General features: G+C 49.8%; 1 long non-coding RNA gene across 2 annotated transcripts; it reads right to left on the bottom strand.

Moving 5' to 3' along the window:
* Positions 1–15,164: 15,164 nt before the first annotated feature.
* On the bottom strand, positions 15,165–64,366 carry LOC142008930 (uncharacterized). Of its 2 annotated transcripts, none has more exons than XR_012644274.1 (4): positions 63,675–64,366; positions 51,224–51,357; positions 50,590–50,705; positions 15,165–15,339 (listed from the first exon to the last, which is right to left on the bottom strand). It is a non-coding gene; the product is annotated as an uncharacterized LOC142008930 (long non-coding RNA). The 2 variants fall into 2 exon arrangements; XR_012644273.1 differs by lacking the exon at positions 15,165–15,339 and adding an exon at positions 41,349–41,660.
* Positions 64,367–72,089: the final 7,723 nt, after the last annotated feature.

Here is a 72,089-nt window from a genome sequence, read left to right as displayed (position 1 = left end):
GACTAGAGCTGAGTAGTCTATAAATGTGTGTGATTGTTACGCTAGGTTTCATTTATAATTTCTGCAACTGGATGAATATTGCAAATAATTTGATGATCCTAAATTGCATGTTCGTTCAGTTTTACTAACACCACTTTCAAATTCACTTAGCCACAAACTTTCATGGCAATGACTTTCATTCATGTGACTGGGGAAGAGCTTTTATTTGTGCCAATGAGGTGACAAATGAAGAATATCTGAAATGCTCCCTCAGGGCTTCAAGAATGTTAACGGCATATTAGGGTGCATTAGGAGGAGCATTGCTAGAAGATCTAGAGAAGTGGTTGTTACCCTCTATTTGACACTGGTGAGGCCACGTGGAATATCATGTCCAGTTTTTGGGCCCCTGGTATAAAAAGGTTGTGGATGTGCTGGAGCAGGTTCAACAGAGGGTAACAAAAATGATTAAGGGTCTCGAGCATATAACCTATGAGAAGAGGCTGAGGGATTTGGGCTTATTTAGTTTACAGAAGAGAAGACTGAGGGGTGCTTTAATAGCAGCCTTCGACTTCCTGAAGGGGAGCTACAAAGAGGATGGAGAGAAACTGTTCTCAATGGTGACAGATAGCAAAACAAGGACCAATGGTCTAAAGTCACAGAAGGAGACGAATAGATTGAATATTAGGAAAAACTACTTCACCAGGAAGGAGGTGAAGCACTGGAATGCGTTGCCTAGAGAGGTGGTGGATTCTCCATCTCAAGAGGTTTCAAGTCCCAGCTTGACAAGGTCCTGGATGGGCTGACTTAGTTGGGGTTGATCCTGCTTGAAGCAGGGAGCTGGACAAGATGACCTCCTGCGGTCCCTTCCAGCCCTATGATTCTATGGCTACGTCTACACGTGAAGCCAACATCAAAATAGCTTATTTCGATGTTGCGACATCGAAATAGCCTATTTCGATGAATAACGTCTACACGTCCTCCAGGGCCGGCAACGTCGATGTTCAACTTCGACGTTGCTCAGCCCAACATTGAAATAGGCGTAGCGAGGGAACGTCTACACGTCAAAGTAGCACACATCGAAATAGGGATGCCAGGCACAGCTGCAGACAGGGTCAATGGGTGGACTAGCGCTTCCGGGGCAACAGCTAGCCGCTCCCTTAAAGGGCCCCTCCCACATACACTCAGCCTGCACAGCACACGGTCTGAGGAGCCATAGGCACACAGACCCCGGGCACCGCAGTCATGGACCCCCAGCAGCAGCAGCAGCAGCAGCAGCAGCAGCAGCTAGAGGTCCACCCAGCCCTCCCGGCAGGAGCAGGGCTTGCCCTGGCCCATGCCACGTGAGAGGCAGCTGACTACCTTCTTGACCCAGGGGAGGAGATGCCCCCAGAGCAGCAGGGCTCAACCCCTACCCCTGCAGCACACCGCTCCACCCCCCCGCCTCACACGCTGGCGGCTGTGGAGCTACCCCACCAGAACCGACTGGTGGGAGCGGCTGGTGCTTGGGGAGTGGGACGACGACCACTGGCTCAGGAACTTCAGGATGACCCACCAGACATTCCTGGAGCTGTGCCAGTGGCTCACCCCCGCACTCAGGCACCGGGACACTGCCATGCGGCGTGCCCTCCCTGTGGAGAAACGGGTCGGCATCGCTGTCTGGAAGCTGGCCACTCCGGACAGCTACCGATCCGTGGGGCAGCAGTTTGGTGTCGGAAAGGCCACCGTCGGGGCTGTCTTCATGGAGGTAAGAGAACCCACAGGGGGAGGCCAGGGCAGGGCAGGGGGGCCAGGGCAGAGCAGGGGGGCCAGGGGAGGGCAGGGCAGAGCAGGGGGGCCAGGGCAGGGCAGGGGGGCCAGGGCAGGGCAGGGCCACGCACACCCTGCTCACCCCTCATTGGGGCTATCCCATGTGCTTTCTCTGCAGGTCGTGCGTGCCATCAACGCCATGCTCCTGCACAGGCTAGTGAGGCTGGGGGACCCACATGCCACTGTCACCGCCTTTGCCACCCTGGGCTTCCCCAACTGCTTCGGGGCTCTGGATGGGACTCACATCCCCATCCGCGCCCCGCAGCACAGTGGAGGACGATACCTCAATCGGAAGGGCTACCATTCTGTCGTCCTGCAGGCCTTGGTGGACAGCCGGGGACGTTTCCAGGACATTTACGTGGGCTGGCCTGGCAGCACCCACGACGCCCGGGTTTTCCGGAACTCGGGCCTGTGCCGTCGGCTGGAGGTGGGGACCTACATCCCCCAGCGGGAGATCCCTCTGGGGGACACCACCATGCCCTTCTGTGTCATCGCAGATGCGGCCTACCCCCTCCGGCCGTGGCTCATGCACCCCTACACAGGCCATCTCTCCGCTATCCAGGAGCGCTTCAATGAGCGCCTGAACCGTGTGCGCCAGGTGGTGGAGCGCTCATTTGGCCGCCTCAAGGGACGCTGGCAATGTCTCCTGACCCGCCTGGATGCGGGCCCCAACAACATCCCCCAGATTGTGGGTGCCTGCTGCGCCCTGCACAACCTTGTGGAGAGCAAGGGGGAGACCTTTCTGCAGGGCTGGGCCGCGGAGGCCAGCAGGGCACACGTGCAGCCACCTGCTGCCCCCAGTCGGCAGGTGGACCCCGAGGGGACCCGGGTCCGGGAGGCCCTGCGGGCCCACTTCGACCAACAGGCCGCGGGTTGAACTCTGCCCAGGCCCCCTACTGCCCGCCCCTTCCTCCCCCACACTCCTGCCCCAACGCCCACCCCATGGAGCACCCCACCACCCCCCCCTCCCACTTGTCCTGGACAAATGACAGCACGCACTTGTGGCTGAACGTAAACTTTTTTTTTGTCTTTCAGAAACTTTTTTTTTTTTGGCTCAATAAATATATATGTCAAACACAAACCAAAAAGTAGGGACAAACGTTCCACAAAAGCAATATGTGCACAAATAAAACAATACAACAAAGCAAACAACTGTGCGCCATCAAAAAAGGAAACCAGGGAGGAGAACGGGGAGAACTATTTACAGGGGGGGGAACGGGGCAAACGGGGGCACCAAAACAAAAGAGTCCAACTATATACAACAAGGGGGGGGCCACGTCCCGGGCCCCTCGCCCCTATAGCCCAGCACTGGGCGTGCACAGCTGGGAGCCCCGCCGTGCTGCAGTCTGGTCCACGGCTGGGTGGGAGTGGGCTGGACCGGAAGGTATCGGTGCCGGCGAGTCTCAGGTGGCTCCAGGGGTCCCTCGGCGCTCTGGCCCTCGCGGGTGGGTGGTGGGGCGACGGCGGACGGCCCGGCGACGGCTGGAGCAGCTGGTGGTGGGGCTGCAGGAGCGGGCAGGGCGGGCGATGGCTCGGCCGGCGCGGCATGGGGGGCCAGGTAGTCGACCAGCCGGTTGAATGTCTGCATATAGGTCCCCCATGGCTCCTGGCGCCAGGCCAGCGCCCGCTCCTGCAGCTGGAGGTGCTGCTCCGAGACCTCCAGCTGCCGGTGGAGGATGGCCAGCAGCTGGGGGTCCGTCACCGTCGCCGGTAGTAGGCGCGGGGTCCGCCGTCTAGCCCTCCGCGAGGCCGGTCGTTCCTCGGCCGAGGGGCTGCCCTGGAGCGAGGGTCCCGGAGGGCTCTCCGGGACAACGGAGGCCTCGCCGGCGCTCTCTTCCGGTCCTTCGGATGGTGCAGGTGCAGGTGCAGGACACAGGAGAGGAGGGGGGAAAGAAGAATGGAGACAGGCGTTAGTGTGGGCCCCGAGCCGTGGCCTCTGTCCCCCCAGCCCTGTGCTGCAGGTTCCCCATCCCCGTCCCCGGGAGATGCTGCTGTGATGGATGGGGTTCAGGGGTCCCCCTGCCCTGCACCCCGTCCCCTGGTGGGAGCGACTCTCACTTCACCCCGCAGGGTCTGAGAGCAGGAGAGCTTTCTTAGGCCACAGATGGCCAGTTTCTGGCAGGAGTGACAGCACCAGCTGTCGGAAGAGACAGTCCTTCCAAGCCGTCGTGGGGAGAAGACCCCAAGGGGGGCCCCTCTGGGATGCAGCTTTCCCCCTCCTCTGGCTGGCTGCCTACCAGCTCTCCCTTCCCCTAGCCTCTACCTGTGGCCCCCGCCCTCGCCCCCCAATTCCAAGCCAGCTCGGCTCCTCCCTCCTGTTTGTTCAGGGCAGAGGTGTCACCTGCCAGCTGTAGCGCCAGGATCCTCCTTTGGCCCTGGGAGCTCTTCGGCTCTTGTGGCTTATATGTAGCCTGAGTCTCCCTTTGGCACTCCCCCCACTCCATCACATGCTGCTGCTGCTGCGGGGTGTCCCACCCCCTCCTCCCGGGGGCCCCTCGAGGTTCCGCTCCCCCCTGGCCCGGGGATGGGGCATGGCACTGTCATGCAGGGTGGCGGGGGTCAGGGGCTGATGGCTGCAGTGCTGTGAGGGCCATGGCCCTGGTGTCCTTGGGGCCATGGCCATGTGAGCGTGTGGGGGGCCGTGGACATATCTCTGTTACCCCCGCCTCTCCAGCCCTGGGGTGTCCACCAGAGAGGGGTACCTACCTGTGGGTCCGCTCCCACGGTCCGGAGATCCCCGGGGGTCGGAGGCCCTGCTGCTGCTCCGGGATGGCAGGAGGAGGATCTGCAGGCTGGATTCTGTGGAGGAGGAGCCCCCCTCCTCCTCCTCCTCCTCCTCCTCCTCCTCCTCCTGCCGCGATGTCCCGGGGATGGCCTCCGGGGGGGGCCCCCGGGGTGCGGGGCTTGCCTCCGGGGTGGACTCCGGCTGCAGGGCCTGCTGGGGCTCATCAGCCAAGGTGTCAAGGGTGGCCGGAGGGGAGGAGATGTGCCGGGAGCCCAGGATGTCCCTGAGCTCCCTGTAAAAGGGGCAAGTGACGGGGGCGGCCCCAGATCGGCTGGTCGCATCCCGGGCCCGGGCGTAACCCTGCCGCAGCTCCTTGACCTTACTCCTCACATGATCAGGAGTGCAGGCAGGGTGACCCCGGGCAGCCAGGCCATCGGCCAGCCGAGCGAACGCATCCGCGTTCCGCCTCTTGCTCCCCATTACCTGGAGCACCTCCTCCTCGCTCCAGAGCCCCAGCAGGTCCCGCAGCTCGGCCTCCGTCCAGGAGGGGCCCCGCTGCCGCTTTCCAGACTGGCTGCCCTGGCTCCCCTTGGGGGGGGGGCCCTGGGGGCGCTGGGGGGGCTCCTGGTTAGCCATCGCCGCTGGGTGGGTGGCTGATGGCTGTGCAGGCTCGCCGCGTGTGCAGGCTGCAGCCTGCACGTTGCCTCAGCTTCCTGCAGAGTCAGGGCGGGGGAGGGGACCTTTAAGGGGCCGCTCCACGCGGCCACCAGTGAGCTGAGGGGCTGGAGAGAGCGTCTCTCAACCCCCCAGCTGATGGCCGCCATGGAGGACCCAGCAATTTCGACGTTGCGGGACGCGGATCGTCTACACTGTCCCTACTTCGACGCTGAACGTCGAAGGAGGGCGCTATTCCTATCCCCTCATGGGGTTAGCGACTTCGACGTCTCGCCGCCTAACGTCGAAGTTAACTTCGAAATAGCACCCGACGCGTGTAGCCGCGACGGGCGCTATTTCGAAGTTAGTGCCGCTACTTCGAAGTAGCGTGCACGTGTAGACACAGCTTATGACGGCTTGTCTTCCTTACTTATAGTGCATCTGGTGAAGACATACTGTGTCAATAGGAGAGCCTTCTCTCATTGACATAGTTTCTCCATCCAAACAAGAGGAGAAAGTCGTGTCCACAGGAGAGCATCTTTCACGTACATGGCATTGTGTTCACATGGTTTAAGTTGGTCTAAGTTATGTGGTTCAGAAGGCAGGGGTTTTCTTCATACTTTTAAGTGATGTAATATGGACAAGCCCCAGCCTTCAGCCATCCAACACATATCATTGCTTTTGTGGGCTTAGACGTGCTTGGATCCAGAGGCAGAGAAGGAAGAAATACAACAGGTGAACTCTAAACCCCCAAAATAAATAAATAAATAAAACACCTTTCAGTTGGGCAAGTTTAGCAATACGATGTGATTCAGGGGAACCCCCTCAGTGCTACTACAGTGATTATGGATATCAAACAGAACACTTGATATTGTCTGTCCTGAAAACCATCCATGAGAAAATTGGTTTAACAGTTCTGAAGGCAAAAAACATGCAATACTGTAGCATCTTAAAGACTAACAATTTTATTTATTCGGTAATGAGCTTTTGTGGCTAACACCAGTCTGGTAAAAAGCACAATCTGGGAAAAGTTCTCAAATAAAACAGGAATGGAATGGACTTTTCAATGAAAGCGTTTCCCCCCAACTAATAATTCAACCATCAGTAGTAATTTCTTCTATGTTCCCATCAGTAATTATGTTTTTCACTTGGATCATTTCTTACCCAGGTGAAAGCTGTTTTGCTGTTTGCCTTAGCAGTCAGAGGATGATAAAAACAAGAAAACTATTTTACTTTCCCTCTGGGCCACATAGGGCTGTTCAAGTCAGCCCATTTAAGAAAAAAACAGCCCATTTAATATTTAGCAGCTATTGGATTCTACCTCAACAGTCAGGCATGGGAATAAAAATATTTCATACGGTTCCATACATAGACCCATAGATAGAAATCCAGAAGATGGTTATACAGCACCACATTTCCTGCAAGGTGAAGTAGAGACAAGGAGCTGTGATTCCCTATATAGACACACACACACGCTCTGGGCTGATACCTGTCAAACCAGCCCTTGGTTAAGTGGCAAACACAATGCAGCTTCCTCTCCCTAGAGGTAACTGTCCTCATTATTGAGGCGAATGAACCCCTGGGTGTATAATAGAATCTTCTTAAAATATTCATCATATGACAGCTGATAGTTCAGCCATATTTGGCCTGAACACTATATTTTTAGGGAATGCTGGGACTCTGTAGTCAATTAACTTGGTAGTTTGCTCACTATATGTTTTCAAAAAACACAGAGCATTAAACATTTATGATGATAACTTATTACTCTCCTTAACAGAGCAGGACAGCCAAGCAGGATGTGCAAAGAAGGTTTCCTCTATTCTCTTAATGTCCAGCCGCACGTAGCAGCCTGAAACTCTGCTTTCACTCAGCAGGAAAATACCAACTTGTCCAAGAGGAGTCATGTCATCCATCATGGTTTAGCTCCCTTCCCACTCCTCAGAATTAGCATTACAGTCTCCTGCAGCCCTTCTGCCGAGAGGTCTTGGGCAGATCATGTAGCATGGGAAGAAACAGAGACTGGAATATTTCATCACTTCTTAGGAAAGGAACGCTATGAAAAAGAGTGGGGGGAGGACAAGCACATGCAGGGAGATAGATTTTTCTACCATAGGCAGGCAGGAGATTACATTTTATTTTAAAGTGTTGCTGTCAACTTGAATTGATTTTTTTTCTTCAAGTTATCAGTGCAGCATCCTATAATTAATATATCTTTAAAACAGATTCCTTTCAAAACAGACTTTACTAACGATTTTCCTATTCTCTGGTTTTCTAACAAGGGTTTTCTGGAGAGCCACAACTCTGAATAGCCTTGGCCTCCCGCTGCCACAGCCTCCAATGCTAGTGCCTGCTGCTGCTTCAGTTTCAGTTCTACTGCTACTGGCACACACATTGATGCAAAGGACATGGAGCTGCGAGTGTCTGGTGCTGCCATGCACAGCTGCCCAGGAAGCATGGTACATGTTTGCCCAAACCCTGCAAACTTTCATGAGATCAAGTTCAACTTCATCACCATTAAAGCGATTCCTCAACTGAGTAAAATCTATTCTGGTTTATGCCATATTCCATTCAGGCAGCAGTAACTCGAGTATCTGTCATCACAGTCAGTCTTTAGCCTTAGTTTAAGTCTTTCACTTGGTCTTAGTGACCTGAAATACTCTGAATGTGCTGATCTCATTATCCAGCTTTAATTAAAATATATTTGCTGATGAATTTTGTCAAGAATCCTACAGCTGGTAAATTAAAATTGGCTTAGTCTTAGCCTTTTTATCAGCTTAACCACACCATGCTGATTGATGAGCTTTTAAAAGCAGGAATTCTTTTCTTTAGGTTAAGAGCATAACGGGAAGAGCTGGGAATTTAGAATCTGATATATCAACAAGTATTACTGGAAGAAAGTCTGAAACTATCTTAACTAACAACCGGTCAGATTCTGCTCTGGTATGAAACTCCACCAAAGGCAAGGGAGTTTCACCAAGGATGAATTTGGCCCAGCCTATTTAAGCAGCAAGAGCATAGTTTAGATTCTTGATCTAAAATTCCTGATATAAGCAACTTGTCTAGTTGTTTGACTTATTTAGTTACTTTTTTGGCATAAATTCAGTGTTTCTAGACCACCAGTGCTCTTAATGACAAAAATTAATTGCAAGATTCATCACCATATATGTCTAAATGATAGGGATGCTGGAGTGTTTTACAATGAAAACACATCCAATTTTAATGTAGTTCAAAAGACGAAATGTTTATTTATGGATGAAAGCATACAAAGATCTGCTGCTCATAGTTGCTGAAATACTGACAGGTTTTTTTTTTTTAAAAAAAGAACGAGAGAAAGCAAGAGAAGGAAAGATGTCACATCTTGTAGGCTGCTCTGGTGAGTGGCTCAATGTCCCAGGCAGACAGATAGAAAGCTCCTGGATCTTTTGACAACAGTTGTGAACAGATGATGTACAGCTGAGTCTAAAGAAGCTTGAGGTTGCCTCTGGTGAAAGGGTGGAGAGTGTGTGTGTCAGCCCATCACAGCTGCAGGGGGAATGCTTCAACATGTCTTGGGAAACTCAGTATGTTTCTCCCTTTGGGGCTCTGCTTTACTAGCTGTTCAAGTTCAATGACATTGTTTTAAAACTCTGGAAGCTGCTGAAGAGGAGACTGTTGGTATCCAAACTATAAAAGCATCCAGGAGAAATTCCCCACCCCCACTTCTTTAGTATGTTTAGTACTTTCTTGTCATAGAAAGATCATAAGGATTAGAGTCAGCCTTTTCCAAACTAGATGCCTAAATTTAAGACTTGCATAAGCATATAAAAAGAACTGGCTTGATTTACCTAACATAAGAGAAAAGCCACTCTGACAACCCACAACAATGTGAAGGGAGGAAGTAGAGGGATACTTTGACGCAGCCCAAGTCCCCAAGAGAGGTCCTTTTTGAGTTATTGCTGTCCATAGAGCTGCAGGGATCTACAAATGAGATTATATGACAGGGTTGCCTGTCTTATCATGGTCTGGGTTTGATGACCCAGGAAGGCCTGTGGCACCTTTCAAGGCCAGAAAAGACCATTGTGATCAACTGGTCTGACCTCCTATAAAACGCAAGCCATAGAACCTTCACAACATAACTCCCACAGGATAGCTATTAGAAAAACATCCAGCCTGGGTTTAAATATTATCAATAATGGAGAATCTCACATAACCCTTGCTAGATTGTCTCAATGGTTAAGTCTCTCTCTATTACCAGTTAATGTCTTATTTCCATTTGGAATTTGTCTCGTTTCAGCTTTCAGTCATTGGATACCTTTCTCTGCTATACTGAGGAACCAATTATTAAATTTATTCCTCATGTAGGTACTTAGAGAATGTAATTAAATCGTCCATTGACATTCCCCTTGTAAAGATAAAAAGATTGAGCTCCTTGAGTCTATCACTATAAGCTGTGTTTTCTAATCCTTTAATCATTCTTGTGGTTCTTCTCTGAATCCTCTTCAATTTATCAACCGTCTTCTTGAATTACTACCAACAGCTGTTGCACCAATGCCAAATATTCCCCTGTTTATCCATCCTAGGGTCACATTAGCTCTTGCAGCCACAACGTCACATTGGGAGCTCATGTTCAGCTGGCGAGATCAGTAATATACTTACTGCTTTACAAAGGCCAATGTCACACAGCTGACAAAACCTGAAAGTTACAAGGTAAGCTAAGGACGCAAGGAGAAATCCATGACCAGCAGATAAGGACAATAAACAGGATTTTTTCACTGTATTTGGAACACAAATAATTCTGACAAAATATTGGCCAATTACCATTTTCGCTTGTTCCACCTTTTCGTCACTGAGGCTTGTTTAAAAAAATAATTCATTTCCTTAAACTGCACAAGCAGCTTATCGCAAAGCAGAGTGATTGCGTGCAACTAGGGAAACTGAGGCACGATAATCAATTGAGCAAAAATGCCAAGATTTCAATTCTTTCTGCTCCGAGACACTCAATTAACCACACAAAAGGTGTTGGCAAGGTGTTCCGCTGGGTTTTACCCCACAACCCAGTGCGGTATACGCGGTGACCAATCACAATAGGGTTGAACAGGGTTGTGATAAAGGAACTGTGGTATGGGTGCAGTAAACAGTCTGAACCCTGAAAGAACGACTGAGGCCCTTTCGGGTTGGAAACACAAGGAAAAATTTATTAAGGGTAAAGGAAACACAAAACAAAGGGTAAAAGAAACTAAACTATCCTACAATACTATTCTAATATATATATATATATATCTCCCCACTCACTACTAGGTCTTTAGCACAGGATTTTAGTATTTAACACTAAAGCCCTTGAACAACATGTATTACGCTGCAACGGCAGCAACCTCAACTTGACCCTTTACTACAGTACGTCCCAGGGAGTTCATGTCTTCTTTGATGGGTGCTGTAAAGGGAAGATCGTTAATATACAAAATCTTACAGTCCTCTGATTACCAAGATACCGGATTGATAGTAGTATATTACCCGCTATGGGGCGCTACTCCGAAGCAGGCAGGTGGGGAGAACCACGAGATCCTCACCCGTTATATAAACAGTCAACCTCCCTTTTGATCAGGGGGAGCAGATGTTAATTGTGGAGCCACCTCTTACGGTAGTTCCAGAGATATAGTGGAGCTTGAGCCCCAAAACTATACTTTAAATATAGGTTCTGTGCCTCTTACAGGACAATGTGCCTGTTACTGGGCAGAACCAATAGAACTTTATAATACAGTGAGGTACGAGTATGCTCTTAGGCTGGTTTTAAGTACAGCCCCCCATGCTTTACATTAACTAGCGTGATTTAGGGTCACAAAATATTAGCCGTATTAGTAGAGCTGGGGCAGTCCCAGCCTACCACCTATGACTTAAGCATACAAGTCTATACAATTAACTAAGCTGACAAAATTAGGCTGCTATCACTTTAAATATAGGAATTCTATGTGTTATATCCTATTCTTTAACACATACAACAGCAAGCAAAAATACAGCAAAAAGTATAGAAAATACACATTAAACAACTCATAATATCAAATTACACTTCTGGTTACCTCTCTCTTCTAGCTCTGTTTCCAGGTGCTGGGCCAGAGACCTCTTGGTACAGATGCTAGGAAGGTATGGCCGGCACAGGCGCGTTTGTACAGCGCCACGCAAGGCCTGATAGGAAAGAGGAGAAAAAAGAAAGCAGAGGGAAAAAGAACCAACTTGGTAGACAAAAAACCCTCTGCAAAATGGCAGCCTTTAATCCTCGTCGCCGGCCGCAGTAATGGTCAGCGAGGAGAAGGGCAGGACCGCTGCTGCAGTTTGCCCCCATCACAGAGTGCGCGCTGGTGAGGCGACGATGCCTGGGGCGGGCAAACCCTCCAGGAAAAAAAGCTGGAGCCTTTAGTGATTTCAATCAGGAGCTCTTCTCTGTCCCTCGATGACTATTGGAGCAAAGTCCGAGTTCCTGGGGTCGTCCCTTCGGTCTTTTGCGTCCCTCGACAGCTAGCGTACAATGACTGACACGAAGGTCTATCGATGATCTTCTGCGGTGACTGAACCAGGTTCAGCACCGACTTGCTGTAGGACGGCCTCTGGCTTTCCAACCAGCGCCGACTTCTCTGTAGTCACTTGTTGTCTCTTCGGGGGTCCCAACGCGAGTGAGTCTGGTAGCCTCTGGCTCCTAACTTTATAGGGCCAGTGAGGACCTGATTGAAAACCCGTCTGCATTTTGGTTGCCCTGGCAACCAAGTAAAGCTCTGTATTACATATTTATAAGGTATTGAAAACTAACCAATCGGTTGTTAGAATTTCAAACCTAAACTTATACATATTAACACCAACTGTCAACTTCAACCATCACTTCCATATACTTCAATATACTTTACATTGTACAGTATTTAAAAGAGATTTTTGAGGTAAAGTTTTCATAAAACAAGTGTAATTTTTATGGAATTTGATAAGGAATAAAGTGACCAATTAAACAGAGTAGATTTTTCAAAAAGCTCAGTTCCTAAGGCCTTTTTGGTTAAGATGCGGGGAGAAACACACAAACACCACAGCCCATGGCCAGGGACATACCAATCACCTCAGAATGAGGATTTTTCAACATAGCTGTGTCATATTATGACTTTTTAGTAGGAGTCTAGAAGTAACTATGGAAAGCACAGGCCACCAATTTCATTACCAACCAAATCAGTCAAAGTAACAGAACTATTAGATACATGTGAAAATGCTATGTTGGGGATGAGTTTTATAAAAGAACATCATGAAATCATAGACTCATAGGGTTGGAAGAGATCTCAGGAGGTCATCGAGTCCAATCTCCTGTTGAAAGCTGGATCAGCTGCAACTAAAGCATCCCAGTCAGTGCTTTGTCAAGCGAGCATTTTAAAGACCTCCAGGGAAGGAGATTCTAACATCTCCTTAGAGAACCAGAGCTTCATCACTCTGCTTGTGAAAGAGTTTTTTCCTAATATCCAACCTAGACTCCCTCCACTGCAACTTGGAACCAGTACTCCTTGTTCTGTCCTCTGTCACGGCTGAGAAGAGCCTCCCTCCATCCTCTTTGGAACCACCCTTCAGGTGGTTGAAGGCTGCTATCAAATCCCCCTTCACTCTTCTTTTCTGGAGACTAAATAAACCCAAATCCCTCAGCCTCTCCTCATAAGTCATGTGATTCAGCCCTCTAATCATGTTGTTGCCCTCCACTGAACTCTATCCAGCACACTAACATCCCTTCTGTACTGATGGTGGGGGAGGGGTGGGGAAGAGGAGAATTAGACACACAACTCTGGATAATTGGACACAATACTCCAGATAAAACACACCCCATGCCTCATCATCTATTCAAATTGTTTGAGGATGTCAACATGCACATGAACAAGAGTAATCCAGTTGACATAGTGTACTTGGACTTTCAGAAAGTCTTCAACAAGGTCCCACACCAAAGGCTATTGAGAAAAGTAAGCACTCATTGATTGAAAAGGAAGGTCCTTTTAGGGATAAGTAATTGGTTGAGAAAACAAAGTGAGGGGCTAAGTGGTCAGTTTTCACAGGGGTGAGAAAAATAGGGCAACCCCCAAGTATCTGTCCTCTGACCAGTCCTATTCAACATATTTATAAATTATCTGGAATGGGGAGTTTGAGGTGGTTTAACAACACAACAGCACCCCTTTTGATCAGGCTGGGTGTCACATCAGAGTCCATTCAGTCCAACAGGGCAGACAATCAATTCCCCTTACTTGAGTCCCATTGGGGTATGTGGGTGTCCTCCTTATTCTTAGAGGGGTCAGCCAGTCCTGGTGCACAAGGGGCTGGACTTTCTCATGGGGATTTTTCATGCTCTCAGGAGATTTCGTAAGATGCGTTGTGTGCCAGCTCAAAGCCCTGAAGTCAAGTGAGCATCGGGGGCATCCTTACATATACACAGAATAAGCATCTGCCTCTTCTTGTCCTTGTTCTGTGGCTGCTGCAACCTGGAGAGTCTTCTGGAGATGAGCTAGTTAATTTAAAAGTGAAATGGCCTTATAGCGGGACTATCAGCAAAACATTGAACCTGTGAAAGAGTCATTCAAGTGGTAATGAAACAGTTAACAGACATATACTGCCTGTTTCTGAATTTACTTTTGTGCACAAGACCTTAGTTTAAAATTTGCTGAAGATTGTACAATCGTATTTTTAAAAATTATCTCTTCCCGCTCCCAGAGGGTTCCTGTTGGGCATAGGAGCACTGGTTTAATGGTAAAGCATAGGGTCTCATAAATCCCCAGTGGGCAGAATTGGGACTCAGGTACTCCTGTGGTGCACTGACCTCCTTCCTACTTCCCTGGTTTTCTGTAGTTTTTCAGCCTCTGGTTCAGCTGTCCGTAGCAGGATGCTGTCTCTGCATGGCTTCTCAGCAGCTTACTGGCAGTTCCCTTCTCCAGCCTGCTTGCTCCTCTGGCAACTTCTCCACCCCTCTTATTCCCAGCTCTTTTATTCTCCTACCTGTCATGAGTCTGCCAGTCCACATTGGTTGCTGAGCCAGCATGAGATATATATATAGCATGAGACAGGGGGTAAACAATGAGATTGAAAAGTTTGCAGATAGACAGACAGTTACTCAAAATAGTTACATTCATCTTGGATAACTCACTTTTAAGGAGATGCCTAATCACAACACCTCACTTTCTTCTCCATCCACACAGTGAAGGACAAGATTGGCCCTTAGTTGTAGCATTGAAAACATTGCTCTGGTCTGACATTACAAGTAGCTGTTCATGGTTGACAAAGTGTCCGTTGTATCTGTAATGTAATTAGATGTAATTAGATCAAGGTTTAGAAGTTAACTCAGTTAATGCAAGGTGCCTAATGTGGATTGCTTTCTAGACTATTTACCTGATTTCAAAGTATAATTGTATATTTGACAAAGTATAATTGACATGCAGCATATCAGACCTGCTTGTGCTAACATACAGTGGCTGGATCACTGACCTTTGCCTGAAAAGGTTTTATTACCACCTGCTTTCTGTTGCCAAAGCCATTTCCTTTGACATCCCTGACATAATCCCAGCATTGCTCCTGGGAGAAATCATGGAGTGATACCCAAGAAGACTGAAAAAGGAAGTTCAAAATGACAGCCAGAAATAATGTAATTTACATGGAGCAGTGGAGGAGGGGCATAGGGTTGCAGTGTTTCTTAATACAAGGGACATTTCTGACTTTTCCTTCTTTGTACAGCAAGATCAGCAGTTGACGAATGCTGCAAAATGCAGCAAGCAATCCCACTGGCAATTGTAGGTCTGTACTGCTTCTTATCATTAATATTAATAATTTAGAATTAATAATAATAATACCCAGAGGAAGGGTGGAATGGATGCTAAGAAAACAATCCCTTGATTTGGAAATACACTGTTGGGTGCCCTACTGGAGAGAGGGAGTAAAAAAAGGTCTCTCCATATTTCTCAGCTCGCTATGGGCCCCATCTATGCTTCTTTGATGTCCCTTTAAATGTATAGGTGTGCCGTCTTCCCAAGTGAAAAGCTTCACTTCCATGTTAATTTCAGTTTTGCTGGTGAACAATAAAGTCTGCAAGGCCATTAGCTATGTTTCATTCGGCTCCGTCTGTGTCCATCTCCTTTTCTGTGCCCACATATAGCATATCAGCAGCAAGGGATTTAGATCCCAGAGGCATGCCAGTCTCCCATTGCCTAAACAAGGAGAAGAAAAAGTAAGCACTTGGAGGAAGCTGACCTAGCAATGGCAGGCACATACTGCTGCTACATTTTGCTTCAAGCTAGGCATGAGTCAGCTAGCAAGAGGAGACATGTGCAGATAAAGACAGAACAAATTAAAAGGGTTTCACAGTTGCTACTGGAGCTGTTCAAACAAGGGGGGAAGCAAGCACCCATCTTGGCTGGCCATGTGCAAGCAAATAGCAAGAAGTCCCTTGACACCTTAGAAACTAGCTAATTTATTAGGTCATGAGCTTGTGTTGGGTAAAACCCACTTCAGGATCACTTGTTAATTGTGAAGCTACAGACTAACACGGCTACCCCCTGAGACTTTTTACAAGGGCAAGTGTAACTCACACACCTAATGGGTGTGGTTCACTGTCCCATGTAGGAGCACCTGAACCATTTACAGAGAAAAAGAAGGAGTCTCCTCTAAAGCCTGAACTGAGAACAGCTGGCTTTTAGCTCAGTCTCTAGAGGCTCATTCCCTATGCTCCAGAGAACCAAGGTTCATGTCTGCCTGTTGGCAGTTATGCAAGCAGACAGAGAAACAACCAATAGCCAGCACTGAGGGTCTACACTCAATAAAGGGAGCCCAAGTGTATCCTCTGCATTCTGCATTGTAGCCCCAGCTAGCAGATGGAAATTAGGCTTGAACATTTCACAGTGAAGGGGAAAAAATATCCCCATAACAGAGACAATGTCCAGGAAGCAAGCCCAACAGCAGAACTTTGGGAGCAATGCTGGTGAATTCAACGACAACCAGGAACTATGGGTGGTGTCCTGCAATCTTTTAGAGCAATTTCAGCTTTGACAACAGTGATGGGTCTGAAGGTACATGTGGGACAGCCACATATACCACACTTAATTCAGTAACTACAGCAATGCAAGAACATTTTTTCCTCTTATCCCACAGCAAAAAGATTTTGTTTCCATCAGCAACATCAGGAAAGTGGATTGTAAGTAGCACAGTTCATTGACGTTCTAAAGAAGTTGACAAAACATTAGCAGTTTGAACAAACATTAGGTAATGCCCTGTTTGGCTAATTTATCTCTGCTGTGACAAGATCTGGAAAAAGTTACCGATTGTATCAGTGCTTGTATTCTAAAAGGCTGTTGAAATAGCTCTCACAATTTAAACCACAGAAAGAATTCCTTTAATGTGACCAGAGGAGTGGACCTCCTGCATTGGTAAGACAGAAGGCTCATGCTTTCTCAGAAAACACTGAAGAAGTAGGGAATTTCCTTCTGGATGTTATACACAAATCAGGCAGAGGATCTGCTGGGTTTGCCATGTTATTTGCAGGAAGTGCCAGAAGAAAGGACACTTTACCATGACCTGTTGCACAGTTTTAACAACCAGAAACTGAAAAACTATGCATGCAAGAAGACCAATAGGACCAAGACACCTATAAAGACTGAAGTTGGGCATTCATAATATGGAAGAAGATAAGAACTCCAACAATACTGACCCAAACCTGTCACTACACACCTTATCAGAAACTGGAATAATAAAGTGCATCTGGATAACATACTTGGGCTGTGTTTAGCCTGCATCCCTGTCTTGAAATAATATATGCAATTTTCACAACGCAAATTATGTAAGTTCGAGATAGCTTATTTTGAACTTGGTGCCATGCAAATGGCACTGAAGTTCGAAATATGGGCCTATTTTGAAATAAAGGCCTATTATGGCAAGGGGTAGCAGAAATGGAAGACCACGCTCAAAATAGTGCTGCTATTTTGAGCATGGGGAGAAGCCATGGAGTTGCTATTTTGTGATTCATCTGTATCCCGAATTAGCAACCATAATCTCAACAAAGCCTTGGAGTAACTACAAGAATCAAGCTTGATCTTGGGGCTGCAGATTCACTGATTTCTGCATCTGTTACCAGATATTGTAGCAATTTCTTCTGGAAGAAATGTCCATAGTTTTGAAGACTTGTACCAGAGAAAAGAGAGTCCCAACAGATACTCCATGTTCAACTAAATAGACTATTAGTTATTTTACACATGTATGAGATTGAAAAAAAAACATATACCATTATTTAGAAGATCTTGGTTTGAGAAGCTCAGGGTGATCACAAAATCTTCCATAAATTCTTCACAGATGCTCCAAAGTTTTCGAAAAAGACCTTGAACGGACAGATACAATAGCCACCCAATATGGTAAAATGAGAACATTAGCAATTTTTCAGTACTGGTGTGCTCTGGCACTTATGAATGTCTGTCTAATTCTGTAAGCAAGTCATTTTTAAGTGATCTGGAACATAAAGTGCACAAGATAAATCAGCCTCCTGAAAGGAGTACAGTAGGTTGGAAAGGTTGAGAACTACTGCTCCAGATACTCTAAGAAGAGGTCAGAGGAGGCCATCGCAGAGTTGCCTTGCGGTTGGAGTTGCAGTGGGATTGACTGGGGGGGGCCGGGGGGGGACGCAAAAAAATTAATTCCATCCACTAATGTTAGCTGGATGCTTCTCTTCAGAGCCTGGTACTGCCATCCTAACATATATAATTTGCCAATGGACGATTTGTGTTAAAGAATGCAACTCAGCATGTGTGAAGATGGCTGGATCTGGCCTACAATAGGCATTTAAACTGAGGCCCTAAGTTTGCAATTTCTTGATGAGCACAGAGCACTATACTGAAGTCAATGGGACTACAGGGTTATACAAGTCATCTTACATGCAGGAAATTGCGGGGGAGATGTCAGACTTTTTTGAGATGCCCCTATGTTTCCATGGTTCAATGCAGAATCTCCCGCTTTTAGAGAACAAGCCAAACTATGCTCCTTTTACCACACCAGTATAGGCAAATTTATAGCATGTGCCAAATTCATCGTTGTTGTAGAAATAGTGCCTATGAAAGGTAAAAGAGTCCAGAAACCAATGTCAATAACATCCTCTTATTCCTGTAAATTAATGTCCCGTAATGTTTCTCTGAAAGTGGATTGTATACTATTTGACATTCTTGTGATATAAGGACCGTGATATTTGATATACTTGTTAAAACGTTAATACTGTTAACTTTTAAGAAGGAAATCCAAAGAGAAAAATGAAACAAATAAATCAGCAGAAAGGCAGGAAGGAAGGAAGCATGGTACAAAGTACACTATTTCCACCCCCACACTGGAAGTAAGTGGCTATTAGTCTATGGTAAACTATTCATTTGACCTAGATAATTCAGGAGAGTTGTCAGTTTAGCCCTGAAATTAAACCACACTGACAAGGTGACTTTCAATTTTAGCACATGCATAGGCTTGCCTTTTCCTGTTCTTTTCACCTTTGAAGTATATTAATGTTAATCATAAAATGAGTCCTTGCATCACTGAGGAAAAAATAAAAAATCTGACACTTGCTAGTGACCTTTAAACTACAGATAGCCTGGCTTGCTGCTTTTTACTCTACCACCTTTTAAAACAAATGTTGTCATATTAAGTTAGGACAGAAATTAGAAAGTTGTTGAGAGGGGTTGGGTTTTGTTGGTTTTGGTTTGTTTTTTTTGTTTGTTGTTTGTTTGTTTTTGGTTTGTGTGGGCTTTTTTGTAAGGGTTGGGAATTTTAAGAAACTCAGCAGGACAAAAGGTGAAGTATTGTGAATTATTTTCCAAAGGAAAGAGGGGGTTTTGTGGTTGTTGTGTTATTTTTTGGTGGCAAGAAGCAAGGATTTGATGTCTGCTCCACATTTGGAACCAAAACACAATTGCGCAGTGCATGAGTACAGGAAATCAAAATGACTTGTTTCCACAAGGTCAATCAAAGATCAAGAAGAAGAACACAAAAATAAACCTGAGCAAAGCTAACAAAACATTTAGAGGACAACATGTGAAAGTTTTGGTGAGAGGCAATACATGGTGAGAGACTCAGGGAAAGACGATAGAGGGTTAAAAAAATTCTAGGGTGCGTCTACACTAGCACTATATTTCGAAAGGGGTCTTAATTTCCAAAGAGGCTGCGGAGCGTCTACACGCTCAACAGCCTCTTTCAAAATTGTTTTTGGTGAAAACGGGTCCGAATTTCAAAATTGCTTTTCCCATCCGGGATTGGGAAGAGCGGCCCCTTTCAAAATAAAATTTCAAAATAGGGCATGTGTAGACACTCCGCGGCCCGCAATTTTGAAATTGCGGGTCCGCCATGGCGGCGGCTTCAGGGATCGCGGGAGACGCGCTAGCAAGCACCGGTGGGGCTCTATGGTCCCTGGACCAGCCCCTTAAAGCCGCAAGGCTCTGGAAACCCCATGCAGGAAGCTGAGAGCATGCCTAGGGCTCAAGAAGCACGAGCTCAGCCCTATACATGCTCCAGCAGCCAGACAGCCATGCCACACAGCCCATCAGAGGGATGGCGAGCCCCCCGCACTCTGGGACACCCCAGGAGGCCCCCTCTTCCCCACACAAGGGATCGCCGGAGGAGAGCCAGGGCCAGAGAAGGAGGGGCCCCTCCTGGACCGAGGCCGAGGTGAAAGACCTCCTTGGCGTCTGGGCGGAGGAGGAGGTGCTTCTCCACAGCACAGGGAGGCCCTGCAACGCAGCTGCCTTTGAGCGGCTGTCCCTGGGGCTGCAGAAGCCGGGACACCCCGAGCGCATGGCTGCTCAGGTCCGCTCCAAAGTTAAGGAGCTCAGGCAGGCCTACAGCCGGGCCAAGGGTGCCTGCAGCTGATCGGGGGCCGGGGCCGGCCCGAGGTGCCCACACTACCGGGCCCTGCAACAGCTCCTCGGCCCCAAGGATGTCCCAGAGCCTTCAGTGCAGGTGGACACAGGCGACCCAGACCCTGACCAGGAGATAGACCAGCTGGAGCAGCCGGGACCGTCCAGCCAGACCACACCTGCGGGGACCGGGAGCGACTCATATGAGGCAGGCCCATTACTCATCACAGTGAGCTCCGAGACCTCCAGCCAAGTGCCCTCGAGGCCGCTGTCCCCGGACCTGTTCTCCAGAGGTCCAGGTAGGTGACAGGTGGATTGGGTGACCTGGGTGGGGGGACCTATCCCACGGTACCCTGCCCCATCCCAGACCCAAGCACAGCGCCATCCTGCACCTGCACCCATGGACAGCACCCTAGCCTGCCCGACCAGGGAGGGATGCAGGGGCCAGGCTACAGCCAGCAATTGCCCTACAGACAAGGTCCCAGCAGGCACACAGGAACCCCAAGAGGGGTCGGCAAGGGAGGCACCACCTCGGGGGATGGCCTGGGGATGGCGCGGGTGGAGACCCCAGTCCCGGGCGACAGCACTGATGGGTGGCCACTCTCCCCTTGTGTCTCCACAGCATCATCCTCTGAGGGCCAGACCACAACCATGCCACCCTCGGATGGAGCCGGAGAGCCCTCCTCCCCATTGCCCTGGGTGCCACCTGACCAGACCTGGATGGCCCGATACTGGCGGCGCTACGACCACCAGGAGGCGGCAGAGGCCTACGCCTCAGCCATCCAGGAGCAGACCACCGTGCTCTGGGAGTGGCTGCTCATGGAGCGGGAGGAGAGGGCCTGGTGGAGGGAGGTATGGTCTGAGGCAGTCGCAGCCCTCCAACGGCTGGCCCCCAGCCGGCCCCCCCACCCGCCCCCCCCGCTGCCCCTGAACCCGACCCACCTGCTGCCCCTGAAACCACTCCCACTGCTGCCCCCGAACACATTGCCCTCATCCCACCCACCCTCAGCCCATCCGCCCATCTTGCCCTGGCCAGCTGGCTGGTCGCCAGTGCCAGCCAGGAGAGGGCTCCCCTCCCTGGCCCCCCCAGCCCCCACCCCCTCCCCGCCTCACCCAGCCCACCCTGTTCTTCAGCCCCTAAATGACCCTACCTCCCCATCCTTCCAGTCCCCTCCCAGCCCCGACAGGGCCCCCGCACCAGGGGCAGCAGGGACACCTGTACCCGCTGGGGATCTCGCCCCTCCACTGCTGTGGGGGACTAGACCTGCCCGTGCCTGTGGCCCTGGCCATGGGGGCATGCCCCTGCCCCATTGTATATAGTTCTCCCCCTGTTCCCTCCATATTTAGCCCCAATAGGAAGACCCCACACCATTGTTTAACAGCTGTTTATTTACATAGTTAGTCCTCAGTTAATAAACCTTTTTGTGCAGTGTCCCCTGTCTGTGTGCGGGGGGCCATGCTGCAGGGTGAGTGTGAGCCATGTGCCAGGTGGGGGTCAGGATGGCTCCTGCTCAAAGGCCTCCCGGAGGGCTTCCCAGACCCTAACCCCTTCACACTGTGCCTGGCGGCACAGGGCTGTGGGCGGCTGATCATAGCCAGGGCCGCTGTCCGCAGCCCACCCAGGCATGTAGCGCTCCTGCTTGCCCTCCACCACATTGTGCAGCGCGCAACAGGCCGCAACAACCCCGGGGACATTGCACAGGCTCACATCCAGCCACGTGTTGAGGCATCGGAAACACCCCTTGAGGCGTCCGAAGGCCTGCTCAACAGTGTTGCAAGCCTGGTTCAAGCGGGCATTAAAAACGTCCTGGCCGGCGGTGGTGTGCCCAGTGTAGGGGCGCATCAGCCACGGCTTTAATGGGTACGCCCCATCGGCCATTATACAGGGTGGCATTTTTGTGTCCCCCACAGGGAGCTCCCGGGCAGCGATGTAGGTACCCTCCTCCATGCGCCACCCCAGCCAGGAGTTGCGGAATACCCGCGCATCATGGGCTCGACCGGACCAGCCAACGCAGATGTCAGTAAACCGGCCCCGGGCATCTACCAGCGCTTGGAGCACCACCAAGTGGTACCCCTTGCGGTTTATATAGCGTCCTGCACTATGGTCTGGGGCATGGATAGCAATGTGTGTGCCATCAAGCACACCAAAGCAGTTTGGGAATCTGAGAGCTGCGAATCCCACCATGGCGTCATCCAAGTTGCCAAGGCGGATGACCCTCCGCAGCAGGAGGCGGTTGATGGCCTGGACCACCTGTAGGGAGGCACCGACATGTGGGCCTGTGCATTGGGGGGGCCCCCCTGCCCCTGCAGGCCCCTCACCCGTGGGCCTCCTGCCCTCTGCCCCTGCAGGCTCCCCACCAGGGGGCCCCCACCTCTTCCTGGGGAGGGTGTGGGGCCCTTGTCTGACTTACCTCCAGGAGGACAGCTCCCACGATGGCTTTGCCCACGCTGAATTGGTGCCCCACTGACCGATGGCTGTCCAGGATGGCCAGCTTTCACAGGGCAATCCCCACACGCTTCTCGACTGGGAGCACGGGCCGCATGCAGGTGTCCATATGCTGCAGGGTGGGTGACAGCCACTGACACAGCTCCATGAATGTGTGCCTCGTCATTCTAAAATTGGCGAGCCACCTTTCGTCGTCCCACTGGCCTAGGACCAGCCTCTCCCACCAGTCTCCACTGCTGGGGTGGCTCCAGAGGCGCCGTGGGGGACGGGGGATGGGGAGCGGTGGCTGCCCCCTTGGCAGGGCTGCAGGACACATGTGGGTGGGAAGGTGGGCTCCAGGGCATCCACCAAGCCCAGGATGGCGATGACCGCCTGGGTCCCAGTGACGGTGCCAGTATCAGACTCTGACAGCTGCTGCTCCTCCATTCTACTCTTGGTTCTGAGTGCACCGTCCACGCAGTGCTGTGTACTGTTCTGCTGGGCTCTGTAGCTGCGTCTACACGTGCACGCTACTTCGAAGTAGTGGCACCAACTTCGAAATAGCGCCCGTCACGTCTACACGCGTTGGGCGCTATTTCGAAGTTAACTTCGACGTTAGGCGGCGAGACGTCGAAGTCGCTAACCTCATGAGGAGATAGAAATAGCGCCCTACTTCGACGTTCAACGTCGAAGTAGGGACAGTGTAGACGATCCGCGTCCCGCAACGTCGAAATTGCCGGGTCCTCCATGGCGGCCATCAGCTGGGGGGTTGAGAGATGCTCTCGCCAGCCCCGCAGCTCACTGGTGGCCGCGTGGAGCGGCCCCTTAAAGGTCCCCTCCCCCGCCCTGACTGCAGGAGGCTGAGGCAACGTGCAGGCTCCTGCCTGTACACGCGGCGGCGAGCCTGCACAGCCCTCAGCCCCTGACAGCAGCCATGGCTGCCCAGCAGCACCCCCAGCGCCCCCAGGGGACCCCCCCCCAAGAGGAGCCACAGCAGCCAGGGCAGCCAGAGGGCCACGCAGTCTGGGAAGCGGCAGCGGGGCCCCTCTTGGACGGAGGCCGAGATGCGGGTCCTGCTGGGGCTCTGGAGCGAGGAGGAGGTGCTCCAGGTAATGGGGAGCAAGAGGCGGAACGCGGATGCGTTCGCTCGGCTGGCTGATGGCCTGGCTGCCCGGGGTCACCCTGCCCGCACTCCGGACCATGTCCAGAGTAAGGTCAAGGAGCTGCAGCAGGGTTATGCCCGGGCCCGAGATACGGCCAGCCGATCTGGGGCCGCCCCCGCCACTTGCCCCTTTTACAGGGAGCTCAGGGACATCCTGGGCTCCCGGCACACCTCCTCCCTTCCGGCCACCCTTGACACCTCGGCTGACGAGCGCGAGCAGGCCCTGCAGCCGAGCTCCGCCCCGGAGGTAAGCCCCGCACCCCGGGGGCCCCCCCCGGAGACCATCCCCGGGACATCGTGGCAGGAGGAGGAGGAGGAGGAGGAGGGGGGCTCCTCCTCCACCGATTCCAGCCTGCAGATCCTCCTCCTGCCATCCCGGAGCAGCAGCAGGGCCTCCGACCCCCGGGGATCTCCGGACCGTGGGAGCGGACCCACAGGTAGGTACCCCTCTCTGGTGGACACCCCGGGGCTTGAGGGGCGGGGGGCACAGAGATGTGTCCAGGGCCCCCCACACGCTCACATGGCCATGGCCCCAAGGACACCAGGGCCATGGCCCTCACAGCACTGCAGCCATCAGCCCCTGACCCCCGCCACCCTGCATGACAGTGCCCTGCCCCATCCCCGGGCCAGGGGGGAGCGGAACCTCGAGGGGCCCCCGGGCGGAGGGGGTCGGACACCCCGCAGCAGCAGCATGTGATGGAGTGGGGGGAGTGCCAAAGGGAGACTCAGGCTACATATGAGCCACCCGAGCCGAGGAGCTCCCAGGGCCAAAGGAGGATCCTGGCGCTACAGCTGGCAGGTGACACCTCTGCCCTGAACCAACAGGAGGGAGGAGCCGAGCTGGCTTGGAATTGGGGGCCGAGGGCGGGGGCCACAGGTAGAGGCTAGGGGAAGGGAGAGCTGGTAGGCAGCCAGCCAGAGGAGGGGGAAAGCTGCATCCCAGAGGGGCCCCCCTTGGGGTCTTCTCCCCACAACGGGTTGGAAGGACTGTCTCTTCCGACAGCTGGTGCTGTCACTCCTGGCAGAAACTGGCCATCTGTGGCCTAAGAAACCTCTCCTGCTCTCAGACCCTGCGAGGTGAAGTGAGAGTCGCTCCCACCAGGGGACGGGGTGCAGGGCAGGGGGACCCCTGAACCCCATCCATCACAGCAGCATCTCCTGGGGACGGGGATGGGGAACCTGCAGCACAGGGTGCGGGGGACAAAGGCCACGGCTCGGGGCCCACACTAACGCCTGTCTCCATTCTTCTTTCCCCCCTCCTCTCCTGTGTCCTGCACCTGCACCTGCACCATCCGAAGGACCGGAAGAGAGCGCTGGCGAGGCATCGGTCGTCCCGGAGACCCCTCCGGGACCCTCACTCCAGGGCAGCCCCTCGGCCGAGGAACGACCGGCCCCGCGGAGGGCCAGACAGCGGACCCCGTGCCTGCTACCGCCGGCGGCCACAGACCCCCAGCTGCTGGCCATCCACCGCCAGCAGCTGGAGGTGTCGGAGCAGCACCTCCGGCTGCAGGAGCAGGCGCTGGCCTGGCACAGAGAGGCATGGGGGGCCTTTCTGGATACCATCAATCAGCTGATTGATTCCCTGGCCCCCCATGCCACGCCGGCCGCGCCACCGCCCGCCATGCCCGCTCCTGCAGCCCCACCACCGGCTGCTCCAGCCGTCGCCCGGCCGTCCGCCGTCACCCCACCACCTCCCCGCGAGGGCCACCGTGCCAAGAGACCCCTGGAGCCACCCGCGACTCGCCGGCGCCGCTACCTTCCGGTGGAGCCCGCTCCCACCCAGCCGCACACCAGACTGCAGGCCCGGCGGAGCTCCCGGCCGGGCACGCCCACTGCTGGGCTGTAGGGGCGAGGGGCCCGGGACGTGGCCCCCCCCCTTGTTGGACAGACTTTGGGGACTGGGTGGGTGGTGTGGGTGTTTCCCCTGTTTGCCCCGTCCCCCCCTGTACATAGTTCTCCCCGTTCTCCTCCCTGCTTTTTGTTTTTCTTTTGATGGCGCACAGTGCTTTCATTTTTATTGTTGTACATAGTTTTATTTGTGCCCATCTTGGTTTTGTTGAATGTTTGTCCCTCCTTTTTGGTTTCTGTCTCCCATATATATATTTTTTTATTTAAAAAAAAAAAAATCGTGAGGACAAAAAAAACATTTACGTTCACCCACAAGTTCGTGCTGTCATTTCTCCTGGACAAGTGGGGGGGGGGCGGTGGGGTGCTCCATGGTGGTGTGGGCGTTGGGGCAGGAGTGTGGGGGAGGAAGGGGCGGGCAGTAGGGGGCCTGGGCACAGTTCACCCCGCGGCCTGTTGGTCGAAGTGGGCCCGCAGGGCCTCCCGGACCCGGGTCCCCTCTGGGTCCACCTGCCGACTGGGGGCAGCAGGTGGCTGGAGGTGTGCCCTGCCGGCCTCGGCGGCCCAGCCCTGAAGAAAGCTCTCCCCCTTGCTTTCCACGAGGTTGTGCAGGGCGCAGCAGGCACCCACAATCTGGGGGATGTTGTTGGGGCTGGCATCCAGGCGGGTGAGGAGACATTGCCATCGTCCCTTGAGGCGGCCAAATGAGCGCTCCACCACCTGGCGTGCACGGTTCAGGCGCTCGTTGAAGCGCTCCTGGCTGGCGGAGAGGTGGCCCGTGTAGGGGCGCATGAGCCACGGCCGGAGGGGGTAGGCCGCATCCGCGATGATGCAGAAGGGCATGGTGGTGTCCCCCAGAGGGATCTCCCGCTGGGGGATGTAGGTCCCCGCCTCCAGCAGGCGGCACAGGCCCGAGTTGCGGAACACCCGGGCGTCGTGGGTGCTGCCAGGCCAGCCCACGTAAATGTCCTGGAACCGTCCCCGGCTGTCCACCAAGGCCTGCAGGACGACTGAATGGTAGCCCTTCCGATTGACGTATCAGCCTCCACTGTGGTCCGGGGCGCGGATGGGGATGTGAGTCCCATCCAGAGCCCCGAAGCAGTTGGGGAAGCCCAGAGTGGCAAAGGCAGCGACAGTGGCACGTGGGTCCCCCAGCCTCATGAGCCTGTGCAGGAGCATGGAGTTGATGGCACGCACGACCTGCAGAGAAAGCACATGGGACAGCCCCAATGAGGGGTGAGCAGGGTGTGCATGGCCCTGCCCTGCTCTGCCCTGGCCCCCCTGGCCTTCTCTGCCCTGCCCTGCCCTGCCCTGGCTCCCCTACCCTCCCCTGCCCTGCCCTGGCCCCCCTGCCCTGCTCTGCCCTGCCCTGGCCCCCCTACCCTCCCCTGCCCTGCCCTGGCCCCCCTGCCCTGCTCTGCCCTGCCCTGGCTCCCCTGCCCTGCCCTGCTCTGCCCTGGCCCCCCTGCCCTGCCCTGCCCTGGCCCCCCTGCCCTGGCTCCCCTGCCCTGGCCCCCCTGCCCTGCCCTGGCCCCCCTGCCCTGCTCTGCCCTGCCCTGCCCTGCCCTGCCCTGCCCTGGCCCCCCTGCCCTGCCCAGCCCTGCCCTGCCCTGCCCTGGACCCCCTGCCCTGGCTCCCCTACCCTGCCCTGCCCTGCCCTGCTCTGCCCTGCCCTGGACCCCCTGCCCTGGCTCCCCTGCCCTGGCCCCCCTGCCCTGCTCTGCCCTGCCCTGCCCTGCCCTGGCCCCCCTGCCCTGGCTCCCCTGCCCTGGCCCCCCTGGCCTGCTCTGCCCTGCCCAGCCCTGCCCTGGCTCCCCTGGCCTGCCCAGCCCTGCCCTGGCTCCCCTGCCTTGCCCTGCCCTGCCCTGGCCCCCCCTGCCCTGCCCTGCCCTGTCCTGCCCTGCCCTGGCCCCCCTGCTCTGCCCTGGCCCCCCTGGCCTGCCCTGGCCTCCCCCTGTGGGTTCTCTTACCTCCATGAAGACAGCCCCGACAGTGGCCTTTCCGACGCCAAACTGCTGCCCCACGGATCGGTAGCTGTCCGGAGTGGCCAGCTTCCAGACAGCGATGCCAACCCATTTCTCCACAGGGAGGGCACGCCGCATGGCAGTGTCCCGGTGCCTGAGTGCGGGGCTGAGCCACTGGCACAGCTCCAGGAATGTCTGTCGGGTCATCCTGAAGTGGCGGACCCAGTGCTCGTCGTCCCACTCCCCAAGCACCAGCCGCTCCCACCAGTCGGTGCTGGTGGGGTAGCTCCACAGCCGCCGGTGTGTGAGGCGGGGGGTGGAGCGGGGTGCTGCAAGAGTAGGGGCTGAGCCCTGCTGCCCTGGGGGCATGTCTTCCCCTGGGGCAAGAAGGTGCTCAGCTGCCCCCAACATGACAAGAGCCAGGGCAAGCCCTGCTCCTGCCCGGAGGGCTGGGTGGACCTCTAGCTGCTGCTGCTGCTGCTGCTGCTGCTGCTGCTGCTGCTGCTGGGGGTCCATGACTGCGGCGCTCGGGGTCTGTGTGCCTATATGGCTCGTCAGACCGCGTGCTGTGCAGGCTGAGTGTATGTGGGAGGGGCCCTTTAAGGGAGCGGCTAGCTGTTGCCCCGGAAGCGCTAGTCCGCCCGTTGACCCTGTCTGCAGCTGTGCCTGGCATCCCTATTTCGATGTGTGCTACTTTGACGTGTAGACGTTCCCTCGCTGCACCTATTTCGATGTCGGGCTGCGCAACGTCGAAGTTGAACATCGACGTTGCCGGCCCTGGAGGACGTGTAGACGTTATTCATCGAAATAGCCTATTTCGATGTCGCAACATCGAAATAAGCTACTTCGATGTAGGGTGCACGTGTAGACGTAGCCTGTGTGTGCAGGGTGGATGTGTTTGGGAGGGGCCCCTTAAGGGCACTGCTGGCTGTGTGACCCAGAAGGGCTTGTCAGCCATGTGACCCCGCGCATGATGTTTCCCGGCTGCTTATTTTGAAATAGCCCATTTTCCAGTGTGGACACTCTCTTTTGAAAAATGGAGGGTGTTCTTTCGAAATAGCAGATCGGTACAGCGATCCGTTTTGTGTGTGTAGCTGCGCTATTTCGAAATCCCTTATTTTGATTTTCTTTTTCGATGTTCCCCCTTTCGAAATTTCTTTGTAGCGTAGACACAGCCCTAATGTCTATGTATCAGAGAGGTAGCTGAGTTAGTCTATATCTTCAACAATAACAAGAAGTCCTGTGGCACCTTATAGACTAACAGATATTTTGGAGCATAAGTTTTAATGGGCAAAGACCTGCTTCATCAGATGCATGAGTGGGAGTTTTCAGAGGAAGATTTAAAGAAGGTGTGTCATTAAAGAGGAGGGCCAGAGCTGACAAGGTCTATTCAGTCAGGGTGGATGGGGCCCATTATTGGCAGTTAATGTGGAAGTGTGAACATCAAGAGAGGAGAGAGAAATAAAGTCAGTTCAGTCAGGGGAGATGTGGCCCATTGTCAATTGCTGAAGTGGAGGTGTGAACATCAAGAGCAGAGCAACTGCTTTCATAATGAGCCAACCACTCCCATTCTCTGTTCAATCCTTGGTTGATAGAGTCAAATTTGCAAATGAATTGCAGCTCTGAAATTTCTCTTTGCATTTAATTTTGAATGTTTTTTGTTGTAGAAAACTGATGCTTTTAAATCTGTTACTGTTACAGTTGGCCAAAGTGGACAGTCTCGATGTAAAAGAATAAACGCACATAAATCAGACATCAGGAATGGTAATATACAAAAACCTGTAGGAGGACACTTCAATCTTCCTGGACACTCAGGCTACGTCTACACGTGCACCCAATTTCGAAATAGCTTATTTCGATGTTGCGACATCGAAATAGGCTATTTCGATGAATAACGTCTACACGTCCTCCAGGGCTGGCAACGTCGATGTTCAACTTCGACGTTGCTCAGCCCAACATCGAAATAGGCACAGCGAGGGAACGTCTACACGCCAAAGTAGCACACATCGAAATAAGGGAGCCAGGCACAGCTGCAGACAGGGTCACGGGGCGGACTCAACAGCAAGTCGCTCCCTTAAAGGGCCCCTCCCAGACACACTTTCATTAAACAGTGCAAGATACACAGAGCCAACAACTAGTTGCAGACCCTGTATATGCAGCACGGACCCCCAGCTGCAGCAGCAGCAGCCAGAAGCCCTGGGCTAAGGGCTGCTGCCCACGGTGACCACAGAGCCCCACAAGGGCTGGAGAGAGAGTATCTCTCAACCCCCCAGCTGATGGCCGCCATGGAGGACCCCGCTATTTCGATGTTGCGGGACGCGGATCGTCTACACGTCCCTACTTCGATGTTGAACGTCGAAGTAGGGCGCTATTCCCATCCCCTCATGGGGTTAGCGACTTCGACGTCTCGCCGCCTAACGTCGATTTCAACTTCGAAATAGCGCCCAACACGTGTAGACGTGACGGGAGCTATTTCGAAGTTACTGCCGCTACTTCGAAGTAGCGTGCACGTGTAGACGCAGCTTCAGTAAGATATATCACAGCAGAGGGTAGAAAGTGACCAGAAAGAGTGTCAACTACTGTGTGTGTGTGTGTGAGTGTGTGTGTGTGTGTGAGAGAGAGAGAGAGAGAGAGAGAGAGAGAGAGCATGAAAAGGCCACAGTTGACCAAGTTACAAAGTTGTTGACATTTCCTTATAGCAGCGCTGAGAAGCAAGTTCTTACCACATTCTAAGAAGCAGCAGCTGACTGAAAATTGTCATCATGATAGAACTAGGAGACTTTTTTGGGTGAATAGTTGATTTGCTAAAAGCTACCGTTTCAGTCAACCCAAAACTATTTGCAAGTTTGACGCAAATAGTTTCAGTCATCCATAAAATAACCCAGAGAGAGGCAATGATGGTGCTGCTTTTCCCCTTCCTCCCATAACCCAGTTCCAGTTGTTTTGTGCATTCCTCTGGGAGGTGAAAGATCAAGTTCAAATCCCTGCTCTGAAGCAGAATTTCAGTAAACTGAAAATTCAAAAGAAAAAAAGAAATTTTATTCAATTCAAACCAAATTTTCTTCAATTTTTCAGAATGGCCAGCAAACCAGAAACTCAATTATTTGCCCAGCTCTAAGTCATAGCTCAGTAATGGTTGGGAAGTGAATTTCAAAGCTTTGGTAACCCCATGAAGCATAAGAATGGTGGGAGATGGAAGCCAAATTGGCTTCTTTAGGTGCAAATTGGAGTTTCTCATCAAAGATAGAAGTCATAAGCTGCATTTTTAAAAGTCCGATTCAACAGAGAGTCAGTGTTAATGAAAGCCAAGAAAAATTAGCTTCTTTCTATGGACCCAGCCTTTACAGAATTCATGACCAAGACTGTACGGAGACCTACAGAACTACCATTGAGATAATTTATGATGGAGCTGATAATATGGAAGAGACTGAGTCCACCTGCCTGGTCACTTTGGACAACGTACTGAATTGTGGCTCAGCCACAGGGGAGCTCTGAGTTAAGGGAAGTGAAAAATAACTCAAACAAAAAGAAAGTGAGACGAGGAAAAAAGAACAAGAAGAAAAAGACCAGTCTATATTCACAGAGAACAAAGAGGTCAAGATTAAAGGTCCAGTATAAAGCTAACGGACTAATCTGGAAAAAAAAAAAGGAAGACAAAGAAAAAGCCTGAAAAGTCAAAGGAAGGGAAATCAGCACAATTGAAACACAGTAAACTGTGAGACAGAATAATCTTTTCAGCTTGTACTAGTGTTCATGGAGTCTGTCCTGTTCTAATGCCTCAAAAAAGTTCTCAGTATTAATAAGTGCTTTGAAGGCTAAAAGGGGAAATGGGTTGGCTGGCAATTTAGGGGTAAATGCAGTAGGTGAAACACATTCACACATGCTGCCTCATTCACTGTGAGTTATACCCTGCCTAATAAAATACTTTTGTAAGCAAAGGTGCTTCCCTGTGCTCCTTCCTCCTGCCTGCACTAAGCAGCCCCTTTGCAAACTGATTTCCCATATCCTAGACCAGGGATTCCCAACCCTGGGTGGCCAGTAGCTCAGAGCTGCATGTGGCTCTTAAAGAAGCCATTTGCAGCTCCTTAACACTGCCACATCCAGCTGCTATCTCTATCAATAGAGATGCAATTACGCATTACAGAGCCAGCTTCTCCACCTTTTGATATTTGCAGCCATCCCAGGCAAGCCACTTAATAGACTTTTGCAGTAAGTAATTTTTGCCCCCCCTCCACCCCCCCTTCTGTACTATGTAGCTGATGTGTCAGTTTTCATTTTCTGTTTGTATCTCTACCCAGTCCCTGAGTGTGAACCCCAGCCCCTGAGTGTGACTTCCCCAACACCCAGCCCGAGTGTTTCTCCTCCAACCCCCGCAGCCCTTGAGTTTGACTCCCTCCCCAACTCCTGAGTGTGACTCCCCGCAGCCCATCCAGCCTCTGAGTGTGGGGTCTAAGCTGGGGGTGAGGTGGGAAGTGGTTTGGAGATGAGGGTCTTTCCCCAATGACAACGCAGATCAACTATAATAATAATAAACTATATTTTATTATTAATGTGTTTTCCCTTTTTCTGTCCCCCCCCCCGTTTTTGAATTGCCTTTGGTCACCAAGTCTTCCTAAATTGTCAAAATGGGTCCCTATCTGGAAAAGGTTGGGAACTAATATCCTAGAGCCAGGAAACTAACACCTGTGGGGGGGGAAGGCCAGGTCTGAGATCCCTTGTTATCACCCCCTCTAGTGTGAGGGTGTCTTGCTTGTACTAAATCCTTAACAAAACTAGCCTGTCATCCACTCAGGTGCTGTCCTCTGGGTTACAGCAGCTCTGCTTGGTCCTGCAGGCCCACAGAGAGTCATTCCAAAGCATACCACCCCGGTATCCAAAGCATACCACCCAGATCACTGAATACCACAAAAATCCAGGATCCTGTGTACCCCAGTTTAACCATAGGCCCCTCTGCTCCTGTACTATGAATGGTGCTTGAGCTCAGCGATAAAAGATAAGGCAATTTAAGAAAGATTCACATAAAAAAAGAGTGTGGCAAATGGGAACAAGTGGTACTATTACAACAAAAGCACAATATGCTTTTAAACACCTAAATTTAACAAATTACCTTCCAAGCCAAAGAAGCATGCCTCACTCAAAGTTCTCACCAGCCAAGCCTGCTGGAGAGCCTTTTGTCCATGAAGCAGACTTGTTCTCTATAGATTTCCTAGGTGAAGGATTCTAGGGTGTTTCTTTCCACTCCTAAATATATCAGGACAGGACTTCGATGTGCACATAAGGACAGAGTACCCCCCATTCCAGCTGCCTATCGCTTGTTAGTTTTCTTCTCAAGTATCCCCCAGCTCTTCGTTAATGTTTGTGTTAAAATGCTGATAGCATGGACAGTGTGACAATCAGGGCCATCCCAATGGGGTCCCGAAAGCCGGGAGGGAACTGGCCGTAAAGTAAAGCAAAATTCTTTATATTGATGTGATAAGAGTAAGTGCACTTAAAGGGTTCTCACTACAGAGTTCATTCTTACTTTTATAAACAAAACACTTTTACATTCATTCTCATGTAAAAATTCTCCCCGGGTTCTAAGAGGGAGACCTACATTATCTGTAGCCACTGCTTTTAACCAGACTTCACTGAGATAACAAGCACACAACACACACTGAAGTCTAAGGATATATTTGGCGATGGGTTCTGAAAGAAATTTGTTTTCATTTTCAGGTGGACGTATCTAGCAGTGACGCGCATTTCATTTTGAACTTCAGAAGATAAGAAGACACTCAACTGAGAGGTGTTATAATTGGAGTTGAATTCAGTTTCAAGGTTTTTCCCCCCACTGTAATAATTTCTCCGACACCTTTTCAGTTTTATTTGGGATGTTTTCCTTTTTGATTGTTGTCTCATGGAAGCCCATTCCTGAAAGCCCTTATTCTGAAGCACCTGACATTGGTCACTGTTCGACGGGAAGACACTGAGCTAGGTGGACCTGTTGGTCTGACCCAATATTGCAGTTCTTACATAATATTTATTTGCATGAGCAGACAAGTCACCTAATAGGTCGCTCTCGTTATCTCCATTTTACAGATGGAGAACCTGAAACACAGCACCGAAATGACTTTTCTGAGCTCACCCACCAGGCCAATGACACAGGCAAGAATGAAATTCACTTTCTCTCACTCCCAAATCCACTGACCTAACCCTGTGTCCACATGGTTTCCCATCTAGTCTATCATCTCTGCTTATGCTAAATGGACTGTGTGATTCAGGGCCAGCTCTAAGCTGTATGGCTGCACATGTGCCTATGACTTCAGATGCTATTGCTCATCCTTCTCTTCTCCAGAGAGCTGCAGCTCCCTGATTGTGTGGTCTCTCATTACAGTCACAACTCACCAGCTATGAGTCAGCATAGGAGTAGCTAGCCCAGAAGGAGACTATTTGAAGAAGTGACAGCTTATTGCAGTTCCATAGCTGAATGTGAACGATGGTTATACCTGCTAAGCCCAGTGAAAATATCAGATTTACAATTAATTGTAGGATTTTGTATTTGGTTGGTTGGTTGTTTTGTTTTTTACAGCCTCTACCAGTGCAGGTGAGAAGACCGCAAATGAAATGGAAGCAAGTTTTACTCTAATGCATACATTTTTGAGTGCAATTCTCATTGACGCTGAGTCCTAGCAGTGTAAAAAGACCTTAAGGTTGAGTGTCAATATAATAGAATTGACATTTTCAGGTGCAGTGTAAAGGGGTATGATACACGGTTCCTGCAGATTTCTTTGTTTCCACCCAGAAAATATCAGGGAAGCAACGGGAAGCTACAAGAACAGTCACGGTCCCTTCCCCAGCTGCACAGGCTCATGGTTTCCAAGCCCCATGGCAGCCAGAAGAGAGGTAAATTGCCAGGTAGGGAGTGGAGATTGCCCACAGGTGGGGTTCGGGGAGCAGAAGGGGCATTGCCCCCCAGACAGATGACACATGACAGGGTAGGCAGAGTTAAATGCCACTGCCTGCCTCCACCCATTTCTCCAGGTGAGGGTGGGTGCAGCTATGGCTAGCTGACAGCATGCAGGATATTGCCTCCTGGGTCCTAGTGCCAGTTCTTCTCCCTGTCTTACTGTGCTGGAAGTCGGCCTGTTTTCTGCACAACAGTGGGTGCCCCCAGTCGGGTAGAACAACAGAGGTAGGGGATACGAGGGAAGAAGCAGTGGGGAAGGAAAGAGGATAGGATAGGGCTGGGGGAGTGGAATTTAGGCATCAAGAGAGGCGGAAAAGAGACAGGGAGATGAGGATGTTGAACTGAGAGAAAAGGGATTGATTGGGCAGGGGCAGTGGTTAGATGGAGCAAAATGGTAATGGGGAAGGCATGGAAAATAGAAGGGAAAGGGGGGCCTAGCATATGGTGTCCCCTCAGTAGCAGCTGTGGCTACCCCTTTAAGCAGGCCTATTAACCTCACCCAATGAGTGTCACCTCCTCGGCTTCCAGACTATACTGATGAGCGCCTCATACCCAAACATCCACCCCACTGAGCCCCAATCACCTGCACTTGGATCCTCAGCTGCCTGAGCTCACTCCCACATATCCAGATCCCCATGCCAAGCCTAATCTTTCCACGGCCAGAACTCCTGGTGGGCCCCAATCTCCTTCATCTGAACCACCCAGCAAAGTTCTATTGCCCCGTGCCTTGAAGCCCACCGCACACACACACACACGCACACACACACACAAAATGGGCCCTGGTGCAACTGGAGCCCCAATGAGCCACCTGCACCCAGACTGTCCCACACAGAACCCTCTCACCCCACACCTGGATCCCACTGGGTTGAGCCCACCTCCCCAAATGTGGAGCGCCTGCTGCAGAAGGGAAGGACCCCTCTGTGTTTCTGAAGCAAGCCTATCCTTTGTGTTGTGTCTATGCTAGGTGCAGCCTTACTTCTGAGTCCCTCTCCAGTGAGGATTCAGGGGAGGGGGCTACAGGGCAATGTTGCACCTCCATGAAACCAGTGGCCTGTGCGCCCCAATGCCATGCTAAAGCCATTTATTTATTGAAAAATAAAATTTGTGAAATTCCTCAAGTTGCAGTGGGGGATGTCTAGGTTGGATATTAGGAAAAACTATTTCATCAGGAGGGTGGTGGAATGCATTATCTAGAGAGGTGGTAGAATCTCCATTCCTAGATGTGTTTAAGTCCTGGCTTGAGAAACTCCTGGATGGGATGATTTAGTTAGGGACGTTCCTGCTTTGGGAAGGGGGCTGGACTTGATGACCTCTTGAGGACTCTTCCAGACCTAGGATTCTATGAATTTTCAAATACTGTGTACAAATTTTTTATTTATTTTGGGGGTGGAGTAATATGCCAACAAGGCCCTTTATGTCCGTTTCACAGAAACCATCTTTTCAGACTTTTGGCAAAAAGTCTAGTGTTCTCCCACTGTCTGTACAAGTGTTCCCTTGCTGATGGAGTCATACAAATGAATATCATTCAGAATGAGAATCCTCTACCAGAACTAAAATTAACAAACCATCTCAAATGCCTTCACTAGAAAACTGCAAGTTCTATTAAATGAAGGGAGAACCCAGAATTTTTGTTCTAAATCCTTCTTCCTGAACTTTGCTAGCAGAAATGAAACAGTATTCAAGACCCAAAGCTCACTAGGTTTAGGCTTTGCAAAACCAAAACCTGACTCACAAGGTTTTTCAAAACCAAAACTCATTCTCCTCAACCCATTTCTAATTAAATGTAATTACAGCCCCTGAAGCTTGAAATCAGGGGTTGCTCAAAAATGAAAGCAGCTTTTCCTAAATGGAATTACTTTCCCCTGCAGCTTGTGTGGTAAAAGTGCAGAGAATCAAGGAAAGCTTCTAAACAAACACAAAGATAGTTTGTTTTATACTTGTGCGGTGTTTTTCATCCAACATTCCTCCAATGCAGCACAAATAACAATTAATCAAGGCTCATGACACACCTCAGTGTATTACTAAGTTACAGATGAAGAACCTGAAGGCAGAGAGAAGTTAAGGCCAACGTATATATAGAGACAGACTTCTCATAGAGCTGGAAGGGCCCTCAGGAGGTCATCAAGTCCAGTCCCCTGCCCTCTTGGCAGGGCCCAGCACCATCCCTGACAGATTTCCTCCCACCTATCTATTTACCCCACATGGCCTATCTCAAGGACTGAGCTTATGACCCTGGGTTTAACAGGCTAATGCTCAAACTACTGAACTATCCCTCCTCCTAGTCATAACTTCAAAAACTGACCACTGCTTTTGGTTGTCTCAATTTATTGTGGCCCAGCTTGCTACATCTAACACCTGATTTTCAGAAATGCTGTATCACCCCACAATTCCAGGTACATTAGTAAGAGTTGTATGTACTCAACACTTCTAAAAACCAAGACCTAGATATCACAGCTGAGCAACCTGACCCAAATTTAGAAGCTGTACTTGAAAATGTTGCATGTTTTTGACCAAGTTGCTTAGGCAAACAATTGTGCACTAGAGTTAAGAAAAGCTTCCAGGTTTCTTGACACCATATTGTGCTTTACAAACCAGTACTTATTTTCTCTCATGCAAATTTCTGTCTTAATCTATGGTACCTTAGTCTTGCAGGGCATTCTTCATGCCAAAAGCATCTAATCTCTGTCCCACTGAATGTAGTGGGACTTTACCATTGATGACAACAAGGTTAGGATTTAGGCTTTTTTAAAAACTAAATCCTGTTATTTAGGTAATGTAATAGTAATATGTCTTATTTCCCTGCAAGGGGTGACCTGTATGTATAAATCATTTTATAATGAATGCTGCATTGTTGTTGAGCTGTACAGGGATGGTGGTGAGTGGTTTTGTAAGCATTTTGTTTAAAATGTATGTCACACACACTCAGCTTCTTTCAAGTGGGAAGGACAGCTCTAAAGAGCCCACAACTGTGTCTGGAAAAGTAGGAAATACATGAAACCACAAAAACATAAGCTAACAAACAGGTTCTGACTTCAGCCCACAAGTACGTGGAAATAGATTCAGCTATGGAAACATACTCTGGACTGACAAAACTCTATGTCCTGAATTTTACAGATAACTGGCAGTCCTTTAAAAAGAACACCTGACCAGTACATGCAGTATGAGATCCAGCTGGGAATTTTAGCCTCAAGTCTAAATTCCTGACTTTTGTTAGATGACATAAAAAATATTGTTTCACACTTTAAACTAAAGTTTAAATCTCCCTTTTGGCACAGTTTAAGCAAGGGAGTCTAAACCAGGGATATGCGTACCCCTGAGGAGAGATAGACATCTTTTGGGGGCACATCAACTCATTTAGATATTTACCAAGTTTTACATCAGGCTACATAAAAATATACGAGTGAAGTCAGTACCAACTCAAATGTCATACAGACAGTCACTTGTATGTATTGCTCTATACGCTGTATTATACAGTAAGATAAAGTGGACATACACACTGTATTAGACTTTCTTTATGTCATTTGTTGATGTATTCAAGCACCTTAATGAGGTTGAAGTTGTCATGGTGTATAGGCAGTTGCAATGCATAAATTGGTAGATTTTTAAAATGAAGGGGTGGAAGCAGCAATAATGGTGACACTGAAAATTGTAAAATATCGAAAATGACTGGCATAAAAGTCCTCATCAATTTTCCAAGGAATACATTGCTTTTGGATTCACATCTAGAGCTAGCGATCCACCCCAAGCTTAGTGCTTCCTTTGCAGAGAAACTGCCAATTTACAGGCTGAAGCCGATGCATTCAATGACATTTGAAGAGAGTAAGCCAGTAGAATGTTTTCAAAAGTCGCTTAGAGTTCCAGACTTGCCAGCTTAAAATGCAAAAAGCTTTCCTGAGCACTGTGCAATCTACATGTTCCTTTTAAGTGAAGTGGAACTTGGGGTACCTCAGACAAATCTGACTCCTGAAAGTACAGTAATCTAGAAAGCTTGAGAACCACTGGTCTAAGTAATCTGCCATCACAACCTGTGCTGTATGACCACATGTGTGAGGCAACCTGGGTAACACGGAAGACTAACAAAAGCTGGTTGTGACCCTCCCTCATTTCCCATTTACTGATATTGACCTCACACCTCATATTGACCTCATGGTGCTACCGTACTGGCAGCAAAAATCACATCTTTCAGTTGAGTCTTTCCACTGACAATGTCGACAGCATTTTTGCCAGATTGTATAATATGAAGAATTACAGGTTGAACCTGTCTAGTCTGGCATCCTTGAGACCTGACTGGTGCCAAACAAGAGAATTTGCTGGACTACAGGAGGTCAATATTGTCTAGCAGCATTACCAGCACTTCCACTCCCTGCTGGGCTCTTAGAAGACACTTGGGAGTAAATTAGAGCTAAATAACAGCACAGAATACTGAAAGCCAGGACTGGTGGCTGTAAACAAATGTTATGGGACCACAGGAAGCTTGGTCACACCCATGATAAGTGGTAGTCAGGCTAACTAAAATCATGCCAGATTACAAATGTCGCTGAACAAGAGAGTGCCAGACTAGAGAGGTTAAACCTGTACTACTGGCCCTAACGATTTTTGGGAAAGCCGCCGTTTCTATTGCTAGCTATCTGATTGATTCACTGTTCAGTTCCATCTGAGTACCTGGCAATTTATGTCTGACAGTGATGAGATTTTTCATTTCTCCTTTCAAAACAGGTTGTGTAGCCTTAATTTGTAATGGTCTTGGATGCCCTGAGGCTCTTCATTGTTGCTTGTGCTCCATTTCACTGCTACAGGCAGTATTCAATTTTTCCAACAAAATTTCATCAGCTACATTTAAATCCTCCCAAGTACAGGTTTTAGGTCAGTTTTAATACTCTCATTGTGCAAACCAGTCTAAGTAGACTAGAGAAACTGACTTTAGACCAATTCAGACTCATATTTTAGTGTAGACTGTCTCCTCTGCCACGTAGGTTTTTTTGTTATGGAGATCCACTGCACACACCAGGAAATCTGCCTTAGTGAATCTCTGATAGAAATCAATGGCATTTGTTTTAAAATAACGTGTTTGTAGGATCTGCCTTAGTTTGGGCAATGTGAGGTGGCTTTCACCTCCCAAATAGTTTCAAAGTTTAACTCCCAGGCTGTCTGTACCAATCACAGTCTGTACTGTTTTTCTTCAGCTAACATCTCTTTAATCCCATTTTAGTTGTGTGTCCGAGTATTAATTTTAACTTAGTAACAGAGGGGTAGCTGTGTTAGTCTGTATTCTATAAAAACAAAAAAGCAGTTATGTAGCACTTTAAAGACTAACAAAATAATTTATTAGGTGATGAACTTTCATGGGACAGACCCACTTCTTCAGATCATAGCCTTACCAGAAAAGACTCAATATATAAAGCACGGAGGTCCAATCATTTTTATCAAGGTTGACAAATCAGAGAAATTGTTATCATTGTTGGCAAATCAGCTAGAAAAGCAAGGGAGGGAGGTGAGGGATGGAGAAGTAAGGCTTAGGTGAAACATCAAAGTATGTCCTTATAATGGGTCAGGTAGTTGCTGTCCTTGTTCAAACCACATGTTAATATGTTGAATTTGAATATGAATGTTAGTTCCAAACATTTTCTCTGTAGACGGTTGTTAAAGTCTCTTTTCAGCCAAACACAAACTCTCAGGTCTTTAACAGAATGGCCCACTCCATTAAAGTGCTGGCTAACAGGTTTGTGTATTTGGAGATTTTTGATGTCTGCTCTATGTCCATTCATTCTTTGGCGTACAAAGGCATTGTTGGCACATGATGGCATATATGATGTTAGCTGAGGAACAGAAGAATGTGCCCGTGATTCTGTGATTAACGTGGTTAGGTCCAGTGATGGTATCTCCAGTATACATATGTGGACAAAGTTGGCAATGGGCTTGTTGAAAGGAAAAGTTCCAGGACTAGTAATATTGTGGTATAGCCTGTAGATGCTAGTAAGAATCCTCATAAGGTCAAGAGGTTGTCTATAGGAGAGAACAGACCTGTCACTTAAGTCCTTCTGGAGTGTGGCATCATAATTTAGGATAGGTTGTAGGTCTTTAATGATGCGTTGAAATGCTTTGAGTTGGGGGCTGCAGGTAATAATGAGTGGTGTTGTGTTGTTATTGGGTTTTTTTGGCCCGTCTTGCAGTAGTTGGCTTCTGGGTGCTCATCACCTTGTTTTTTTACTTCTCCCAGTGGATAATTAAGGTTTATGAATGTTTGGTAGAGATCTTGTAGTTTGGTCTCTGTCAGTACAATTAGAGCAGATGTGATAGTATTTCAGGGCTTGACTGTAAACAATGGATCTAGCTGCATGTGCAGGATGGAAGCTAGAAACATGTAGGTAAGTGTAGTGGTCAGTAGGTTTCTGGTAGAGAGTGGTGTTGATCTGGCCATCAGTGATTTGTACTGTAGTGTCAAAGAAATGTATGTCTCATGCAGGGTTGGTAAGGCTAAAGTTATGGTGGGGTGCAGATTGTTAAAGCCTCTGGAATTCTTCTAGAGTCTCTTTACCATGGGTCCAAATGATAAAGATTCACTGACGTATTGTAAGTAAAGGAGGGGTAATAGGGGATGAGAGCTTGTTCTTTTGTGCAACATCACCAATTTGCTCTGTGGCTACAGTTACACTAGAGAGTTTGCAGACAAAACCCCTGGTTTTGCTGCCAGTGTTCTGCCTCTCAGCCATGAGGCATAACACTGCTGTTGACAGATTCTGTTGACAAAAAAGCTGTGAAGACCCTCTTGGGGGGGCCTTCTGTCAACAGAAGGGCATCTAAAACAATGGGCAGCCTTGTCTGCTATGTTTCCTCATGCCTGTTTTGTCAAGAGAGCAGCTGGTCAGTTCAGCCACTCTGTCGACGGAGCTGAGCACTCTTCCAATTGGCTTTTATGTGTGGCTGCACTCTGTGGACAGAAGCTTTGTTGGGAAATCTCTTCCAACAGTGACTTCTGTCGACAGAGCTCTGTAGCGTAACCGTAGCCTGTAAATGTGACATCTCCTCTAACTACTGACAGCAGGAGTGAAGGGAGATGAGGCTGTATTCCATAAGTACTTGCAGTCATTGTTATGATCCCATTTTCATCAGCTTCACTCTAAATTTCCATGTGTTTTTGTTGCTGCAGCACTACCTGTTTCATGTTCTTACCAAGCAGCAAAGCTTCTGTCCACTCCGGAATGAGGCTTTTCTGTTTCTGACACTGGTTTCACCTTCTCTTTCTGAATCAGACCTAGACTTGATCGTTCAGCTGGAGAGGCACATTCCTTCATCTCTCATTGACCAAACAGACACACCCTAAATGAGGCAGAATATACTTGATCAGCTCTCTGTGGCCTTTGCATTTTACCTTTGTATTCTCCAATTTCCATCTAGGATGGCCCAGTCAGGAGAACCTTTTCTGCTAAGAGGTGCCAGCCCCTTTCAGGCTCAAACGGCAGCTTTCTAATTTCTACTATTTTGTAGCCTGCTTAACTGCACGCTTTCAAAAGGGACCTAAGCAAACAAGCTCAGGGGGACCTCCTAACCCTAATGCCCTACACCCTTCATCACAAGCCTTGGCTTTCCAAAGAGAACATTGTTAGTTCTAGGATTCAACCCTCTGGCTTTAGGAGCTTCTTACAGCTACAGACATCCTTAGAGCACAGCTGCAGTCCCTCCTCCATCAGCAGCAGCACCCCACACTCAGAACACCCTGGTTCCTGCAGTGGCTCACACACTTGGTCCTGCAGCTCTTTTTCTTTTATTATACCAGTTGTATCTAGGAGGCCCGTATGTCACATTTTTGCTGGGAAAGTCCCCCATGTAGTCTCCTGACATTGGTGTTTGCTGACATTTCACAGAGCCATCCCATCCATAGGACAAGGTGGAGAGGCTGCCCCAGGCCCCATGCTTTTTGGGGCCCTGTGGCACCCGCCCAAGCCATCCTATCTATGGGAGGAGGGAGGATCACCTGGGACAGGATCACCTGTGGGCAGTGTGGGCAAGTGGTGGCAGCAGCAGCTGCAGGAAGTCACCTCCCCTTGCACTGTGCTCATCACATGGAGAGAACTCCAGCTGCCTGCTGAGAAGTGGGGCTTAGCAGTGCCAGGAGGCTGCAGTGGAGCACCATGGGGTGACTGTGGGATGGGAAGGGAGGCCAGGGATAGGTGACCACATCCTGCTGTTGCTGCCATCCACTGCCTGCCCCTTGCCCAGGCTGGTCAGGAAGGGCTAGAGCAGTGAAGGAGAGGGGCATGCAGCACAGTAGGGGGTTACCTGGGGCCCTGCCCCTGGGACACTGTGGGGAAGGTGCCTCAGGCCCCACCCCCACTTAGGAGGGCCCTGCCTGACATGGGTCATAGATGCCTCATCTTTTTGTCAAAACTGGGCTTTTGTCCCATTTGCTTTTCCCTTATGGGGGGACAGAAGAATGTTCAGGCAACAGCATTTGGGACAAACGTCCAGGTTTGCCCCAAAAAATTGTGATGTCCATGAGGTCCAGGAAGCTCAGACTGTCAGCCCCACATAGCAGGGCTCAGGCATGTGGCAACACCCGACCTGCCTGTGACCTCTGCCTAACTGGGGTCCTGTTTCCAATTTAGAGAAATGCGGTGACTCTATTTATAGCTCTACCAAAACCATACACAATAGTTACTCACCGGAATCAGCAGGAAGAGAAGGGCAGGGGCGGAGCAGGGGCAGAGGGTTGGGCAAAGGCAAACAAGAACAGGGAGAGGCAGGGCAGGGGCATGTGGTCAGTGTCCCCTGCCCCCTGGAACCCCCACACTAATCACCTCTGAATATAACCAATATGAATCTATTTCTACAATGCCTGTTTCAAGATCTCCCATTTACAGCACTCTTCTGTTGATTATCTTAATGATGCAAAGATACAAATGTCCCTTTGTAAAGCTAGCTCCACCAGTCTGATAATAATTAACACAGGTCACTACTAGTGCTCTCTCAGGGCCAGCATTCCATCTAAATTTCATTGCCCATCACATGCTTGGCGTGTTCTTGTATTTAGACTAGTTTTAAATATGCACTGTGTGCTCCACAGATTATAAACATGGTTAGAAACTAATGGACCCTGACAACCATTTATTCTGAGTGAATGTCACTGTAAGTGTTATGAGGGTAGAAGAGCTGTTCTGTCTGAGGAAGCAGGTGTACACAAAGAATTCTGAGCTACAAAGTCAGGCTGTAGATTTCTCCAGGGATATTGCTGGATCCAGGTGAGGCTGGCTCAGGTCCCTTGCTAATATAGACACATAAAATTATTAAGAAATTATTGTAGGCACCAGTGCTTAAATTTCATTATTGATGACGTTTCTAAATTATTCAGCAAACCCACCTATTACACAGTATTATGGATTTATTTTCTCAGTGACTGGAGTTGTATTTATGGCACATACTGGATTGATATCTCTGGAAAATGAAGTCAGAATCATAGAATCCAAAGGCTGGAAGGGACCTCAGGAGGTCATTGAGTTCAGCCCCCACCTAAAACAGGATCAACCCTAACTACATCATCCCAGCCACAATTTTGTCAAGCTGGGAAAACCCAAGATGAAACAGACACAGACTTCTGTGATAGATGTAGCATGAACAGCAGGGATGCTTCTCCACTCTGACAATGCACATCAGTTCTTTTCCTCAGAGCCCAGGGGATGGCTCAGGACTACACTCATTCAATACTTGGTCTCTCTGCAGAAACTGCTCACACAAGTGTCACTTGCAGCCAAGTCTGACAGTAATTGTGTGGTGTCAATACCTGGTCAACAGGAAGAAGAATGATGTGACCAACTCATTTCAACATCAAAACAAAAAAGCAGTCCAATAGCACTTTGAAGACTAACAAAATAATTTTGTTAGTCTTTAAAGTGCTACTGGACGGCTGTTTTGTTTTGATAGTATATAGACTAGCACGGCTATCTCTCTGTTTCATTTCACTATGTAGTTGTGAACTACTAATGTTCGCATTGGCCAGTGACTTGAACCACATTGCAGCCAATGAACTAGAGCTCATATTCCATTAGTTTAGCTTTTATCGTTATTATTCAATCCTTGACTTGAGCCCAGCACTCTATTTCAGATAAACCAGCAAACACATGCTTAGATGGTACTCTCTATTGGTCAGTACTCAATCTGAACTGATAACTTGTCTGAGTTCCTATAAAGGCAGTAAGAGTAAATGGCAGGGCACTGACCTCCAAAAGGCAAAGTCATGACCATGGAGCACTGCATAGAAGCCAACTTCCCCAGCATCCCGGGGCACCATTTCAGGTTGAGGGAGAGGGGGCAGTGAGGGTCACAGTCATGCTGGACCCCAGGGCAAGGTGGGAGGAGGCCCGGCTCTACACCCCCAGAAGGGCTGAGGGCGGAAGGTACAGAGCTGAGGGGGAAGGGGTGGGGCTGAGGGTAATCAGGCCTCAGGCCCCCTCCCAAGCTGACAGAGTGGCATAGAGACACAAGACTTCTCCAGCTCCTGTGAACTGCTCCATGCAGCAGTTCAAAGGGGCCAGGAGAGCCCAACCACCAGTGCAGGGCTGGGCCGGGGCAACTTTCTCTCTTGATACCCACTGTTGAGTATGTTTGTGGCTGGGCGCCTTGCTTCCTTCCTTCTGAGTGTGTGTGCACATGAGCACGTGCATGTGTGTGTGTGTACGTGGCTGGGCTCCCTGCCTCCCTCTGGGGATGGAGGGGTGGCTGGGCTTCCCCCTTGCATATGTTTGGGGTCTCCCCCCTCCATTCTGTGGCAGGGGCTGAACTGGGACTCTCCACAGCTCTTTGGTGTGGCAGGGGCTGGGCTATCCCCTTCCCTCTGGGGGGGGATGTGTGCACATGCCTGCTTTAAAACACCTCTGCTAATAACCGATGGCTGCGGTGTCATGGTGGCACACATCTGAACAAACACACGTGACTTCAGTACCGGTGCACAAGACAAAACTCACTTCACTCATGGATAAAAAAATCTCAGAGGGAACAGTGCTCTACACCCCAAACCCTGCCTCATGAGCCCCTCCCCCCTGCGCACAGCCCAGCCCTCTGCCCTGAACCCTCACACTCCACCCAACGCTTCAATTTCTTATAAGCACAGCCCCCACCCCAGGGGAGGACAGTTTGTGATAGAAACTACCTGTAAACATTTATTACTTTGGCCCCTGGTTATGAATAAATACAAAAAATTGGAAAGAGGTTCCAATCCTAGTGTTTTTCTAAGGATTTGGTCAAAGCAGAAAAGCAGTCTTTAAAGACTAACAAAATAATTTATTAGGTGATGAGTTTTCATGGGACAGACCCACTTGACGTGATGCTTCAGATCAAGTGGGTCTGTCCCATGAAAGCTCGTCACCCAATAAATTATTTTGCTAATATTTAAAGTGCTACTGGACTGCTTTTTTTGTTTCGATAGAATACAGACTAACACGGCTATCTCTACGTCACTAAGGATTTGAGTATAAACATTGTGTTCATGACATTCACTGAAGGTACACAAGTTTGAGAGACTCGGTTACCCTCAGAAGTATTGAAAAGTAAACAGGAGGTAAGATTACTTCCTAGTTGGAAGACAGGGATAGTACAGGAAACACACTGCTATAAAATGGCTGGCTATTTAGAGCTAGGACTTGTTGTTTCTATGCTGTAGCCAGTAGCAAAGGTGTTCTGGGGAAAAGTCCTTAGAATTCAAAAGTGTATTTGCTATCCTGCTGAGGAATCAACACTTGTGTATATCCCTACCTGGTCATCTGACCCAGCCCACTGTGAAAGAAAGAGCCTCTCAAAAAGTTGCAAAGCGGAACTAAATGGAAGAACCCTGGGGTACTGCCATCCCCCCAAATAGGAAAAAAACAGGAAAGTCTTACATGTAATTTAAACAATGTTTGTGGGGTAACAGCATGCTTGTTTCTTGACAGTGGGAAACATCCCAACAGATGGTCATCCTATAGTTTAACTGCTCTTACAGTGAAGAATCCCTAGGTGCTAGAAGAAAGAATAGCCAGCCTGGGGGTGTGGCGGGGGGGCTGTGGGGAGAGAGAAGAGTGAAGTAGCCTTTCAATCAGTGTGGCTAGGGGCAGGTCGGGGGTGCAGCATCAGAGGAACACCTAAGCCAGAGATGCATAAAGAAAGAGGAGTCCTACATTCCTCCTGTTACTGTGTAGAAGGGGAGGCAGAAGACAATATCCTTCAGTGGCAGGGTTCTTGGGGGTGGGGAGGTGCTGCTGCCCCCTCTTGCCCCTCTCCTCACATGGTGCCCCTGCCAGCATCTGCACTGGAATATACAGACAAGCAGTCCTGGCTCCGTTCTCAAGAGAGGATTTACCAATAGTTCCCACTCAAGCTGGAAGGGCATAATGAGTGAAGTCCAGCAGGGACCAGTTCTAGGGCCAGCTCTGTTCAATGGCATAGAAAATACATGTATGAAAACTGCAGATGATACCAAGCTGGCATGCATTGCAACTGCTTTGGAGGATAGGATTAAAATTCAAAATGATCTAGAGTTGACAACCTGCAGAAATGTTCTGAGGTAAATCCGATGAAATTCCATGAGGACAAATGTGAAGTATTCCACTTAGGAAGGAACAATCACATGCACACATATAAAATGGGAAATGACTGCCTAGGAAGGAGTTCTGTGGAAAGGGGTTTGGGGAACACAGTGGATAACAAGCTAAATATGAGTCAACAGCATGACACTTGCAAAACACCGAACATCATTCTTAGATGTATCAGCAGGTGTATTGTAAGCAGGATACAAGTAATTACTCCATTACCTTTCGATAAGACTGTGTGATTGGTCACTGTCACGAGGAGCTCCACTCACCACTTGTCTGGCACCTCCTCCTAGTCACTCTGGGAATTAACGCCCAAGGCTGATGCCCTTTTCCAGGGTTAGACACTCTCACACAGTCTCAGGTCTTCAGCTCCTCTCCCTTCCCAGGAACAACAGCACCCTCTCTGTGACGCAGTCCTCTGGCTAGGTCACTCAGCACTCTCCTCCCCTCCCCTGACTCCCATCTTCTACAGAATAGCCAGGTCCCAGGCAGTCTTCCCATGTACAGCTTCAGGTGCTACTCCTTTAGTGGCTGGGAGGCAAACCCTGGCCAATCCTGTAATCCAAGCTCCAGTCCAGGGTCCCCCAATTCAGAAGTTCTGGACTTCACTATCCACGATTCCCAGTCCTCACTGACTCCTCTCTGGACTGCCACTTACTCCTCTGCTCTCCTCTCTCCCTCTCTGGGAGTATGAGCTCCAAACCATACTTCCCAGCTAGTGATTCCTACTCCAGTCTGTTGCCAAAATCCTAGCTTATTGTATGGACCTTGCCTCTTCCTTGCTAGCTGAGCCTCCTCTCATTCAATCCCTGCTCCCTGGCTCTTCCTCCAGGTGCAGACTGGGGAGTTAATAGGGCTACCTAGTCACTTTAACCCCTTTCTGGCTCCTGTGGGGTGGGATGGACTCCCCATCACACATACCCAAAACAGATTATGTGATTTCTGTACCCGGATTCAATGCTCTAACCTTTATAAATAGGGGCGATGTTTGAACACTCACTGAGGCATTGAATCCCTCAGGGAAATGTTGAATAATAGATCATAGTATCATAGAATAGTAGAATTGGAAGGGACCTTAAAAGGTCATCAAGTCCAGTCCCCTGCCTTCACAACAGGACCAAGCACTCTCTATATCATCCCTGTTAGATATTTATCTAACCTGGTCTTAAATATCTCCAATGATGGAGATGTTATAACCACTATAGGCAATTTATTCCAGTGCTTAACCACCCGGACAGTTAGGAAATTTTTCCTAGTGTCCAACCTAAACTTCTCTTGCTGCAGTTAAAGCCATTGCTTCTTGTCCTGTCCTCAGAGACTATGGAGAATAATTTTTGTCCCTCCTCCTTCTTATACCCTTTTAGGTACTTGAAAGTTGCTATCATTGCCCCCCTCAGCATTCTCTTTTCCAAACTAAACAAACCCAATTCCTCTAATCTTCTCTAATAGGTCATATTTTGTTTAATCATTCTGGTTGCTCTTCTCTGGACCCTCTCCAATTTCTCCACAGCTTTCCTAAAATGTGGTGCCAAGAACCAACCACAGTACTGAGGCCTAAGAAGAACACTTCACATGTAGAAATGCACCAGGATATAAACAAGTCCAATCAATTTTAGGACATTTAAACAATCTCTTCCTTTACTCTTTTTCTACAGAAAGATATTTATATTTGGCTATGGCTGTGGGCTCAAGGTTTAAAAGGTATTTTGTTTCCTTCCTGCCCCAGGAGGAGGAGGATCTCAAACAAATTTATGGGCTGCTAGTGAACCAGTCAGTTCACTCTTGTCACACTCATGGCCTATGCCTATGCCTGTGTTACGTGCAGTGATGGCTCCATAAGGCAATTATGTTCATCCTTCTGCCTCAGCATCTGCTGAACAGCAAGTATCTTCCTCAATATTCTAAAGCTAGAAGATTTTCAGTCTCCCTTGTCCTATGTGCTTCTGCCCACTCTGTCATCTCTACTGCTAAAGCTGTTGGATTTCTCAAGCTCCTTCTTACTTACTACTCCAAAGCCCCCACACAAAACTAATGCAGGGTGGCAAGTTGAACACTTCCAATACAGATACAAAATATAATAAATATATGGTGATACACATCTCATAGAACTGGAAGGGACCTTGGGAGGTCATTGAGTCCAGCCCCCTGCCCTCTTAGCAGGCCCAAGCACCCTCCTTGACAGTTTTTTTTTAAACTTTTGGCCCCACGCCCCTAAACAGCCTCCTCACAGATCAAGCTCACAAGCCTGGGTTTGGCAGGCCAATGCTCAGACCCCTTAGCTATCCCTTCCCTTGCATGACAGGACACAATCAAACTCTCCCATTAGTACTATAGCCTACTACCATGCTCAGCTAACGGAGCTGCTCTTGCAGCCCAAGTGATAGCACTCTATAGTTTGGCCATGAAGGTCCTGCCAATATTTTGCACTGTGGTGGGGCAGGGGAGAGTCACATCATGTGCCATTCATGTATAAGACAGTGGTCGAGGGCTGGATGTTAACATGCCTGAATGTGCCTTTGGATTTTAGGGCTTGGTCCTACCAACACAGAAGGGAACTGGACTTGACCTCCTGGGGTCCCTTCTGGCCCTATGAGGGGTGTGTGTGTTTCCACTGTATTCCAATCTTGGAGTGGACAGTACATTTTGGTGCCCCCAAAAGGTTCTGTGTCATTCCTCCCCGGGCTGCTTCCTGCCAGATAGCACAAAGACATAAAAACAAAATAAGTCAAAGGATAAAGCCCAGACCCTGCGAGCATTCAGAGTCATTTTTGCCCTCAGTAGATGAAGTAGATTCTCAATAGTCAAAAGCCCCAGGGAGCTGTATCTCACATAAAGCTTCTTCTGACTCAGGAAGTACATAGGTCTACTCACCTCCACAGGCCACTCTGGAGCCTTCTCAAGCTCCTCCTCCAGCCATGCATGCTCTTTTAGATATGGTGGAGATGCCTTGGCCGAAAGTAGCTCTTTAACCCCTTCATTCCCAGACTACAACCCATCACAACACAGGTTTCTATTTTCTAGTCTTTGAAGACCCACTGCAAGTCCCATTATAAATACAGTCTCCTTAAGTTGGAAGGTATTAAAAATAAACCTCCATATTAGTATCTCACATGGAATCCTGGCAAGTCACCCCCCCTGGTTTTAATTCTTGGTTCAGTGGTGTTAGATTTGTGTTTACAAGTAAACTATTTGTTGGTTACTAACGCTAGCCTTCTTCGTCTCAGGTGAGAGCAGACTAAGAAATATTGGTGATGAGTGGATTGATGAGGGTACAGTCATGCATGCTTTACTTTTTCTAAGCAGTCTCTGTTGCACTTTTCAGCCCAAAATAAACAGGAACATAAAACGTATCACTTGCCGCTGGAGGCCACACCAAAACTCTCCTTGTGGGCCTGCTCTCCAGTATCAGTGCCCCCACTTCAATAGTAAGGTAAGGTGAAAGCTCTGTTGTCTGTCTATGGTATCCAAATGGTGACTAACAAAACTTGGCTACTGAGTGGGAACACTTGAGAAATAGAATTCATCCTCAGACTTCTCTCTGCATCCAACAGTAAAAAATAAAGTTCTTTTTGTCAATTTAGCTAAAACAATATTTCACCTTCCCCCCACTGCCCCTCAATTTTCAACCAGGCAATTTCCAGGTTTTCCCCTAAACTTCTGAGTCTTTTTGCTTCGACATGAAAACTCACCACTTTCCATTTGATTTCTCAGAGCTGTTAATTGCCTCCAGTAGGGTGTTACATCTTAAGGCATGAAGTGGTATCCTCATAATTCAGCAACTCAAGACTGAGCCAAAATGTGTTCTCTGAAAATGCAGTGGTTTCAAAATTTACAAATACTTATTTCTGAGGGCAACATAATTTCTCTTTTTGCTACAATGACCAGGCAAATTCATCAAGAAAATTATGACTATGGGATATGCATGATACACTAAATATTTTACACATTTCCAAAAGACTTTGTAAACATTAGAAGCCAGATCCTGTCACCCTTACCCACAATGTAATCTGTACTGAATAGTGAAATAAGTGGACCTACTCAGAAAACAAATAAGGGTATGAAAATCTGGTTCTAAGTCATTAACTGTCACAGTGCCTCATTAAACCAGTTTTCATTGTATATATTTTGCAGATGGGGAAGCCAAAGCACAGCCATCAAGGCACTTCTGCAAGGTCACACATCAAAATCAATGAAAGGGGCAAGAAAAAAATATCCAAAAGCAATGATTTCAGATCCCCAGTTTAGTTAAGAGATTTTCCAAGGCACAAAGGGCATTTAGCAACCGAGCAATTGATGGAAAACCAACAGGAATTGATCATTTACCTCCCATTTTTTCTTTTTTAAAAAATTTCCTCTTGCTCTCTGCACAGTAAGGATAATGTAGAGATAGTAACCATGTATGGTTGAGGCAGGAAAGCTTTTTAATTCATACATTGGTCATATATCTGATGACAAACCTGTATACAGATGAGAGGAAAATTAGTTAAGAAAAAATGCTCTCACAACATCCAAAAGCTTGAACTACTATACCCTTCACACAGCAAGGAGCTCAGAATTTACTCAAACTCACCTTGCAAAGGCATCCCTTTCTCCTGTACTCCTTTCTAAGCAGGCATTTCCCGCTTTATATTGACTACCTCAATGCTCCTGAGTTAGGTCTCATCAGTTTTATTTTTTGCAGCCTTGTTATGACACCCCCCCCCACCCACCCCCACCCCCCCCGCAAGTAAAACATGTAATTAGTAGCTAATGAATGCAGCTTTTTTACCATGCCTGTGTTTTGGTGCAAGAAACATTGATATTCAATGGAAAACCAGTGAAAAGCCAACTCTCGCCACCTCCCGATGAAGTGTAAGTATTTAATTTATAACTCTACAGTGCTGGTAGTTGTAATGGGAGCTGTGAATGCTCAGCATCTGTGATAATCAGACCACTTTCTATGTGGCGTTATATGATTTCCAGGTGACTGACTTTACCATGTGGAAGTATTGTCTTGACTTACTTCCAGTGTACTTTTCAACTCACAGGCTACGTCTACAATAGCACACTACGTCGAAGTAGCCTATTTCAACTTAAGAACATTGAAATAGGCTACTTCGAAGCGTATCGTCTACACGTCCTCCAGGGCTTGTGCTGTCGACGTTCAACATCAAAGTAGCGACAGGAAACATCAAAAGGAGCTGCCCTGGAAGGAAACGCAGAGCGTTCACACACACAAGCGCTCCCTGTCGAAATAAGGGGCCAGGAAAACCCGCGGACCAGGTCACAGGTTGGACTAGCCCTTCCGGGGCAACAGCAAGCTGCTCCTTTAAAGGGCCCCTCCCAGACACACCCGGCCTGCACAGCACGAGTCCACAGGGTACTCTCCACATCTCGCAGACCAAGTCACAGCAAATATGGATCCCCAGCAGCAGCAGCAGAAGCAGCAGCAGGAAGAGGAGGCCCTCCAGGTAGTCATCCAAGGAGCAAGCGCCCTGCTAGGTGCTGCCCGGGAGGCCGCCCAGTGGTTCCTGCCAGAGGAGCTCTCCCCGGGGGCAGACAGGGACACCCCTGACCACCGGGCTCCCCTCTTCCTCCCCCACCTGCTGCTCCCCCGCCTGTAGAGCTACCCCATCAGCTCTGACTGGTGGGAGCAGCTGGTCACGTGGGAGTGGGATGACAACCAGTGGCTTCAGAACTTCCGGATGCGTGAGCAGACCTTCCTGGAGCTCTACAAGTGGCTCACCCCCACACTGAGGCACCAGGACACCCGGATGCGGCGCGCTCTCCCCGTCAAGAGGGGGGTCACAATAGCTGTCTGGAAGCTGGCCACTGCAGACAGCTACTGGTCCGTGGGACACCAGTTTGGAGTGGGAAAGGCCACGGTTGGGGCCGTCATCATGGAGGTAAGAAGATCTGGGCACACACCCACAGGGGGCGGAGGGGGCTGGGTATGGGGCTGGGGAGGGATAGGTGCTGGGGAGTGAGGAACTGGGCAGGGGGGTACCTGGGGAGGTGCCTGGGAGGGGTGTCTGAGGGGAGGGCCCTGGGGCACCCTACACACCCTCATGGGCGCCTGTGTTCCCTCCCCACAGGTGGTCCATGCGCCCAATGCCATGCTGCTCTAGCGGGTCATCCGACTCGGGGACCGGGACACAGCCGTCACCGGATTCGCCGCCATGGGGTTCCCAAACTGCTTCGGGGGCCCTGGACGGGACCCACATCCCCATCCGCGCCCCGGACCACAGCGGAGGAAGATATATAAACCACAGGAGCTACCACTCCATGGTCTTGCAGGCCATGGTGGACAGTCGGGGCTGCTTCCAGGACATGTACGTGGGCTGGCCCGGCTGCACACACAATGCCCATGTTTTTAGGAACTCGGGCCTGTGCCACCAGCTGGAGGTGGGGACCTACATTCCCCAGAGGGAGATCTCTCTGTGAGACACCACCATGCCCCTCTGCCTTGTGGCGGATGCTGCCTACCCCCTCCAGCCCTGGCTCATGCACCCGTACACCAGCCACCTCAACACCAGCCAGGAGCGGTTCAACGCCCATCTGAACCACGCCCGCCAGGTGGTGGAAAGGACCTTCGGCCATCTGAAGGGCCGCTGGCGGTGCCTCCTTGCCTGCCTGGACATCAGCCTCCATAACTTCCCCCAGGTTGTGGGCGCGTGCTGCATGCTCTACAACATTGTCAAGAGCAAGGCGGAGGCTTTCATCCAGGGGTGGGTGGTCGATGCTGGCACAGGCTTCCCCCAACCAGCTGCCACACCCAGCCTCCAGGCCCACCGTGAGAGGGTATGGGTCCTTGAGGCCCTGCGGGCCCACTTCGCTCAGGGAGACCCCTGAGCAACTCCCTGGCCTTCACCAGAGGGCCCACACACACACAGCCCACACCGCCCCCAACACCCACACGCCACCCCCTGAACAAGCACACGCCTCCAGTTATTTGGAAAATAGAACCTTTTTTTTGAAAACTGCTAACTTTATTTTGTGCACAACAGAAATTGCAACCAATATACAAAGGGGGACAACTATATATATGGGGGACAACTATATACATGGGGGCCCGGCAGACAGCTCGGCCATTGGCCCATCAGTCCAGGGTGGGGATAGAGGGGTGTGAGCCCTGGCGGGTGCAGCTCACAACGCCTCCCCCCTGTGTCCACGGTCCCTGGCATGACTGGCTGGGGGCTGGGAAGACCGGCAAGTAGAGCCAGGATGCCTCCACTGGCCATTCTTCAGCCCCAGTGAGCTCTGGTCCTGGGGAACTTGCAGGTGTCATGGCAGGTGCGGCAGCAGATGGGACAGCAGGAGGCAAGGTGGGTGGGGCGGCAGGTGGGGCAGCAGGTGGCAAGGCAGGCAGCGAGGCAGGTGGGGCGGCAGGCAGCACGGCAGTAGAGGCGTCCGGTGGAGCGGTGGGGAGGGCGGCCCAGGGGGCAGCGGGGGTGGGAACTGGGCAACGGCCTCCCGGATCGATCTAGCTATGTCACAGAACACCCCCATGAAATCCTTCCATGCTGCCCACCACCAGGTGGACTCCTCCCTGTTGAAGCAGAGTCTCTCCTCCTCCACCTCCATCTTTCGCCTGAGAGCTGCCAGAAGCTGGGGGTCCACAGGGGCCATCCCCAGGGTCCAGTGGTGTCAGGACCGTCCTGCTGGCCTTGGGGTTGTCTCTGGGCGCTGGCGGTGGCTGACCTCCAGCAGGCTGTCAGGGACAACAGTGGGTGCCTGGCTACCGGGGGCATCGGATGGTGCAGCTGCAGAGAGGGAGAGAGGGAAGGGAAGGCTGTTAGTACCGTGCCCTGGCCCATGGCCCCTTCCCCCTTCCCCCCTTGGGTGCTGGGTCTCTGACCCCATCAGTGGGTGTGATGTCCCTGTTGGCTGTCCCCATAGCATTGTCCCACCACCCCCAGGGTTAAGGCACAGTGCTGTCCATGGATGCGGGTGCTGACAGGCACTGATGGCCATGCCGCCATCCTGGGACCGTGCTGTGGCTGGGCAGTTGTGGGCTGGGGTCCACTGGGGGTGTGTGAGGCTCCTGGTCGGTCATTCCTGGTGCCCCCGCCCTGTGGCCCGTGGGTGTGTCACCCGGGGGGTATGTACCTGACGGTCCATTGGCACAGTCGGGGGAAGCCTGGTGGGTGGATGCCTGGCTCGTGCTCCGGGAGGTGAGGTCTATGAGGAGCGCCCCCTCCTTGCTGCTGGACCCGTCCTCCACTGTCCCAAGGGGGGTGGTTCCTCAGGTGGGCCCCGGGGTGCGGGGCTGGTCTCCGGGCCAGACTCCGGCTCCGAGGCCTGCTGGGGCTCATCAGCCGTGGTGTCAAGGGTGGCCGGGGGTGGAGGAGGTGTCCCGGGGGCCCAGGATGGCCCTGAGCTCTCTGTAGTAGGGGCAAGCAGTGGGGGCAGCCCCAGACCAGCTGGCCGAGTACCGGGCCCAGGAATACCCCTGCCACAACTCCTTCAGCTTACTCTGGACGTGATCCGGAGCGCAGAGAGGGTAACCCTGGGCAGCCAGGCCCTCAGCCAGTCGGGCAAATGCTTCTGCATTCCACCGCTTGCTCCCCAACACATGGAGCACCTCCTCTTCACCCCAGAGCCCCAGCAGGTCTCGGAGCTCGGCCTGTGACCAGGAGGGGCCCCATCTCTTTTTGGCCCGCCGCTTGGCTGCTGGGGGTGCCTGGGTCCCCTCAGGAGGGAAGCCCTGGGGGCGCTCAGGGGGCTGGCTCGATGCCATGGATGGTGCGTAGATGGGTTGGGGTCTGTAGAGGGCGTACAGGGCTAGCACGTGCACGTGCTGCTGCCTGCATGCTCTTAGCTTCCTGCCACAGGAAATCCGGGTCCGTGGTGCTTTAAAGGCTGCTGTGCGCGGGAACCATAGACCCCGGCAGAGGCTGGATGGAGCATCTCAACCCCTCAGCTGATGGCCGCCATGGAGAACCCTGCTATTTCGAAGTAGCGGGACTCAGATCGTCTACACACACCCTACTTCGACATTCAACGTCAAAGTAGGGCGCTATTCCCATCTTCGGATGGGAATAGCGATTTTGATGTCTTGCCACCTAACGTCAATTTCAACGTCAAAATACCGCACAGCGCGTGTAGATGCAACGGGTGCTATTTCGACATTGTGCTGGCTACTTCAAAATAGCAGGCTATTGTAGATGCGCCCACAATGATGGAGGGCCTTCCAACCTCTCACCTCCCTCCCACTTGTGTGTTTAAAGATAACTGACAGATGTCATCCTTGGGTTTCCTTGTGACTTGACATGCTGATGCACTGCTATAGGAGGGAGCCAATCACCTGCATGCACTCATTAGCCATGTCTACACGTGCACGCTACTTCGAAGTAGCGGCACTAACTTCGAAATAGCGCCCATCACGGCTACACGTGTTGGGCGCTATTTCGATGTTAACATCGACGTTAGGCGGCGAGACGTCGAAGCCGCTATCCTCATCAGGAGATAGGAATAGCGCCCTACTTAGACGTTCAACGTCGAAGTAGGGACCGTGTAGTTGTTGCATGTCCCACAACGTCGAAATTGCGGGGTCCTCCATGGCAGCCATCAGCTGAGGGGTTGAGAGACTCTCTCTCCAGCCCCTCAGCTCAATGGTGGCCGCATGGAGCGGCCCCTTAAAGGTCCCCTCCCCCTCCCTTCCTGTGCAGGAAGCTGAGGGAACATGCAGGCAGCAGCTCAGACACACGGCCAGCCTGCACGTCCCTCAGCAGCCACAGGACCCTCAATGGCTGCCCGGAAGCCCCCCCAGCGCCCCCAGGGGACCCCCCCCCCAAGTGGAGCCAGGGCAGCCAGCCCAGCCAGGCGGGCAGCCAGGCTGGCAAGCGGCAGCGGGGCCCCTCCTGGACGGAGGCCGAGCTGCGGGACCTGCTGGGGCTCTGGAGTGAGGAGGAGGTGCTCCAGGTAATGGGGAGCAAGAGGCGGAACGCAGATGCATTCGCTCGGCTGGCCGATGGCCTGGCTGCCCGGGGTCACCCTGCCCGCACTCCTGATCACGTCAGGAGTAAGGTGAAGGAGCTGCGGCAGGGTTATGCCCGGGCCCGGGATGCGGCCGGCTGATCTGGAGCCGCCACCGTCACTTGCCCCTTTTACAGGGAGCTCAGGGACATCCTGGGCCCCCGGCACACCTCCTCCCCTCCAGGCACCCTTGGTACTTCGGCCGACGAGCCCCAGCAGGCCCTGCAGCCGGAGTGCATCCCGGAGGTAAGCCCCGCACCCTGGGGGCCCCCCCCGGAGCCCACCCCCGGGCCATCGCAGCAGGAGGAGGAGGAGGAGGAGGAGGGGGGCTCCTCCTCCGCAGAATCCGGGCTGCAGCTCCTCCTCCTGCCATCCCGGAGCAGCAGCCGGGCCTCCACCCCCCGGGGATCTCCGGACCGTGGGAGTGGACCAACAGGTATGTACCCACCTCTGGTGTACACCCCTGGGCTTGAGGGGTGGGGGTAATAGATATGTGTCCAGGGCCCCCGACATGCTTACATGGCCATGGCCCCAAGGATAGCAGGGCCATGTCCCTCACAGCAGTGCATCAGCCCCTGCCCCCCCCCACCCTGCACAACAGTGCCATGCCCCATCCCCGGGGCAGGGGGGAGCAGAACCTCGAGGGGCCCCTGGGAGGAGGGGGTGGGACACCCCGCAGCAGCAGCAGCAGCAGCAGCATGTGATGGAGTGGGGGGAGTGCAAAAGGGAGACTCAGGCTACATATGAGCACCAAGAGCCAAATAGCTCCCAGGGGCAAAGGAGGATCCTGGGGCTACAGCTGGCAGGTGACACCTCTGCCCTGAACAAACAGGAGGGAGGAGCCGAGCTGGCTTTGAATCGGGGGGGGGGCGGGGGCCACAGGTAGAGGCTAGGGGAAGGGAGAGCTGGAAGGCAGCCAGCCTGAGGAGGGGGAAAGCTGCATCCCAGAGGGGCACCCCTTGGGGTCTTCTCCCCACGACGGCTTGGAAGGACTGTCTCTTCTGACATCTGGTGCTGTCACTCCTGGGAGAAACTGGGCATCTGTGGTCTAAGAAACCTTTCCTGTCAGACCCTGCGGAGTGAAGTGAGAGTCGCTCCCACCAGGGGACGGGGTGCAGTGCAGGGGGACCCCTGATCCCCATCCATCACAGCAGCATCTCCCGGGGACGGGGATGGGGAACCTGCAGCACAGGGCTGGGGGGACAAAGGCCACGGCTTGGGGCCCACACTAACCCCTGTCTCCATTCTTCTTCCCCCCGCTCCTCTCCTGTGTCCCGCAGCTGCACCATCGGAAGGGCCGGAAGAGAGTGCCGGCGAGGCATCAGTGGTCCCAGAGACCCCTCCGGGGCCATCGCTCCAGGCAAGTCCCTCGGCCGAGGACCGACCGGCCCCACGGCGGGCTAGACAGCGGACCCCGCGCCACCACCAGCCAACGGCGACGGAACCCCAGCTGCTGGCCATCCACCGTCGGCAGCTGGAGGTGGCGGAGCAGTGCCTGTGGGTGGAGCAACGCTGCCTCGAACTGCAGGAGCGGGCGCTGGCCTGGCGCCAAGAGGCATGGGGGGGCCTACATGGACACTTTCAACCGCCTGGTGGACTACCTGGCCCCCCATGCCACACCGGCCACCGCAGCGCCCGGCCTGCCTGCTCCACCCGCCGCACCACCAGCTGCTCCGCATGTCGCCGTCCCGTCCACCGTCACCCCGCCACCCACCACCGAGGGCCGGAGCGCCGAGGGACCCCTGGAGCCAGCTGAGACTCACCGGGCATATCTTCCGGTCTGCCCCGCCCCCAGCCAGCCCCGGACAGGGCTGCGGCCACGGCGGGGCTCCCAGCCGCCCACACCCAGTGCCAGACTTTAGGGGCGAGGGGCCCGGGACGTGCCCCACCCCCCGTTATATAGTTGTGACTTATTAATTTGTGCCCCCCGTTTGCCCCGTCCCCCCCAAGTAAATAGTTCTCCCCTTTATCATCCCTGGTTTTCTTCTTATTAGTGAACAAACTTTTTTATTACTATTGTTTTATTTGTACACATTACTTTTGTTACACACATGTTGTATATAGTTTGTTCTTGTTTTATTTATAGTTAAAAAAAAAAAGTTCTAAAAGAAAAAGCAATTTAAGTTCAGCCACAAATGCATGCTGTCATTTGTCCAGGAAAAGTGGGGGCAGGGTGCGGTTGGGTGCTCCATGGTGTGGTTGTTGGGCAGGGAGTGTTGTGGAGCAAGGGGTGGGCAGTAGGGGGCCTGGCAGAGTTTACCCCGTGGCCTCATCATCGAAGTGGGCCTGCAGGGCCTCCCGGACCCGGGTCCCTTCGGGGGTCCACCTGCCGACTGGGGGCAGCGGGTGGCTGCACATCGGCCCTGCCGGCCTCCACAGCCCAGCCCTGGAAAAAGGCCTCCCCCTTGCTCTCCACCAAATTGTGCAGGGCGCAGCAGGCACCCACAATCAGGGGAATGTTGTTGGGGCCCACATCCAGGTGGGTCAGGAGACATCTCCAGCGTCCTTTCAGGCGGTCAAATGAGCGCTCCACCACCTGGCGCGCATGGTTCAGGCACTGGTTGAAGCGCTTCTGGCTAGCGGAGAGATAGCCCGTGTACGGGTGCATGAGCCAGGGCCGGAGGGGGTATGCCGCATCTGCGATGACGCAGAGGGGCATGGTGGTGTCCCCCACAGGGATCTCCCGCTGGGGGATGTAGGTCCCTGCCTCCAGCCGGCGGCACAGACCCGAGTTCCGGAAAACCCAGGCATCGTGGGTGCTGCCAGGCCAGCCCACATAAATGTCCTGGAAATGGCCCCGGCTGTCCACCAAGGCCTGGAGGACCACAGAATGGTAGCCCTTGCGATTGATGTAGCGTCCTCCACTGTGATGCGCGGCGCGGATGGGGATGTGAGTCCCATCCAGAGCCCCGAAGCAACTGGGGAAGCCCAGGGTGGCAAAGCCCGCGATGGTGGCATCTGGATCCCCCAGCCTCACGAGCCTGTGCAGGAGCATGGTGTTGATGGCACGCACAACCTGCAGGGAAAGCACATGGGAGAGCACCAATGAGGGGTGAGCAGGGTGTGCGTGGCCCTGCCCTGCCCTGCCCTCCCCTCCTCTGCCCGAGCCCCCCTCCCCTGCCCTGCCCTCCCCCCGTGGGTCCTCTTACCTCCATGAGGACAGCCCCGATGGTGGCCTTGCCGACACCAAACTCCTGTCCCACAGATCGGTAGCTGTCTGGAGTGGCCAGCTTCCAGACAGCGATGCCAACCCGTTTCTCCACAGGGAGGGCACGCCGCATGGCAGTGTCCTGGTGCCTGAGTGCAGGGGTGAGCCACTGGCACAGCTCCATAAATGTCTGCCGGCTCATCCTGAAGTTCCTGAGCCAGCGGTCGTCGTCCCACTCCTCAAGCACCAGCCGCTCCCACCAGTCGGTGCTGGTGGGGTAGCTCCACAGCCACCGGCGTGTGAGGTGGGCGGGAGGTGGGGTGCTGCAGGGTTAGGGGTTGAGCCCTGCTGCCCTGGGGGCAGCTCCTCCTCCGGTGTAGCAAGGAGGTGCTCAGCTGCCTCCCGCATGGCATGGATCAGGGCGAGCCCTGCTCCTGCCGGGAGGGCTGGGTGGACCTCTGGCTGCTGCTGCTGCTGCTGCTGCTGCTGCTGGGGGACCATGCCTGCGTCGCCCGGGGTCTGTGTGCCTATGGCTCCTCAGACCGCGTGCTGTGCAGGCTGAGTGTGTCCGGGAGGGGCCCTTTAACGGAGCGGCTAGCTGTTGCCCTGGAAGCGCTAGTCCGCCATGTGACCCTGTCTGCAGCTGTGCCTGGCATCCCTATTTCGATGTGTGCTACTTTGGCGTGTAGACGTTCCCTCGCTGCGCCTATTTCCATGTGGTGCTGCGCAACGTCGAAGTTGAACATCGACGTTGCCAGCCCTGGAGGACGTGTAGACATTATTCATCGAAATAGACTATTTTGATGTTGCTACATCGAAATAAGCTATTTCGATGTAGGCTTCACGTGTAGACGTAGCCATTATGATGCAGATCAGAGTTAGTTATCATGCCCTTAGGATTAGAGAGACAATAACAATCACAAGTAGCTAATAAGTTGGAAATACTTCATATGACTTGGAACTTTTATGAATATTTTACTTCAGAACCTTTTAAGTCAGGAGTAGACAATAATTTTTGATAGATGCCCACTCTAAAATTTGGGTAAGTAATCGAGTGCTGCACTCTTCTATGGAGCGGGGTGAGATCTGGGCAAAGGTTGAGTGCAGAAGGGAGTTTGGGTAGGAGTTTGGAGTGCAGGAGATGGCATGGGGATAAGGGAAGGGGTTGTGCCTTGGGGCAGGATATTGGCATGCAGGATCCAAGGGGAGTACGGGTGCAGGAGAGGACTCTGGCCTGGGGGAGGGTACACCAAGGGTGCAGGGTCTGAGAGGGAGTTGTGACCTGGACAGAAGGGGATGCAAAGAGTATGGGTGGTGGCTTAGGGCACTAGGAAGTGGTAACTTGAAGTAGGCAGCTGGGGTGCTGATTCTGACCGGAAGTTGCTTACCCAGGTGTCTCCTGACCAGCAGGATCCTCAGGCAGGCTCCCTGCTTGCCACAGCCCCAGGCTGTTCAAAGTGGCTGGCTGCTGGGGCCATGTGCCTCTCTGGCAGACCATATCTTGTCCTCCCCCAAGTCTAAGTGCTACCAGTCTGGTTTTGAATTTGACCTACTGTGGAAGGAGCTCAGTATAGGTCATGAGAATAACTTCTTTATTTTAGTTGTGTAAGGTTGATTGCTGATGCATCTCCTCACATCTATGGTAATTTCCCTTTGACTGTATCACTCAGTCAGGCTTTCTGCTGGGCTGCAGATGTCAAGATTTGTTTTTCTCTTTTGAGATCTGAGTATGTATTCCTATTACCCAGTGCTTTGGGGGCAGAAGAGTGGATTATAACTAAAAATTAAAAAAAAATGGAACTATTGCCCCCATTGAATCATGGGAGCTGTAGTTCGGATGCCTCGTGCCCACATTTCTGATATGGACCAGATTCCCCGGCCAGATTCTATCTCCCACAAGGTAGCACAGCAGCTCAGCAAGTGGGGAGAGCCTGATGCCTCATGGACGACATATTCCAGACAACAAACTTTGCTCATAAATGAGAATGGGGACATGAGGCACTTGAACTATAGGTCCCACAGGGCACCACAGCAGTATTGCCAAATCAAAATGTTCTATTTTACAGTTTTCCCCAAAAGGTCAAAATTTCTGCAGAAAAAAAATTCCAAACAGCTCAACTTAAGGTGTTTCTCATCAAGTCCCATCTCCGTCCCGAACGTTCACATTATTCATAATTTAGACAGTAACCAGAACACCATGAATGATTTAATCCACCAGATACTGAGCATTTTGTAAAGTTACTACCATAGATTTTCCTGGAAAATGACCCCTGTTCAGATGAACATGGTGTTTTTTGTTTGTTTGTTTGTTTTTAGTGGAGAGATCCTTTGGTTGAATTTGCATAGCTCTTGTTTTACATGAAGACAGATTATCAAACACTTTTTTTCTAAAGGCAAATGTACCCTAATTCTCCAAATAGAAGATGAAGTTTTTGTTTTATTTTCTTGACTGTAAATCTCTGGCTTGTTTGTTAGCAGTCAGATAGTAAAAATAATGAAATCTTCAGCCCGAATGAATTATGTAACAACAGGTAAATCTGTGATATTAATCACAGACTGCAAATAAGACCAGAACTGATTTTTTCAAAACTCTACACAAATTTGTTGCCCACAGATGTTTTGAAAATAGAGATGGCAAATTTTGAATTTCATGGTATTATGGAATGAAGCGGTCTTTCTTTAAATTAAGTACTGAATGTAGTGATTTTGAGAGGTGCTCTATAGGCAGTCCTGGAAACTAAGGACAATTTTTTCAAACTTGAGTGTCTTAAATTAGGCTCCTAAACCCATGTTTATGTCAACTTAATAACAGGCCTTATTTCCACAGGTGATGTACTTCTACAACTGCCCTTGAAGTTAATGGAGGCTGCAGGTGCTCCATGCTGCTAAAAATCATGCCATTTATCTAAGAGGCTTAATTAGAGATGGGGGCAACTAACTCTAGGCATTCACATTTGAAAATTTTTGTAGAGATTTGAATTATTTTTAAAATGTATTTTTATAGTGAAACTCTTTCTATCCTTTGTCACTTCACTGATTTAAATCCACCTATGACCCACTGTTTCCTGGAGTCTGATACACATCTTTGTCTATTTCATTGTAATGCACAAGTTTTCAGCATGCTTTTGTGGGGCTCAACTCCTACCTGGAAAGAAGGAAATGCAAGAGCTACTTTGCAAATCACAACTGCAGAGCTTTAATGTAGGCATTTCTCTGACTACAAAATAAACAAGGTCATATTCTGCCCATAGTTAACCTCGTGCACTTCATGAACATTGGTGGAACTGCATATCCATTAATAGGAGAAGAATTTGGCCTCCAATTGCTTGAGGTTAAATGCTAAAATGGTAATTTTGGTCAGCTGTTCTAGGATTTTGGTACCTTTTTTTTAACCTCAGTGTTGATCCACAGGGCATTATCATTACATTTCTGTCTCACTTTTCAATTGAAAGACAGACTTCCTGCTGGAGAGACATAATTATTTAACCGGATCCATTCATCCTGGCACTGATTTGTTTTACTCTTGTTCTTGACAACCAGCAGCAACTTCAGGTAATTGTTTCTTTTCTCATTTGGCTAATTCTTTCAGAACACTTTAGCAAATTAACCTATGTAAGCCACTGCTAGTAAACACAGGATCTCCTGAAAGGATTTACAAAACCAAAGTACCTCAGATTTTCCAGGCAATCCTTGTTTTGCTTTGGTTTTGTCTTGTGCACACTTAGAGAAAAGGCTCAGGAAACAAGCTGGAATTTTTCATTCCTCATCAGCCAAGAGCTGTAAGCAGATAATGAGAGATTCATAGTTAAGAGGGGTTCTTTTATACAAGATATAAATTAAGAAGAATAATGTTACCTCAGTCTTTGGGCTACATAATAAAAGTAAAATCTATCAGGCCATTACCTACTGTTACTACAACTATCTCCACGCATTAAAACTTTTGGACAGTGATCCATCTGGAAATTGTCTTTTCTCTTACAAAGACTCAGTTTTGGCTGTGACTTGGTTAGAGTTTAGCATATTGTCATTTAAGCCACAGTATCGCCTGCTTAATAGCATACCTGAGAACCCTCTCCACAATGTCAGTAATAGAGTTAATGTACGCTACACAGCATGCTGTTGTCAAGCAGAAGTTATGAGCATGAGGTAGGACTCACTGGGTAAAAACAAACATGTGGCCTTTGTTATGCAGGTCACCATATTAAATGATCAAAATGGTCCCTTATGGACTATGAATGAAGTGTATTCAACAAAGAAGAGTTCAAGAGACACCTTCCCTCTCTTAAGCTAGCTTCAAAAACTACTCTCTAAAATGGCAGTAAAACAACATTAAACTTTGTGAAGTGGACCCAAACCACATTAACCCCCTTTGAAATTGCAGTAAGAGCCCAATCTGAAGTTGACTGTCATCAGTGGACTGACTCCAGTGGATTTCAGTGTGTTGTGGATCAGTGTGACAAGTTAATTAATAAAACAACAAGGAGTCCTGTGGCGCCTTAAAGACTAACATAATTATTTGGGCATAAGCCTTCATGGGTAAAAAACACTTTGTAACGCTCGATGCATCTAGCAATGTGGTTTTTGCCCATGAAAGCTTATGCCCAAATAAATGTGTTAGTCTTGAAGGTGCCATGGGACTCCTCGTTTTTGCAGATACAGACTAATATGGCTACCTCTCTGAAAGCGAACTAATAACTTTCTTCACAAATACAAACTTTCAGTGTCCTAACTGGAATTGAAACTTCACTTATCTTCACCCGCATTTTCTCTCTATGTTCTACATGAGAACTCCTTTTTTCCCTTTAATAAGATGTGCCAATTGTATCTCAATAATTCAATTAGTTCTGCAGGATATTACATATCCAATGGTAAAGAAATAATGGCACCAATGTGACTACTTTATTAGGTATTCGTGATTATTCACTCAAATAAAAATTGCACATAGCCTTCTGAACTGTGATCCTTTTATTCCTTTTCTGCAATCATTCTTCATTTGTGCAAAAATGTTCAGGTAACAGTCTTGAGGAAAGGGTGTGTTCACACAAAATTTCATGCTGAAAGTGTTTGCACAGCTATCTTGAATTTCTTTTGGTTTCCTATGTATAGATACTTCAGTCATCCTGAGAGAGAGCAGAAATAATACCATTTGTGTTAGGCAGGTAATTGCATATTGCAAATAATGAATAGTTAGTAGTCAATAACATGGCCAAAAGAATACTTTGTAAATACCCACAGAGTGATATACGTTGACATAAAAGTTGTTTGAACAATTTCAGATAACTAAATCATTCATAAACAGCAACAGGCTTGTCTACGCTACCACCTTCCTTCGAAGAAAGGATGGTAATTAGGGTGTTGGGAGTTTACTAATGAAGTGCTGTGGTGCATAGGCAGCACTTCGTTAAGCAAATTCCTCCCCCCCCCACCCCGCCCGCAACGGCAACTTCGAAGTACCAGCACGCGTCTAGCCACGGCTCACCTGCCAGTACTTCGAAGTGCTGGGGCAACTTCGAAGTCCCTTTTCTCCTCACAAAAGCCTTAAGAGACAGATTAGTTAGTGGCTGCCATTGAGAGCAGTTTATTCTAAACATGCTCAAATAAGCCACAAGCCCAGGACAGCAGAGAAACAGCTGCAAACCCTAAATGTGCTCACAGCACAGACCCTTTGCATTCGCTGGATGGTATTTAAGCAACTATTTTCAGCTCCCTGATCATGACATGCACACTCACCAGAGTGCTGTTCCCTGTGGACATAGAGGTTGCCCACATTGGTTAGCAATGAATATGTTTCTCTGAACTGTGTTCCAGCTCTCTTCATAGACCTGAGTAATCCCACCATGAGAAGCACTAACACTGTGACAAATCCAAGCCAAAATGGGCAGGACTGAAACACATCCAGGCTCCTGGTCAAGGCTGATATACAGTAAAGCTGTGCAGAGAGCCACCCTGAACAATAATGACCTTGGCTCTCTAAGGAGTTCAAACCAATGCCAGTTGTCCCTTACTCTATAGAACACTAAAGTCACACAAGGTTTCCCCCACCTTATTAATTTGAGGTCAATATAGTAAGAATGCAAGCATGTGAGATGAATAGCTTTTGACTTCACCTCACAGATGTGGTGGGATCAATTTCTCGTGTGTGTCTGTGTGTATGTGTGTCTGTGTCTGTGTGTACATATATATAAAATCATTTTCCCCTCAGCAAGAAAACAAATTAATAAGCCGAGTACAGCCTTAACAACATCACCATCTCCCAGACTCTGATTTATAATGAAGTCAGGACACCAGGACCAGAATAGGTTGCAGTAACAGTTTTCAAGTAAGCATAAACTTGAATTCCCTCCACTTTTAGTCTTCCTGCCACAGTTAACAATTACTGTACTTCCAGCCAAAGCTGCCCTCGAGGAGAAAAAGAGCTGAATTGCCAGCACAGAGGCTTAGAAAGCCAGTTAATAATTTAGTAGCGGCAAGTGATCAGGCTATTGCAGTATGAATTCCTCTCTCTCCCCACAGAAATGTCCTCTCCATGAGGGAATTTCACTGCGAGATTTTTGCAAAAGAGGACAGTTCTGTCTGTAAGCAAATGCAGATTCCAGACTCCAAGAATGAATCTGGAAACAGTGCAGTGTTTTTATATTCTAATTAATGGAAATTAGATAGATAGATAGATCTCTATACAGCCCCTCTTTATATTATCAATTTTCTGCTACACTATAGTAGTTTTATTTTCTCTTTTGGTTGCAAATAATCAAGGTCTTGCACCTACGCAAGTCGATCAGTTATGCTTGGTAAAATATTTAGAGAAAAAAGTGCAATTATCTCTTCACATTCTACATTTTAGGTTTAGATGAAGAGAGAAAGAGAGCAACATGTGCACCCAAATCTTAACTGCACACTTTGGAATTTATCTGAACTAAGATGAATACACTGGAGCTACTTGTGTTGAGTTTTCATATTACTGTGCAACACCATTGCCTGCTGCTTATTCCTGATATAACTCAGATCTGCACAGCTGCCAAAGAAAGTATGTGCAATGGTATTGCACAGTAATATGCAAGTAAGTAATATCCTCGAATAACGCAACCTCTGTGTAACTCAAATTTTCATGCAAGTCGAGGCGGAGCAGGGAAACTGAACAGCCCACCAGGGCTGGTCAGTTGTCTGGCTCCCAGAGTGGCGGGGAGCTAAGAACCAGGGGGCAGTCTAGTTCTAGTCTCCCCGTGGCTTGTGGGATCCAGGAAACTGACCACCTCATGGATGGTCAGCTTCCCAGTTCCCACAAGCTGGGAGCCAGGAACCAGGCTAAGAGCCTCCTCCCTCCCTTCCCCCCGCCACGTGGTTCTCTGACAGGAATGCAATCTGTGCGTAACTCAAGGGTTTGCTGTAATACCATTGCACATACATTCTTTGGCAGCTGTGCAGATCTGAGTTATATGAGGAATAAGCAGCAGGCAATGGCATTGCACAGTACTACGCACACTCAACACAAGGCGCTCCAGTGTATTCTTCTTAGATCAGATAAATTCCAAAGTGTGCAGTTAAGATTTGAGTGCACATGTCTGACACTCACACGGCTTGGGGAAGGAAGGGAGAAGGCTCCAGCTGTGGGGCTGCAGGTCTTCCCGCTCCCCCAGTTGGGGACCCCATTACTGGCTCTGCTGCAGCTGCAGGGCTGCAGGTCTCTCCCCACCCCCACCCCCACCCCCACCCCCAGCAAGGCACTGCCACCCCCCACATCCCTCTTGTATAAATGAAAAATACGCGCATATCTCAAGGGATTACTGTAATCTTTATATTCCTTTCAGAAAGGATGTTCAAAGCAGATGAAGTTTTGTCAGGAGTTCTTATGAGACATGTTTAACAATATATTTATTGAAAATTCCAATGCACCTCTCCAGAGTAAGTGCATGTCCAAAAATAGTTATGTTACAAATCAAAATATACCAAATGGAAAAATTAGATTGCCTTTTGACGAATCAATTCACCAGCACTACTGCCAGTACAATTTGGCCGGATATTAGGTAAAACACACACAAAATCATGAATTTAATCACTGACTCGCTTCATGAAGAATATTACATCTTTCTCTTAGTTTCACAAAGGTCTTCTTTTCCCCTGTTTGGGCTATTGCCATATAGGACAGAGGAAACAACAGGTTTTAACTCACTGATTCCTAGGAATTCTTCCATTGAGAGGTGGCTGGTCCCTCCCTCCAAAGAAGCTTGAGGTTCTACTCCAGCACATGTGGGACATAGTTTCTCTCTGCCACCTGGGCCTGGCCTGTTAATACACTTTCCCTACAGGAATGCCACTTTTGCTTGATTCCTCTGAGGGTTTGAAAAGAAGAACCCAGAAGTTCCCTGCTGCCTCCCCGGAACTTCACTCTGCCACCTTCAGCCTCCTTCCTCCATGTCCACATCAGTGAAACACTATGGAACCACCATAAAGGGAAATTCCTCTGGACTGGGGAAGAAGTCACAAGGATATATGTCCCCACACATCTTCCAAACATACAGACCCTCTCTGTGCATGGGTGCACCAGGCAGTATGGGATCCAGCAAGACTTTCTGAATCCATGTCACTGTAAACAGACTGCCCTGTATTCACATTACATACTCACATATGTCCTGGATTCTTTAGGGACATGTATAGGTCACAGAAATACATTTATGATGCCACAACAGTGAAGGAACATACTGGAGACATTGTTGATCCCCAAAACTGAATGCACTTCCAAATGGAAAAATGTTTAACAATAGGAAATGAAGGTATGCACTGCATAGAACTAGAAGGGACCAGGGGAGGTCATGAGTCCAGTCCCCTGCCCATTTAGCAGGGCCAAGCACCATCCCCTGCCCCAGACCTACTTGCTCCAGATCCCTAAACGGCCCCCTCAAGGGCAGGGCTCACAACCCTGGGTTTACCAGGCCAATGCTCAAACCACTGAGCTATCCCTCTCTCTGTTTGTTTGCAACATAACTACTGTAAGATTCATTAAGGCTTCCTTTGCTTCAAGTATTTTCTATACTGCCACATTTTGTAGTGACAGGAGCACTTCAAAACTATGATATAAGAGGAAAGAAATTGGGAAAAAGAGAGCAATGGAAGAAATGTTAATTCTGATTATCTAAAGCTGTTTGATCAAGATAGTTGTGTGATCTTGACCACCCAACTGAGTTGCCCTAAGAAGGGCTTATTTCCAAAAGATACCAAACACCTTCCCTCTGAAAAAAACTAAAACCCAGTCCTCTGTAGAGTGCATGTAGTTGAGAACTTAAAAACTGAGGCACCTATAAATCACTAGCAATGCTTTCAAATCTTAATCAAAATTAGGAGGTGGTGTAGAGAGGGGGTGCTAAGAAAATAGCCCCCTTTTTGGCTATACTCAGCTGTACTGCAGACATCAACAGGCCTCATAATCTTTTCTACTAAGAACCTTGCGCTGCAATGAAAATCAGGCCCAACTACCACTCCCACGAGTAAAAGTCAACAAACTCATAAATCTTTGCTGGATAAGTATCTTACACATTTAGCATCATGTTCACTGTAGGTCAAGTATCACAATATTTATTATAGGTCATTGATATATGTACTGTAGTGCATGCTAGCTGGTGCTATGGTTTATATAACAGTTTTTACCATCACCGTGATTTCTGACTTCACTGGGAGTTGCGAATACTTAGCAATTTACAGGGGAAAGTACAGCCCCTTATAACAGTGGTTCTCAACCAGAGGTATATGTACCCCTAGGCCTAAGCAGAGGTTTCCCAGGGGACATATCATCTCATCTAGATATTTGCCTGGTTTGACAACAGGCTACATAAAAAGTACTAGCAAAAACCATACAATTTAAATTTTCATACAGAAAATGACTTGTTTATACTGCTCTATATACTATGTAATGGATGTAAGTACAATATTTACACTCCAATTGATTTATTTTAGAATCATATGGTAAAAATGAGAGAGAGCAATTTTTCATTAACGGTGTACTGTGATATTTTATAGTTCAGTCTGATTTTGCAAGCAAGTAGTTTAAAATGAAGTAAAACTTTGGAATATGCAAGACAGATCCAACTCCTGAAAGGAGTGCAGAAGTCTGCAAAGGTTGAGAGCCACTGCCTTATAGGATCAGTCCCTAAATAATATCTTTGTAGATGTATTTTGACACAGGTTGTTCACACTGCAGCTGCATTACACAATGTGAAGTGCCCACATGTCAAATTACTGCAAATGGTGCCATACTGTTCATCTGTTTGGTAGATAAAAATATGCTGTATATATAAATTAAGTCACTAAAAATTTCACCCTTGAATTCCTTTTTCAAATAACAAGTGTGAGGACACTGGTTTGTCACTTTTACTGTGTGTTTCTTTGAACATACTAGTGCTTTAAAGTAATGACAGTTTGTTATGACTACTAGACACAAAACATCTCTCCAAAGTAATCTGTACAATCATAGAAATAGCCTCTGATTCACTAGAGTAATTAGTAATGGACCGAAGAGAAAAATACTAGAAGAATACCAGCCATTTAAAATGCATTTAACTATTTGATTAACCAAACCCCAAAGCTGTCAGCCAGACAAGACCTTCTGCGGCTTTGTTCAGTTAGTTCTACAACTAAGGGCATTTTTCCTCTTTAAGTGCCAAGACCAGCCCCTGAAGTTTTTGGTGGCTGATTCAGAAAGATAGGTGCGGTTTTACTAGCATTCTATGATTCTATGAAAAGAGAAGATTCTTAATAAGGGCCAGATTCTGCTTGGCTTTGATGTGGGCACACAGTAGCAGGGGCAAGAGTGCAAGGAAATTTCTTAGTCCTGAGGGTGGGGGCAGCTGGGTACGATCCCCTCCCCTGAGAAACAAGTCTGGGATAACAGAGCATTGCACTGCTTTCCCCAGCACAGCTAGTAAGTGCAGGTGTGGGGAGAGGCAGATCTCTGCTGCAGGCACCAGGTCCACTCGCTAGTCTCTTCAGACACCTGGAGGCTCTGGCTCTACCATCTGCTGGGCAGCCCTTTGCCTTTCCTGCCCCTGTTGTTGGGGGCATGTGTGCCCTCCTGCCCCCTTTCTGTGTTGACCCTGTTTAGAGGGGCATGTGGCAATAGAAATCATGTGATATCATTAGACTTCAAAATGTTCTTTTGATAAGTGGTTTTCAAATTCTGGGTTGGGACCCCAAATTGGTTTGTGACCCCATTTTAACGGGGTCCCCAGGTCCACCACAGCTGCATCTACATGGCCCCTCCCTTTCAGAAGGGGCATGCAAATGAGAGAGATTGGAAATGCAAATAAGGCATGGATTTAAATATCCCATGCCTCATTTGCATATTCCTTCAGTATCTGGCTTCTGGAAGAGCCATTTCCATAAGCCAAAGCAGCCATATGGATGGGGTTCCTTCGAAATTACCCTTCTCTGGCTGTGTGTACACTGCCCATCCCTTTTGGAAGGGTCATGTAAATGCAATGGATCAAAAATGCTAATGAGGCAATGATATGAATATTCAGCATCTCATTTGCATAATGGCAGCCACTCAGCATGTTGAAAGTGCTGCTTTCAAAATGTAAAATAGCTGTGTAGATGGGGTTCCTGCAAAAGTAAGCCCCACTTTCGAATGCACCCTTCTTCCTGAAAAAAATTCAGATGAAGGATGCTTTGGAAAGTGGGGCTTTCTTTCAAAGGAACCCATTCTACACAGCTATTTTACATTTCGAAAGCAGCACTTTCAACACAGTGAGTGGCCACCATTATGCAAATGAGTCACTGAATATTCATACCAGTGTCTCATTAACATTTTCGATCTGCTGCATTAACATGCCCCTTCCGAAAGAGAGGAGCAGTATAGACGCATCCTTCCTGAAACAAAACAGGAAGAAGGGTGCTTTCTAAAGGGGTTTCCTTTTGAAGGAACCCCATCCACATGGCTGCTTTGGCTTCTGGAAATGGCTCTTCCAGAAGCCAGATCATGTGGGAATAAGCAAATGATGCACAAGATATTTAAATCCATGACTCATTTGCATTTCTGATCTTGCTCATTTGCATGCTCCTTCCAAAAAGGAAGGGCTGTGTAGACACATCTCACAA

The sequence above is a fragment of the Carettochelys insculpta genome, chromosome 2 (genome assembly GCF_033958435.1).
Source record: "Carettochelys insculpta isolate YL-2023 chromosome 2, ASM3395843v1, whole genome shotgun sequence".
Taxonomy (NCBI): Eukaryota; Metazoa; Chordata; order Testudines; family Carettochelyidae; genus Carettochelys; species Carettochelys insculpta.
This window is presented reverse-complemented; position numbering and strand designations above follow the sequence as displayed.